The following is a 55240-nucleotide window of genomic DNA, read 5'->3' as shown; positions in this document are numbered from 1 at the left end:
CCGCCATAAAAAATTGGCTACAAAATTTTATGTCTTATTAATCTTTTTTGTATGACGTGATAAATTAGGTAATGGATAAGCTCAATTTATGGCCTAGGCAGATTTTAACTGAAATATGATAACGTGTAATAGAATGTACGTGGGACCCACAGATATTTTGTAATATTCTTGGATTTCGTATAAGTATAATTTTTTCAAGAAAGTAAATAAGGAAATAATATATTTAACTGCTTTACCATTTACCGAAATACCAAGTGCCCAAGGGAACCAGTCCCCAGGATGTGTTAGGGGGAGTAGCCAATCCGTTTCCCTGCTCCCCCTGCCACGGAAGCGGATTGCGTACTGAGTAACCAAGTACCCTTAGGGTACTGAGTAAACTCAGTACGCAATCCGATTTCTCACAACGCAGCAACTTAGAGCGAAAGGCTTAAATCTGGAGGAAGATCAGATCCTTGACATTTCCACTCCTTCTGGTGGGAATATCAGATCCGAAGGAAGTTGGGGAAAGTAGTCAGAATCCCAGCTTCTTCCTGCAAGAAACCCTTCTCCTTCTCTTGAAATTGCCGGATACTCATTCTCCAAACCCACATACGCCTCTCTCTGCACCGTCCATCTGGTGGGACGTACCCTCGATCGGTCACAGTTCAAGAGAGCACAAAGGTGCGTTTCCCTCTCTTCCCTTCTATTTGAAAAATTAGAACGTTGGCCTGTATGTCACTTCAGAGAAGTGAATTCTCACCCCCAGCCCCACGAAGTTCTCTGGCAGTTAAGTGACTTGCAGGTGGATTTCTTACCCCAAACACCACCTGTAAGTGTCACTTCCTACTTACAGAACTTACAGGCATCCAAACGACCCCTCAAGTAGAAAAAAGAGATTTATTTGGAGGAAGATCAGATCCTTTCCATTTCGACGACTCCTCGATGGAAGACAGAGTCGTCGCCGTCATCATGGTGGGTGGACCCACTAAAGGTATTTTTTTTGAATAATTTTCCTGTTTCTTTTTATTCCAAATCTTAAAGTAATTTATTTTGTTGGTATTGAGATCAACAAATTTACATCTTCCTGATTCTTCTGGATTTGATTTCTGTAGGAACTCGTTTTCGACCTTTGTCCTTGAATATTCCAAAGCCACTCTTCCCTTTGGCAGGGCAACCCATGGTTCATCATCCCATCTCGGCTTGCAAAAGAGTAGGTGCAATCTATATATTGGGTTTTCATTTGGAGGCAGCATTTCTTGCTTGGCTAGCAGCAGTGAATGTGATCCCACCTTTATTTGATCCAGACGGTTCTTCTACTCCATTTAAGAAAACTTAAGACTCCAATGTTCAAAACGAAATGATAGAGTTGTTTGAAATTCCCAAAGATAAAGAAAACATAATTCAAGAAGAAATTGTAGTACCACCTCAATCTATGGAGGATGTTATAACCAGAACATTATGAGAAAAGAATCCACCATCATATATAAAAGATTTTTATGCCTTAAATAGTGAAGAACTATTTGAACATGATCCTATTAATTATAAAGAACAATTGAACTCTAAAGATGCGATAAAATGACAAAAAGCTATAGATGAAATATAATCGATTGTTAAAAACAAAGTATGAGAAGTAGTAGAATTACCAATGGATAGAGAAGCTATAGGGTGCAAATGGGTATTAAAGAAGAAATCAAAACTTGATTGAATCATAGAAAAATACAAATTTAGATTAGTGGCTAAAGGTTACAGGCAACAGGAACGATAGACTATGATGAAAATATTTCCCTGTAGCTAGATTCATATCTATTAAAGTATTAATGGCAATAGTTGGCCATCTCAATTTAGAAATACATCAAATGGATGTTAAAATAACCTTTCCTAATGGAAACTTGAAAGAAGATACATACACGATTCAACCTGAAGGATACACAAAAAAAGGACGAGAAGAAAATGTATATCAATTAAATAAATCTTTGTATGGCCTGAAATAATTATCTAGATAATAGTTCCAAACTTTTCACAATGTTGTCATTAAATATGATTTTGTCCCAAACATATATGTAAATTGTGTGTATTCATTAGATAGTGGGAGTTCCTTTGTTATCCTATCATTGTATGTAGATGATATTTTATTAATATGTAATGATCTAGATAAAATTATTGAAATAAAAGACTGGCTTTAAACTTATTTTGAAATGAAAGACATGGGAGGACTTTTTATGTGTTGGGAATTCAAATAACTAGAGATAAAGAAAGTATGAAGTTAAACGTATCTCAAAAATCACACCTTGAGAATGTCTTAAAGAAATTCAAAATGAATAATCATAAATCTATATACTCTCTTATATATAAAAGTAATAAAATTATCTAAAAATATTACACTTACAAACGATATAGAGAAAAATAAAATTAAGGATACATCTTGTGCTCGGGTTGTAAAAAGTATAATGTATGCGATATTACGTACCAGACCTGACCCAAGTTTTGTAACATAATTAGTTAGTAGATTAGATATCAAAGCAATCCAGAAATTGCTCATTGGTTAGCGACTAAACGCATGATAAGATATATTTAAGGAACTAAAAATTACAAATTGAGTTATTAGAAGGATTATCTGTTGGCGATAGACTATGCTAATGTTGACTCTGCTAGAGACATAGATAATAGAAAATCCGCTACATCATTCATATTCACCTTAGGAGGTAGAGCTGTATCTTGATGTAGTAAGAAACAAGGTTGTGTAGCTAGATAAACTATGGAGGTAGAATATGTCGCCTGTGGTACAAACAACAACTGCTGCAGCTATTTGAATTAAATGATTCATAACAAATCTAAATTAAAGGAAATCCCTGACCAACCAATTGAAATTTTGTAACAATCAAACTGTAGTAACTACCATTAAAAATGAAGTGATGAGATTAAAAGGAAGACACATAGAAATACAATTTTTTTTTTTTTTAATACATATATAATGTATTACCAAAGAATAAAATAATGTTAAAATTTATACAACATAAAGAAATGATAGTAGACCCATTAACAAAACTAGTAATAAATGACGACTTAAAAAAACATGTGTTTGTTACAGGTTTGAGAATTGAATGATGATGGGTTGATTGAAATAAAACAATGTATATAAACTATGGATGATGGAAAAAGATTTCTATACCTTAGGATAAATGATTTACCCCTTATAGCTACGGATGATGGAAAAAGATCCTCATATCATAAAATAAAAGGCATTGTGTTCATTACTAATTTTATTTTCTTGACTTGCTACTCATCCATCTCAACATCCTTATGCCAACTGCACTTACTTTATGAACATGTTGTTCGTTGAACACCCAATGTTCCATCCCATAAAGCATGGCTACTAGCTAGTCTTATGTCATATAAATTCTCTCCTTCAATTTCATTGGCCCATAAAGCTTGGCTAGTCTTATGTCATATAAAATCTCTCCTTCAATTTCATTGGCCCATAAAGCTTGGCTAGTCTTATGTCATATAAAATCTCTCCTTCAATTTTATTGGTATGTGCCGCCAATCACATAAAACTCTAGAGGTATATCTATTCACTTCATCCACTTGGCTCTTATTCTATGAGCAATACCCTTCTCAATCTCTTCTTTCTCAAGCGTTATCAACCTAAGATATAAGAACCAGGAAATGGTCATTTTGGACTACTACTTGTCTATAAATCTCAACTATTCTTCTTTTCCACTCAGTGTTTCTAAAATTGCTTTGAAATGGTCATTTTAGACTACTTCTTGTCTATAAATCTCAAATTTTCTTCTTTTCCACTTGTAGTGTTGCTAAAATTGCTTTGAAATGGTCATTTTTGACTACTTCTTGGCTATAAATCTCAACTATTCATCTTTTCCACTCCTAGTGTTGCTAAAATTGCTTTATCTAACTAATTTTAAAATGTTTAAATTCTAAAGCATCCCTACACAATTCTAGCTTTGCATTCTTAATGTAGGGGCATTTTCACACCGGGCTTGAGTGGGCTGGCTTGTGGGATGTAGGGGCACACTCTGGGTGGGTGGCCCGTGTGAAGCGGAACCCATGTGATGTGGGGGGGAGGGGGGGTTTGGCCGAGGACCTAACCCATGGGATGTGGGGCCTCGGCTATGAGATAAAGGGATTGATTCGCCACGCTCTATTAATTTGAGCTTTTAAAACAAGTGATTAGTTGTCCTGCATCAAAGTGGTATTAGAGTGAGAGGTCTTCTGTTCGAGACTCCTCATTTGGGGTGATTAATGCGGGGATATTTTTCACACCGGGCTCGAGTGGGGTGGCATGTGGGATGCAGGGGCACACTCGGGGTGGGCGGCCCGTGTGAGGCGGGTGGCTTGTGTCAGGCTGAACCCATGTAATGTGGGGCCCACGAGGGGGGTTCGGCTGAGGACCTAACCCATGGGATGTGGGGCCTAGGGTATGAGATAAATGGATTGATTTGCCATGCTCTATCAGTTCAAGCTTTTAGAGTAAGTGGTTAATTGTCCTGCATTAACCCCCCCCCACTAATCTCATCCATTAGAACTATGTCATCTGAAAGTGACATACACAATGACACCTCGTCCTGTAAATTCTTAGGTAACTCATCCATAACCATTGGAAAAAAGATACAAACTCAAGGCCGATCCCTGGTGTAGGCAATTTGTAATGGGAAACTACTTATCCTCCCCCTTGTGGTCCTCGCATTAGTTACTAGTTACTACCCCATCCTATGTGTCTTAACCATGTAATATATCCTTTTGGCATTCCTTTATTTCCCAACACCCATTGGATTTTCTCTACAAACCCTATCATATTCTTGCTAAGCCAATAAAGATTGTGCAAATCCTTTCTCCTTTCTCTATACTTCTCCATTAACTAAGTATAAAAATTACCTCAATGATTGACTGCCTTGGCATAATCGAATTTAGTTTTTAATACCTCTGTCTCATTCCTTAGTCTTTGTCCGATCACTCTCTCCCAAAGTTCCATAACATGACACAGGTTTAATCCCATTATAGTTAGTGCAGTTCTATCTGTCCCATTTTATTCTTGTAAATGGGTACTGTGTTGTTTTACCTCCACCCATTTGACATTTTATTCATTCTTGTTGAACAACTTATTCAACCAAAATAAGCCGATATCTCCTATGAAGTTTCAGACCTCTTAACAACCGGTTCTCAGGCCTTTCCTACCTTCATCCTTCTTAGAGCTCATTTCATTTCAGATATCCCAGGCCTAAAAGTATCTATGATTTCGGTCCTCATTTGAGTTTATGATTCGTTCCATCCTTAAGCTCTAGGAGTGGTCACCTTTTAACAAGTTCTGGAAATAACTTCACTTTTTATTGATCCCATTGTCCTTAATCAACACCCTCGGGGTCATCACGTGTAGTTCATCCAACGTGACCTAGGTCCTTACACTTCCTCCTCATTTTTGCAAGTTTAAAGACATCTTTGCCTCATCTTCTCTTATTCCCTATCCATTGTACAAATCATCATATGCCTTAAGTTTAGCCTTACCACATTTTAGCATTCTTTTTGGCACTTTTAGATTCTTCTAAAATTTTCCTGTTTCTAGTCCATTGCCATGCCTTGTATAATGATTGTCTCTTGCTAATGGCATCTTGGACCTTGTCATTTATTTTTGGACCCCATTATTATAACATTGCCTTTTCCTCTCAATACTTCTAAAACTTCTTTTGCAACTTTCTTAATGCACTCAGCCATCTCATTCCACATAAAATTAACTCACTCTTCAACGTTCCACTTCTCTTATTTTTAAAGTATGTGTTTGTTACTGCAAAGATTGAATGCCATAGCAAATTTAAGGATATCATTTACATTCTCATTTCTATTCCCAAAACCATATTCTCCATTTACCCTTTCATATATTCCATTATCTTTTCTCTCATGACCAACAAGTCCCATTTTGTAGATATCTTTTTTACATTTGGAGTTTATTTTATCAATTCATTTGTCCTTAGAAAATTGTCTTTTAATTCTCTCCTTTAGTCCCACTTTTGGCGCATATGCACTAATGACATTGATTATTTCCTCTCCCACCACATGCTTTATTGATAAAAGCTTATTGCCTACCCTCTTTACATCTGCCAACTTTATCCTTAAATTTTTGTTTACTACCATCCCTGCTTTATTTCTTTTGCTGTCTTTTCATGCATACCAAAGTTTATATCCATTAATTCTATCCTTAAATCTTTTTCTACCACCATCCCTGCTCCATTTCTGTTGTCTTTTCATGCGTACCAAAGCTCATATCCATTATTTCCTTAGCTTTTGCCCCTTTCCACTTTGGCTCTTGTATGCAAGCTATGTTAACTCTCCTTTACTTCATCATATCTCTTAATAACATACTCTTACCTGTCAAAGTTTCTGCATCCATGTGGTAAGACAAATCATATTCCTATTGGATTTCTTCTTTACCCCTACTGGTCCAAAATGGAGGAACCCTTGCCTACCTTTTTTACCTCAACTGGTTTCCATTGCAGTGTGTTGCTTCCAGCGGATGTTCTTGCCAACACGTACCTATTCATTGCACCTGATCGCGGTGCAGTGCTTTGCTTGCAGGGGCAACCTAGCGACACCCTGCACATTTCTCACTGCACTGGGTGTTGCTGCAACACATTGCTTGCATTGAACACCATAGTGTGAGCTTGAAATGTTGTGTTTGGATTCATGAGAAGGTTATGACAAGTTTTATGTTAGCCACCAACTTGACACGGCCATCTTCCTTTATTTGGGCTTGAGACTGGCAATAATAGCGGACCGGCAATAATAGCGAAAAAAGCTCACACTGCCAGATCTGCATACCATATGAATGGTCTGGATGAACAAAAAGGTGGGCCCAACCTGTTTACTTCCTGGGCCTAACAAGAAATGACATTTTCTGTAATTTCTTTGTTTATTTAATTTTATTTTTTCTAAATAAATGTTCATAATTGAGATTCTTATAGATTCCTAACTTGGCGCAAATCTATCTCGTTGGCTTCTATGAGGAGCGTGAGTTTGCTCTCTATGTTTCTTCAATCTCAAATGAGCTGAGGGTCCCTGTCCGGTAACTTAATCCAGTTCTCGATCTTTGGTTGCTCATACATTGTTACATCAGGTTTTCTTCTCAGATTCTGCAAGCTTATCTTTCGCGCTCTGGTTGCTTTTGCTGTTCTAGATACCTGAGAGAAGACAAACCACATGGATCAGCAGGTGGCCTTTACAATTTCAGAGATCGGATCATGGAAGACAGTCCGGTTGCTATCATCACTTCCTTGTTTTCCTTTTCCATGAATTTGTTTGTTAAGAGGTATTATACAATGCTTGGCCCAAATTGAGTTCTTTCTTCGGCTTGTCACTGTTCAGTGATGCTGGCTATTATTTTATTTCAGCCCCTACTGTAGCTCTGTGGTGGACTAAACTTCTTCATTGGACGGTGGCAGCCATCTAACTGGTCAACTTTTTCTTGTTGCATAGGAAGAATTGGCATTATTACTATTTTTTATTTTTAAGCATCCAGATGCAGGCTGATACTTGGATGACCAGTGGGGGTAGTTTTTTGCTAAATCGTCCATCTGTGATGGGGATCTCCGGATTTCCTGTCTAGATCATTCAGTGGTCGGCTCCACCAATAGGGGATGCTGGCCCAAATGAAAACACTAGCAATTTGGGCTGATCATTGTGTATTTCCTGATTTGTTTGTTATGGCAAACAGTTGTCTGATTTGCTACAGTTCTGTCTTGCTATTCTGTTATTTCTAATTTTCTGTGAAACGTGTTATGGGGTCTTCAATCTTCATGTTTTAATCAAATCACTTTTTTTCTCAATTCCAATTATTATATATTTATTGTCTCTCTGTTTATGGGCCTTGCAGTCACATATCTTTTTGCTGAATTGTGATGTTTGCTGCAGTTTTCCGCTGCCAGATATGCTTGGTAAGCAATTTCTCTAGTTTATGTAATTGGACATCCTTCATGATCCTAAAACATTGTTTTCATTTCCTCTTGTTATTTTTTATGTTCTTATGTTGATTTCTGCAGTTTAATTTTATTTAGTGTGGAAATATTAAAGCAACAATAATTTTGCTCCTATGACAAAATTGTTGTTTTCTCATGCATCTTTCGCTTGCTGACTTCATGCTCTTAATGGTTTCAGTGGCTCATAAAAGATATGGCGGGATGGGAACAATCTTAGTGATCAAGGTGGATTTGCTCTAATGAGAAGTGTTTTTTTTTTTTTTTTTTGCTTGTCCATTTCTTTGTTATGAACAAATCCTCCTAACTTGTTTCATCCATTGCAGGTATCAGCTGAATCAGCCAATCAGTTTGGCGAATTGGTGGCTGATCCAATCACCAACGAACTGTTGCATTACACAGAAAAACCCGAAACCTTTGTACGTATTAAACCTGAGGATTGCGTGGATTTTCTAACCTATATGAAAACCTGTAGGGTTAGCTACTGCTTTTCATATCCATGCCCTAATTGGTATTGTAGTTCTAGATAGTTGCGTTTTACTCCCTGATTAGTTAACTGCATCGTGTGTGTTCTTTTGTTGTTCTCTTGCTCAGGTAAGCGATCGAATAAACTGTGGTGTTTACATATTCACACCAGATATTTTCACTGCTATCCATGATGTTTCTACACAGCGGAAAGACAGAGGTTGGTAATTTCAGGCCAATTTTGATTGCTTTAAGGAAACAGAGTATGAGGCTACTATATTTGTTGAAAATTTTCTTGTTTTGATAGAGAAAGGTTCATCCGACTTTAATGATCTGCCACTTACTATTTCCTTCGTACATGGAATGGATATTTTAGTGGAGAACTTTGAAAATGATCTGTAGCATCTAAGAATTTCACACGATATACCTTTGATATTGATCATTTGCAAGACAAAGTAAGTCTACAGCTTGAAACTCTCTTCTGAAGTACGCAGTTGATCCAGCTGCAGTGGGGCAGTTCAATAGTAGTCTTCGAATATTTTAACCCGAGTGATTTGGTGATTTTCAAAAGGAGTTAATTGGTTGAGAGACTAAAAAAGAAATGGTTGGTTAGGATCTCAGATGCACTCTTAACGATGAGTACGAAAAGATCCCTGATTTTGTGAATGATACGAAGCTCATTGATACTCCTTTGAACGGGGGTCATCAGTGTTTATGGGCTACAAGGGTAAGGCCCCATTTGTTAAATCTGAAGTCTAAAGACTGAATCTGAAATCTGAAGCTTGAATCCTGAAATCTGAAGCCTGAATCTGAAATCTGAAGTTGAAAAACTTGTTTGATAATTATGGCTGAAGTCTGAAAATTAAGTACTGAATTTGAAACAACTTGTTTGTTAACAAACATCTGAAATGTCTGAAATATGTTAATTTGACACATTTGCTACTATCTCCCGTTTGGAAATGTTTTACATTATAAAGAAATTATTTTTTATTAAATGAAAATAAAATCATTATATATAATTCAAATAAACTAAAATACTTAATAGAAAACTAAAATATCATTATTAAGGCCCTCAATGACTCTTAGCGGGAAGATTGTCACTATGTGTCGTGTAGGCTTGAGCACCAATATCAACAAAACCTTCAAATACGGCCAACAGAACTGGTGAGACAATGGTGCACCTCGGGTGCATCCAGACGCATGCGGATTGGGTAGGACGCAGATTTCCTAGGAAAGGCTTTCGCAGGAAGTTTCTGCAATGGGAACCTATGTGGGGCCCACCATGATGTTTTTGATAAATCCTCCATGTCCATCCGTTTTTTGAGTTCATTTTAGGAGAAGAGGCCTAAAATGAGCCGGATCCAATACTCAATTGGGCCGAAAATGTGAGAATTGAATGTCCACAATTGAGATATTCGTGGGGCCACAAAAGTTTTGAATCAGGCTAGTATATTTGTTTTCAGTTCATCCCATTATGAATGGTATGGATGGCATGTAAGCATCACTGTCGACCTTAGGGAGGTTTCAACTGTAGGAATTTCCCTACCCACCTTTTCCTTTATTGCAGCCCACTTGCGTCTTGGATCCGGCTTATTTTTCGACTTTTATCCTACAATGAGCTCAAAAAATGGATGGACGTCGTGGATTTATCAAAAACATCATGGTGGGCCCCACAATGGTTCCCAGCGCAGGAACTTTGAAAGCCTAAAATCCCCGTCCGATTAGGTACTACAGACGTAGATTTCCTGCGAAAGCCTTTTCCCAAGAAGTTCCTGTGCAAGGATGTTGGGTGGGGTCCACTGGAATGTATGTGAGAAATCCATTCCGTCTATCCATTTTCGAGCTCATTTTAGGACGTTCAACAAAAAATGTGGTGGATACAAAACTCAAATGGGTCACACAAGAGGGAAAATTAGGAAAAAAAGTTCATACAGTTGAAACCTTCTTAGGCTCCACCTTGATGTTTATATGCTATCCAAACCGTTTATAAGGTCATTCCCAATTGGATGAAGTGAAAACACCTAAATATAGTTTGATACAAAATTTTTATGGCCATAAAAATGCTTCAACGATGCTCACTGAATGCCCACTGTTTCCTCTTGTATGACACACTTAAGTATTTGATAAACTTCAATTTTAATCACATGTCCTTAAATGACCTCACAAAATGGATGGACGGGTTGGATTTCTCAAGAACATCTCGGTGGACCCCACCCAACATCATTGCGCAAGAAGTTCCTGCGAAAGCCTTTTGCAGGAAATCCGTGTCTGGGTACTACTTGGACGGAAGCGGATTGGCTGGTGTACCACACACCAGCTATATAGCTGGTGTAGATACGTGTAGTGCGAAGACGAGCGTCGATGCTCCTCGAGCTCCGAGTTGTACAAATGGTTCAAAGGAGATCAAAGTTACATGGGCCCCACAATGATGTATTTATTATATCCACACCGTTCATCCATTTTTCGATATCATTTTAGAGCATTAGACAAAAAATGAATCATATACAAAGCTCAAATCGACCGCACCAAAAAAAGTAGCAAGGATAATGATTTTCACCGTTAAAAAATTCGTAGGCTCATCATAATGTTTATTTTCCATCCAATTTGTTAATAAGGTAAAAAAATGCATGGATGAAGAGGAAAAACAAATTTCATATTGATCGGAAACTTCTGTGACCCCTAGAAGGGTTTCAATGGTAGATGTTCAATCCCTCACTACTTTTTGCAGTGTGGTCCACTTGATCTTTAGATCTATCTTATTTTTCTACTTAAGCCTTTAAGACGAGCTCACCAAATGGATGGATGGTTTGGATATAACACATACCTCATGATGGCACCCACAAAACTTGCTTACGTTAATACACCAGCTATATAGCTGGTGTGTGGTACACAAGCCAATCTGCTTCCGTCCAAGTAGGACGCGGATTAGCTATTGACAGGTTGAGTAGCATGATTCGCTACCGAAGTGACGTCACCAAGTGATGTGGGCCCACTATGATGTATGCGGGCCCCACTATGATGTATGTGCTTTATCTACACCGTCCATCTATTTGGAGATATAATTTTAGGGCATTAGTTAAAGAATGAGGCATATCCAAATATGTAGTTGACTTCACCACAAAAAAACAGTGGGGAGATTGATGCCTACCGTTGAAACCTTACTAAGGCTCACCATGATTTTTATTTGAAATCCAACCTGTTCACAGGTTAACACAGACATGAAAGAAGGGAAAAAACAAATATCAGCTTGATCAAAAACTTTTGTGGCCTATTTAAGTTTTTAATGTTTGGTGTCACTCTCCCCACTGTTTTCTGTGATGAGGTCCACTGGAGCTTTGGATTTGACTCATTCTTTGCATCTATACCTAAATTATCTTTCTAAATGGATGGACGGCGTGGATACAAAACATACATCATGATGGGGCCTACAGAACTTGGTGACATCACTTTAGTAGCTAGTCTCGCTACTCAACCTGTCAGTATCCAATCATCGTCTGCGGAAATGGATTGGCTACTCTCCTGCCACTAGCCGATGGCCGGTGGTCGGTGCTATGCAGGCCCCACCATGATGTATGTGTTTCATCCATGCCGTCCATCTATGTTTCTAGATCATTTTATGGTATGAGACCAAAAGTGAGGTATATCCCAATCTCAAGTGGACCACATTACAGGAAAACAATGTTGAATGAACGTTGACTATAAAAAACTTTTTGAGGGCCATAAAAGTTTTGGATCAAGCTGATCTTTGTTTTTTCCATTCATTTGGGTCTATATGACATAATCAACAGATTGGATGTCAAATAAACAGTACATTGAGCCTTAGGAGAATTTTAATGGTGGATATCCAATCACTATTGTTTTCCTGTGGTGTGGTCCACTTGAGATTTATACTCCTCTCATTTTTGGTATCAACTCATAAAATGATCTTTAAAAATGGATGAAACACATACATCATGGTGGGCTCAGAGAAGTGCCCCATGTTAAAAGTTGGGAGGTGTACAACGCAAGGGAGAAAATCTCTCTCGCAAAGGACAATTTTGGATTAAAAAAATAATAATCACAGAGCGCATTCTTCATTCCCCATTAAGCCAGACTCCCATCACGGAAAAATTTCAACATAAAATGGTGGAGCGCTTTCTTTCTTCTGCGTTAACAAACACCACTAAGCATGGAACATTTTCCAAATTCCGCGTTAAGTACAAAAATTCAGTGTTAACAAACAGGCCCTAAGCCTTTCCCAGTGAAGTATTTGGGTCTTCCATTAGTGGCTCTAATTAAGAGGCTAAACATGTGGGATCCCAAATAGAAAGATTTGATCAGCGGGTCCTTTCTTGGAAAAGATGTTAAGTTCCATTGTCTGATTGCATCGCCCTTGAAAGAAACAAGAAACCAACCATCCCAACCTTCCCCTTATTATGTGGGCTGTTTAAGATCCTTGTTAAAGTGCCATTCAGGAAAAAAAAAGATGCTTGTTAACATTGCGAAGTGTCTGGAAAAGTCAAAGAGATTTTTATGGGGAGGTGAAGTAATACATCCAGGCCACTCAAATTGGCCAATTGAAGATCCAATCGTCAGAACACATATCAGGCCTTGACTAGGCATGATCTTGGCCAATTGATTGGAGAAACTTTAACGTTCAAATCAAATATCTAAATCATTCAGTTGTATGAATTGCTTATTTAGACCGTTTCAAGTGTCCAGTTGGTCTGATAGTGTATTTGGACTAGATCAATGGTCAAATGATTTACCTATTACCAAGTGGCCTCATTGGACTTTGGGGTCCCTTGTGACGACAAACTATGGAGGAGGAGATGGCTGCCTTGAGAGGAATCATACATGGGAGATGATTAATTTACTAGTTAGGAAGAATCATGTGGGTTATCGATGGGTGTATGCTCTCAAGTATAACCTTGATAGTAGTATAACATGATATAAAGCTCGTCTCGTACCTAAAGGATTTATAGAGGTATATGGTGATGATTATAATCTTTTAAAAAAATATGGTGAGGATTATTTTGAGACTTTTGTTCCCGTTGCTAAGATGAATTCAGTATGGATGATAATTTCTCTTGTTGCTAATTTGAATTGGCTACCACACCAATTAGATATTAAGAATGTCTATTTGAATGGTGATTTGATCAAGGAGATTTATATGCTTTCTCATGGTTTTGATAGAAAGGGGGGAGAAAGAAAAGTATGTCCTCTTAAGAATGCCATATATGATTTTGAAGCAAGCTCCTTGAGCGTGGTTTGAGAAATTTAGCGGGGCCCTAAAATTCATATTGGATATATTCACATTCACTCTAACCATTCCTTGTTTGTTACAGTGTGTACAACTCTTATCATTATTGTGAGTGTGCGTGTGGATGATATCATTATTACATGTGATGGTGCTAGTGCGATTTCTAAGTTGAAATTCTACATGAGTAATGTTTTTGACATCAAAGATTTGGGTTCACTAAAATATTTTCTTGGAATTAAAGTCTCTCATTCTAAGAAGGGCATCGTTTTGTCTCAATGAAAATATGCCCGCGATTATTTATGTCAATTGGTAATTTTGGTGTCAAACCTATTGGTTCCCATTAGAGGTTATAAGAAGCTTTGGTTTGATGTAAGGATTATCCTAATGATCTTTGCATGTACCGACGTTTGGTTGGTTGATTGGTATATTTGACTATTACTCGTCACTATCTATCTCATGCAGTGAGTTTGGTTTGGTAGTGCATGCATGATCCTCGATCCAGTTACCTTGAGGCAGTTTGTAGCATCTTATGCTAAGTCTTCTCCAGGACGTTGCATCTTGTTTAACTATCACAATAATCTTGATTAGTGTTTCAAATAGCGTTCGTAGTGTAGCGGTAGCAATAACCAATGTTGTCTAATCATATATGCCATCGCATGCGAACAACATATGCAATTGCATTTTTTTTATTTTTATTTTTTTTTAAATAAAAATTTTGAAAAAAAGGGAAAAAATTGAAAAATTGAAAATTTTTTAGGAAAAACTTGCCTAATTAGTACACATGATTGAATTGGGTTATTTTACTTTTTTTATTGTAGTTTGAGTGTTTCATTAAGTTATATATATTTAATTACTTATATTATATTTACATAATTTTTAACAAAACAATCAGCAAGCTACATTAAGAGAGAATTAATTACTAAAAATTTTGAAAATAGAAATTTTATTAATAAATGGATAACTTGAAACTACTCACAGGTTACAACTTAGTTTACAAATATAATTTACAAAAAACAAGCACAAGTTACAAACTATAAAAAATATACACACTTGAAATAGTTGTAGAGAGATTAGAGTAAGGGAGAGAGTGAGAGATTTAGAGCTTTGGAGTAAAGAATAGTGAAAATGGAGGGAATATGAGTGCCTATTTATAGACAAAAATGCCCCCTAAATTGAAAAAAATAATAAATTGAATGTTGGTAAATATGCAGTATGCGATCGCATATTGGTCGCATATTAAAGTATGCCATGGCATACTTGCTATGATCGCATTTTCCATTATGGCATATGTGTTCTGATCCATGGTATGCGCACTCGTGATCGCATTTGACAACAATGGCCGTAGTGCTATGTAGCGTACTAAATAGCATAAATGATGAGGACATCTGGGTACCGGTTAGAGTATACCAGAGGAGGAGGAGAGCTCTCGTTTCTTTATAGCTAGGTGATGCATACATGGGGCTCCGTGGGCCCAATTCGAGTGTCTAGCCTGTTGAAGACTCCACATGTATGATCATGCATCTTTGAAGGCCCTACACTAGGAAGATGCATTTGGGATACTTAGTTGGACCATTTGGATTGTATTTTTTAACCAGATGATTGACGCTTTATGATTGGATACTGTATTTTTTAAGGTAATTTTGTTGCCTGGAAAACTAAAAGGCAGACAATTGTTGCATGATCTAGTGTTGAGGCTGAGTATTGTGTTATGACGAATACTGCATGTGAAATTTTATAGTTAAAAAGTTTTGTTGTTGAATTGAGATTTCGATGCAGGACAATGAACCACTTGCTCTTAAAGCTCGAACTAATATAGCATGGAGAATTAATCCCTTTATCTTATAGTTCAAGCCCCAGATCCATGGATTAGGTCCTGGGCCGAACCCTCCTCGTGGGCCCCAAATCACATGGGTTCCGCAGGCTGCCCACCCCAAGTGTGCCCTTGCATCCCACAGGCCACCCCACTCGAGCTCGGTGTGAAAATGCCCCTGCATTAATCACCCCCGGTGAGGAGTCTCGAACACAAGACTTCCCACTCTAATACCAATTTGATGTAGGATAATTAACTACTTACTCTAAAAGCTTGAACTGATATAGCATGATGAATGAATCCATTTATCTTATAGCCTAGGCCCCAAATCCATGGGTTAGGTCCTCGGCCGAACCCTCCTCGTGGGCCCCAAATCCATGGGTTCCGCCCCCTTGTGGGCATGAAGATCTTTGTGCTTATGTATTGTGACAATCAAGTTGCAATTCACATATCTTCTAATTCTATTTTTCATGAGTAGACAAAACACCTTAAAGTTGATTGTCACTTTATTCATGAGAAAGTTGCCGTTGGCATTATTTTCACTCCCTTTGTTTCGTTTATTGATTAACTAGTGGATATCTTCATAAAAACTCTTACCATTGATATTCTTGGTAAGCTCATGATTGATATCTATGCCTTAGCTTGAGGGGGAGTGTAGACATGTATTTCTGGATTTTTTGTGGACTGTGGGCCTTCTCTCTTTGGACCATGAAGTGTCTCTTATTTTCCTATTGTTTTTCCTCTTTTGTCCTCGGTTCCAACTTCTAAGAATATTTTATGTAATCTGGGACATTACTTAGATAAATAAGAAGGGGTTGGACTTCCAATGCTAGTTAGCGTTTTTTTTTTTCCTGCTCTGATAGGATCTAGAAGTGCTTCTTGGGCTTACAAAATGTGAGGGGAAGTCTGACATAAGTGGTCAAGACTGGCGTGTGCAATCCAATCCATTCACCTGTTAGAATCTAATGCATGGTCACTAGCCTCAAACTCCCAAGAGATAAATAATCTCTTTCCAGTGTTAATGTGCTGTCTTGGAAGGAAACTTTGTTGGAATTTTTAGGTGACCTTGTTGGAATTTAGTTCCCCCAATATAGTGTTTTATGTGATTCATTGCATAATAGCCCAGTATTCGATTCCTGTACCACCTCGAGGTTAATTCTTCTATGACAACATTGCTTTAGTTCCAGCTATTTGCTACTTTATATATGAATTGCGTTGTCTTCATGATCAAACTTGTATTAGTTGACACATCTTCTGATACTCAGCTCACTTCACTAGAAATACGTACCAAGTTTTTAAACATTGGCATTCATGATGACATGATAGTCAAGACTTGTACATGTCTAAACTGTACTTGGATATGTGCAGCTAACTTGCGACGTGTATCCAGCTTTGAAGCCCTCCAATCAGCAACAAAGTATGGCCTTTGCACAGTGTAAACTTTAAGTTCCAATAATAATCATGATTAACACTAGTAATAACAAATTACTACATACATTTCATGCAATGGGTAATTCTTTTTTCTGATTGTATTAGCATGGTCAGAAATATTAAATATTTTGAGTTCTTTCATTTGATGATACTACTCTGTAATCCACTGCTGAAGTGACTGCCTTTTATAATCACATCATATTAATGTAAATGAAAATTTTAGAAGGGGCAAAGTGGACTGCATGGTTGTTGGAAACTTACTTTTGATGGTTTCTTTGCAGCCCCACAATTAGAGGTGTCATGAGTGAGATAAGGGTGAATTTGTGGAAGTTTCTTCTAGATACAAGAAGTTTTTCTTTTTCTTAATTTAGTTTTAATAAAAGTATTTTTAATTAGGGAGTTGCCTAGTGGATGCTACAAGATTTTCAAGGCTGGATGCTCTCCTGAAATGTGGAGGGCTGTAAACAACTTGGGGCAAAATCCATGCCTTTAAAAATTATGCTAAGCATCACATTTGCCTATTGTTTTATGCATTCCTTAATATGTTTCTTAAAACCAACCAACATACATTTGAACCAAAACAAGTAATTGAAGGTTCCTTCAATACTACGATCTCCACATAAAAGAGTGTTGAGAAATGGTCATTCTAACACTAAAAACAAAACTAAAGTGAACATGTTTACCAAGAGAATTCCTCGAGTAAAGAAAGAAAGAAAAAATTTGTTGATGTTAAACGGAACTTAATACTATTTCGCCTCTTGAGTTTCTTGGTGCAACAAATAGTGTAAAATTGACACTGATCTTTCTGTTGTGCAAAAGCAGTGGTACCAGATTAGAAAATAATCATTAACCATTATTATGTTCCACTTCATTCTTTTTTGAGTTTTGGTGAAGTGGCTAGAATTTGGATATACATTCTCTTTCAAAAAAGAAGAAGAAGTTTATACACTTTGGAATGTACGTCCTGCATATATTCGATATGGAAGCAGATGGAAGACTGTTTATTCAGTAATTTATCATTTGGTCCCTGATTCATTGAAACTAATCATAAAATATCTAAAGCCTATCTTTGTAATGGTCTTGTTGACCCATGTACATGGGTCCTTCTTTGGAATCTTGGTATTTAATTTCATGCAACAGTAGGATTATGTGAACCACCAGGATCATCTCTTATTCGCATGTCCACTAGGATCATATCTACTATTCATGCAAAAAAGTAAAAGAAAAAAAAAGAGGATCATCTGTTATTCACGTCTACAAAACCAAATTAATTCAATGTTTCTTTTTTCTTTGATTGTTTCTTTGTTGGTTTGTAAGCTTGGATGAGCCTGCAGCCTTGTCACTGCAAGTTTGCAGCATGTGCAGCTTCTAACTAAGCTGTAAGGTCAAAATGCATATGACATACGATGGGTTAATCCTAGGTGAATATGCATTTAAAATTTATGGATTCAATTTTGGAATAATGGGTTGAGCAAAGGCATGGTGTCACAGGGATTGCTGCCTTTGTGTGATCTGTGTGGTTATCCATCTGGTATGTTGTTCTGTTATCCATTGCCAAGACTCTCAGTGAATGGTCATCCTTGTTATGCTAAAGGCCTCTTAGCTGATTTTCTGATTTTTTTTCGCATAGATATTGAGAATTTTGATAACATAGCTTTCTACGAGGATCATGCTTTTACATTTGTGAACATGGTTAAGTCATTCTTTAGTTTACTTCAATGTATCATCAAATCACTAATGGAAATAACGCCTTCCATACTTATCAAAAACAAAAGGAAAATAAATAAATAAATAACACCTTCCATTATGTTTTCCTGAAAATATGTTTATGCAACAGAAGCCAAGTTATTATGCCAAACCCTACCATGAGATAAGCCATGCTGCATCTAACCTTCCACGCTGATCAAATTCCTTCACCAGGACCCTTCCTACAGATTTCGTAAGGCTAGATCAAGATATCCTGTCACCTCTTGCTGGGAAGAAGCAGCTATATACATATGAAACCTTGGAATTTTGGGAACAGATCAAGACACCAGGGTGGGCTAGCTCTCTCTCTCTCTCTCTCTCTCATACACAACTAACTATGCAACTAGCTGAATGTGGGATCCACTATTAAGGTTTTGAATATCGGTTATGTACAGCTGTGTTGACCCTTATGTAATTGTATTGGTCAGCCACGTTACGTGATACAGGGGTGAACTGGGGTACCTTAAGAGAAAGGGCCGTAATGGCTCGTATCGGCTGGTTTTGGGTGCTCTTTGGACCAGAACATGGCCCAAAATTTGTGAAATCCATGGGATTTATCCCGCAAGTGTTCTTTCTAAGCCAGATTAACAACTTCCCTAAAGAAATTAGGGGAGAAAAAAAATCTGATGAATAGTTGATGCAGACATCAGTAGTGCACCATTTAGAGTGTACCAAAGGAGGAGGCGTCGCCAGCAGAGTACCGGAGCGGAGGAGTTGATGTAGATGGACGTTGGGTCCATCGGACCCATTTTCTGACGCGATACGTGTGCAGGAGTGGCATGATCGCACCCTGACCATAGCTACATGGGTCAGATTTCACACCCTACTACATAGATGTTTTAGTTTAAGGCCTTTTTTTTTTTGTTATTTTCTTGTTTTCAGGGGCTTTAGTGCACTTTTACTTTTTTTATTTTTATTTTTTTTCCATAGCTTACGTATATGTTGTGAGAAACCCTATTTTCATTATTATTAAATGAATAGAAATTCGTCTCTTTTCTTTATTCAAGAGATTGACCCTTGGGTGTTGAAGATTCCACCTCGATTTCAGGTTTCTCTCTTTTTAAGATCTTCGAGGTGCAGGAAAAGGTAAGTATCATCCTCCTTTTCTTTCGACAACAAAAGGACCTATACCTTCTTCATCTCGAACTCCTCATCCTTCACCCATATCGTTCCTCTCTGGATATCCCCTTTCTAGTTCAAACGGAAAAGAGGGATGGTTAGTCAGTAGAATCAAATTCAAGCTTAATCATGGACTGACTTATGCTAGATCTGGGATGTCCTCATATCCCGAGGTCCTCCCTTTTTACTGTTTACGTGATCTTATGCTAAGGGGTATGATCCTGACGGAATAACCTCATCTTCGTTGTGAGATTTACCTAATCCCTTTGATTGGAAACGGTTAGTTAATTGGTGTATTTATTTGAATATTCTTTATCCTGATTATACATGCATTTAGGGTTAGGTCTTCACATGTCCCTGCATCAATAGTACACAATTACTATTCGTTTTCCAACAAGCCTTGATTTTCTTGAGTCAAGTAGGATTTGGTGGATCAGGGCCTATCATGTTTAAGTCTAACCCAAAGAAGGAAAAAAAAGGTGGTGGTTTACCAAAATTTTCTTTTCCAAAATGGACCAAAATAGCTTCAAACCTTTGATTCACACTCAAATATCCTCTTTCAATCTTGTTTTTAGACACTAGTGTAGTCAAATATGATCTCCAACAACTTTTCTTGAGTTTGGGAGAAATATGTGAAAAAGTGGAAGAAATGACATGAAATGAGCTCTTATAGCTGCAACACTGACACATTGTTACAGACTTGTCGTAGCAGTGCTGTTATGGTTTTTTTTTTTTTTTTTAATGGTATCCTGGTTCACTCCTGTGCATAACGATGCCAAAATGGTCCATTGCGGCCCTTTTCTAGCGTACCCCAGTTCAACCCTGTATTGTGCACTGAGGGTGATCAATACAGTTACATAATGGCTGATAACCAATATTCAATACCTTGTCAGGCATGCCCCCTTGTGTTTGGCCAGGGGCCCAAAAATCAGCCCAGCCCAAAACTCAGATGGGCCTCACAAGTAATAACAGTTGAAGGGGACACCCCACCATTAACGTGTTAGGCCCCACCTGCATTTCACAATAGCCTGGCTTTTGTGGTATCCCATCTTCCAGGTGGGATGCTTGCCATATTTCATATGAATGGATTGGATGGCATATGCACAACATGGTGGACCACACACAAAATCAAGGGTGAGCACTGGTGGTTTGGCCCACCTGAATCATGGATTCACCTGATGTTTGGGCTCAGGGCCCTACATGGAGGGCTTGGCTGATGGTTTTAGTGGACGTCTGCACAAATTATGGTGAGGCCCCCACCCACCCATGGGGAATGATTCCATGGCATTATCAGTACTGTAACTTATAGTATTGTTGAGCTGTGTCGGCCCCATTGTTATTTGTGTACGACATTCATTCAGTCCATGTGCACCCCCTCGTGTTCATGCTGGGAGCCCAAAACTCAGGCCTGGTTTTTGAGTTCCACACCAAACATGGGAAGGCACTTTTAATGGTTGGAGTGAATGTCATGCACATATCATGATGGGCCCCATTTTGCTCAACACTACAGTAAGTTATGTTAGCGTTGACACTATATGATCAAACCTCTCTCTCCCTCCCTCCCTTCCTCCGCGTGCGTGTGCTTGTTCATTTTTTTGCCATGACATAACCATTTTACATTTTTTATAACTTGCAGGATGTCTTTGAAATGTTCTGCCCTGTATCTCTCTCAATTCCGGCTCACTTCTCCCCATTTTCTTGCTAGTGGGGACGGTACCAAGAATGCTACAATAATTGGTGATGTTTATGTTCATCCATCTGCAAAAGTGCATGCAACGGCGAAGGTAAATTGGTATATAGTTTGGAAATTCAATTAATCTGGCTGCATGTGAAAATTGTTGTTTTAGTTTAATGGATTTGTTGTATTTTATATAATTAGTTAATTACATACATGCAGTGTGTTGCACTAACATGCATATAAATATCTGAAATTAAAAAGTTGTCCTATTATACCTTGCTTATTTGGCTGAGCAGCATGTACTAGCATGTGGGATTATAAAAAACCTTTGTCAATGAGGTTCAAGGTTAAAATACTTCTGTCTTTTCTTATTTAATTGAACTGATCTGCCTGCCTGTGCTCTTCTTGAACAGATTGGGCCCAATGTGTCAATTTCCGCAAATGCTCGTATAGGAGCTGGTGTAAGGCTCATTAGTTGCATCATTCTTGATGATGTTGAAATCCAGGTGCACTACTAATTTAGGATATGAAGCGCATGAGCATTTCTACATGAGCTTATGTTGAATGTGGTTAACTTTTTGACAGGAAAATGGAGTTGTTATAAATGCAATTGTTGGATGGAAATCATCTATTGGAAAATGGTCACGTGTTCAGGCAAGTCTTCTATCACTGGAGAAAACGTCTTGTCTTGTGAAAATCATGGCCTTCATTCTCTATGTAGTTTGAAGATCAAATTGCCCCCATTCATGTCTAGGAAATATTCTAGTGGAATAATTGTTATGCAAGCAATATAACACATAGGTGTGCTCCTTGTATGCCTTGTATCATTCCTCAAACACAAACATAAACCTAAAATGTGGTGCAGATATCTTATGAGGAATTATATGGTTCTGCTTAGTAGCAAATGCATTGTTTACTAATCAGTAAGACTAGTGCATGTGGGGCCATGGTTCAAGGATCCACACTGATGATACTGTGGTCCTTACTATGGAGGGTGGATGACCTGCAAGCCTCCCAGATTCAAAGATGAAAGACAGCTACTGTTTGATATTTTGTCCTGCAATAAATACACATTTGAGAGAAAAAGATAGTAATGGCCAAAATACAATGGAGAAGACAAAAATCAAAAGGTTATGATCTTCCAATCTGGGAGATCTCCATATGCCTCCCATTCAAGATTTGGCCTATCATAGCAAATGTTTTGGATCATCAAAAGTTGGGCCCTACATTGAAACAGATCCTACTTGTTACAAGACCCCCCAAAATGGGAATCAAGGGGAATCCATGTTTCGATAGTGCTCATGGAATCCATCATGGGATTATCATTACACTTTTCTTTTCCCAGTCCAAACAATATAGTTGGTGTTCTGGATTACATTTGGGTGAGACCCATGCTGTGGTCCAGACTATTGATCTGATGGCCACTATGGATGGGAGGTGCCCATAACATCTGTAATATTGGAAGGATCCCAAACCTTTGGTCTGTCCTATTTTGCATCGTGTATGGATTGTGACTGTGCTTTCATCTCAACCACATTTCTGTAAGGGACTTGTTTGTCCTTGATTCAATTTGGGAGATTTTAGGGATTTGGTCTTTTATCCAATCTGGGAGATTTTTGGGGCATCACTGATCCATTGTGGCACATCATATCAATGATCTGGACCATTGAATCATGGACACTGTATGTGAAGGATCCTGTTAGGCCCTTATTATGTAATGTGTGCCAGGAGAAGTGGCATTGAACACTTTTTAACTGACAAGCCTCCTAATTTCCCATTAACAATCACAGGGTGAAGGTGAATACAACACAAAACTAGGAATTACCATCCTTGGTATGTTACCTACGGCTCTCCTATGCCCTTTGATCTACTGTTCTACTTGAATTCAGGGAGAAAAACTCGATGCTCACCTTTTATTACCTGAATGCTTTGAAATATTTACCCAATGCAGGTGAATCTGTGACTGTAGAAGATGAAGTCGTCGTTGTTAACAGCATTGTCCTTCCTAATAAGACTCTGAACGTGAGTGTACAAGAGGAAATCATTCTATGACAAAAGCAAAAAGCAAATATCAACCCAGTTGTTTCGATATTTTAAAATTATCATCATTATTACCAGTATTGTTTCTGTGGTCCAAACTCCAAACAAGCATAGCTTGCTTGTCATTTCCCAATTTCCATTGCTTATGATGACACCCATCATCATGCATTTAGTAACAAGGTGACATTGTTTTTATTTTTACTTTTGAAACATTAAAATAAAAAGAAGAAATTTATAGGTTTGAACTGTTGATGCTATTTTGAGATGGCAACCATGTCCTCCCTGAGTTCTTTGTACCATTTTTGAGATGCTTTTGTCAGGCAAAAGGTTGCTGTGGATGCATTAGAATTCAAGTGGGTTTTTGCAGATTAGCAACTGATGAGGTCTCAGGTATTTCCAGTGTTGAGGTTGTTGATAGATGGCTTGAATTGCATGGAGCACTCGAACTGATGGTAATCTATACTATGGGCCATGATCGAACTGCTGGAGGCACCCACGTAACATCTGTTGGGAATTAACAATTTGGTTAGGTGTGTTGCAAGTCATGTGGTGCAAGTGTGTCTTTGGTGGTCCGTATTCCTTGACTAGGTGAAGCGACTGGGTTTAGAAAGGTAGCATACAAGTCCGTGCTCTTTCCAAAATTGTACCTTGTGCAGATAGGGTAGGACTTAAGTTAGGGCCTACCTGTATTTACACCTAGGTTAGACTTATAAGACCTCCTTAGGGTACTTTGAGATAGTCTAGACTTAGAGGGTGCTCTTTTGAAATTACATCTAGCCAAGGTAGAACCAGCGAGAGCCAGCTGCAAGGGTTTTGAATACAAGAAAGTTGTCATGGGATGCTGGTTACTGGTGAGAAGGTTTATCTACTTCCAATACATTCTCCTTCAATCGATGAGACATGTTAGATGCTTAATTAGTGTAATTTGAGTTAATATATCGCATGTATATAATTTCTAGGCCCCACTGTAATGTGTATGTGAAATCCACCTTGACCACTAAAGCGCAGGGAGTAAAAATCAGCCCCATCCATAATTTTGGTGGACCACACGATTGGAAACCGTGTAAAGGGAAACTCTCACCCACTGTTTCCCTCAAGTATAGCCTATCTAAACAAGATAGGCTTGATTTTTGGGCCTCATAAATAAATTTTGGTGTGGCATGTAATAGGAAGAGTGGATTTCATATAATTATCATGGTAGGTCCTATAAAAATCAAGGTTGGATGTCTCTCTCCAAATTATTTCCTTTAGGGTGAATCACAAGTATCCTAAATTTTTAGCCCTAGACATAAGGTAAGATTTCACGTATAATAGTCAGAATGAATCTTGCATACTGTGTGGTGGGCGACAAGTTAATGCCAAGCATTCAGTCTCTACTGTGTGGCTCACTCGAGATTTGTATCTGCTTCATTTTTCTTATGTTGCCCTAAAATGAGCTGTGGAAGACTGATGAACGGCGTACCACACATTTCAAGGTGGGCCCGCAGTTAGGGTAACACCTAGCTAGACCCACCCCCAGTGTGGTGTTGTGATGAGTTGGGTGCTGTGGGCCCACCGTGATGTATGTGTTCCATATCCAAGTTCTCCATCTGTTTTGCTAGCTCATTTTAAGGTATAAAGCCAAAACTGAAGTAGGTTTGAAGCTCAAGTAGACCACTCCACAAGAAATAGTGGGGGATAACACCGGTGAAATCTTCCCAAGGTCTACTTCCAACCGGTTGATAAGGTCACACCAATCCACCACAAATGGAGAACACATATTAGCTTGATCCACAACTTTTATTGTCTCCAAGAAGGTTTTAATGGTGGGTCCAATCACCATGGTTTTCTGTGGTGTGGTCAGATATTCAGATCTAGTTCATTTTTGGGTTCCCCTAAAATGAGCTGGCAAAACAAATGAACGGTGCAGATATAAAACACATACATCAATATGGCCGATATAAAACACATACATCAATATGGCCCCACAGTGCCAACATATCACAACGCATACACCAATAAGGGGTCGTTGGGATGCCCATAATTTTTTTAGTTGTAAACACATTACGCCAGAAAAGGGTTTAAGGTGTAATTGGTTTACATGCTATTCCGTTTAGCATGTAAGTGGTAATATGTTTACGGGTAGAAAGATTGTGTGTTTGGCTAGCTTATAAAGTATTTACAGTGAATAAGGTATTCATATCATAGAACTTGGGTGGTGAACCTTCCAAAATCTATAAATCACATAAGTAAGATTTGATTTTTTTGGGGTTCTAAAAGAGCATTAAAGCATGTATATACTAAATAGATTGGATGTCTTCCACCCATCACAGTAGGCCCCAAATGCAATATAAAAGTTTTTAACAGTGGACATCCCATCCTTCCCCATGTGGTCCATTTGATAATGTACATAACTGTTTTTTTTTATGGCCACAGGATAGCATCAAGGGAAGTACATGGTGGATAGATTGGATATACCATACACATTACAATGGCCCCCACATATCATGAGTATATATTAACTATTGTATTCTAATGCATATAATGCTTTTTTAGCTATAAAGACATCACCTATCATCTGAAACATGGCTTTTTATTAGGTTTTAGTTTACTGCTAAAAGCTGTAACTTGTTTATATTCTTTAAAGCTTTTACAAGCAAATACATCCATCCAAACAACCCCTTAAATCAGATTACCCGTAATACCTTTACAACTTAAGACTTCACAGGCATCCAAACGACCCCCAAGTGATTTTGGAGGTTTTAGGCAGGAGTTTATATGGTGTGGCTTACCTGAGTTTTGGATCAGCCAGAATGTCTCGTGTACAATTTTTTAAGGCTTGAATTAGGAGGGACTTGGATGTAAAGTGCAGCACACGTGTCAAAGTTTTTTGGGCCTCACCCGTGATGAATGTGTTATATCTACACCATCCATCCATTTTGCCAAATAATTTTAGGGCATGAGCCCAAAAATGAGGCACATCCAAAGCTCGGGTGAATTGCACCGTAAGAAACAATAATAATTAAACATTTACCGTTAAAAATTTATTGGGGGCTAGAAAAGTTTTAGATCAAGCTGGCATGTGTTTTCCCTTCATCCACGTCAATATGACCCAATTAATATGTTAGATTGAAAATAAACATTACAGTGGATTTTAGGAAAATTTTAATGGTGAGTATTCTGTAACCACTATTTCCTATGGTGTGGTCCACCTGAGATGTGGATAGTACTAATTTTTTGAATCATGACTTAAAATTACGTGGCAAAATGGAGGGACGATATGGATAAAACATATATATCTATGGTGGGGCCACTTGGGCTACTTATCATTTGATTGGATGGAAAATAAACGTTACCGTGCGCCTTGTAAATTATTTAACGTGAAAATCATTATCCCTGCTGCTATTTTTGGTGTGGTCCACATGATCTCCTGATATAATTTATTTTTTGGCGGGTGCTCTAAAATGATCTCTGAAAATAGGTGAACGGTGTAGATGTAATAAATACATCACTGTGGAGCCCATATAACTTTGATCTCCTTTGAACCGTTCGTACGACTCGGAGCTCGAGGAGTGTCAACGCTCGTCTTTGCGTGACACGTACCTACAGCAGTCACCGCTGCAAATAAAAAAAAAAAAAAGGAGAGAGGGAAACGAAAAGAATAAAAGAGGGAAAGAAAGAAAAGAAAAAAAGAGGGAAAGGGGGGAAGAAGAGATTGAGAGAGCGAGAGAGAGAGAGGAAGAAGAAGAAGAAGAACAGGAAGCAGAGCAGCCGCAGCTGCAGCTGCTCGAGAAGAAGAAGAAGAAGAAGAAGAAGAAAGAGAAGAAGAAGAAGAAAAGAAAGGGAAAAAGATAAGGTTTTTTTGTTTTTTGTTTTTTGTTTTTTTTTTTTTCAGGGCCCGTAACAGCCGTTATGGGTCTGTAACGGCCGTTATGGCCCGTAACGGGTCCCACCGTTACCATTACGTATCGGCCGTTACGGCCGATACGTAACCGATTTGGGATACCCTGGTTCTAAGAGGGCATTAAAGCATGCATACACTAAATAGATTGGATGTCTTCCACTCATCACAGTAGGCCCCAAATGCAATATAAAAGTTTTTAACAGTGGACATCCCATCCTTCCCCGTGTGGTCCATTTGATAATGTACGTAACTGTTTTTTTTAGGGCCGCAAGATAGCATCAAGGGAAGTACATGGTGGATAGATTGGATATACTATTCACATTACAATGGGCCCCACATATCATGAGTATATATTAACTATTGTATTCTAATGCGTATAATGCTTTTTTAGCTATAAAGACATCACTTATCATCTGAAATATGGCTTTTTATTAGGTTTTAGTTTACTGCTAAAAGCTGTAACTTGTTTATATTCTTTAAAGCTTTTACAAGCAAATACATCCATCCAAACAACCCCTTAAGTCAGATTACCTGTAATACCTTTACAACTTAAGACTTCACAGGCATCCAAACGACCCCCAAGTGATTTTAGAGGTTTTAGGCAGGAGTTTATATGGTGTGGCTTACCTGAGTTTTGGATCAGCCAGAATTTTGGGCTCCAAGAAGTACATCATGGCGCTCGCATGATGGACTGATTGGATGTCATGCATACATCACGGTGGTCCCACTCACAGTGTTGTAGAATAAGTTTATTCCACGAGAGAATGTTGTTTAATCTGGAACGTGGGTCATTTCTAACCATCCATTTCATGTCCGTTCTTTAGATGGCTTCGATCATCTGATGATCTGATTTATACAAAATTTTCAGCATACGGACCAACTATAGTAGTGGCAACCAGATCAACGGTTTAGGTCATTACATCTGTGTACCATGTCAACATGTACGGTTTAGATTGGGCCACCTCAACAGTATAATTCCGATTGAGACTAGATTCCATTTTTATTCTCATTCATAAACTTCAAAAAGAAAACTCCTCTTATTAAGAGAAAATCCTGGGCCCACTGTGGCCCACTGTCACTCCTCAAGGGCCCACAGGACACTTCACATACTGCTCGGCTTCACCGTCGGTTACCGCGGCCTCACGTCGGGCCCACAGCGGCAGTGTCATCGCCGTCTGCTCTTGGACATACTCCATCAGCGGCGGCTGCATTTTGTAAATGCTCGACACCTTGTGGGCCGAACCATCTAGGCCCTCAGTTCCTGGCCCACCACCCCCACAAATCTCCGATCCACCGTCCGTCACGATGCAGATCTTCGGCTTGAGTCCCTTCATCGACTTGGCGCTGATCTTCGCAATCTCCTTGTACATTCCATTGTTTATCATCATATAATCCCTCAACGCGCTGTAATCCCTGCCCAGCGGGCCCAGCATTGACCGCACATGGTATGAATGTGCGTCAGACATCACGATCAACGCCTTAGCTTCGCGCTTCTTGGCATACAGATCGGCATCAGCGGCTCGCTGCCTGACATGGAATTCCACATCAGCGAGCATTTTCTTCACCTCACCGTTCTTCTACTCAGCGTAGAAGAGTGCGTCGGTGTACTTCTGCTGTTGGAAGAACTTGGAATTCGTTTCTTGAATCTTCGCCTCGAATTCGACAGTTGCCTTATTCAGCAGCTCGGCTCGGAGCTTCTCCATGACTACGAGTGCCGCCTTCTTCTCGAGCTCGAGCTGCAGCTCAGCCTCACGGATTGCGTTGGCCTTCTGGGCCTCCATCTGGGTCTTCTTGGCCCGCCCAATCGCGACAGCCCTATGGCCGTCGAGATTGGCCACTGAGTCGGCGAGGTCTCCGTCGAGCCCGTTCTTGAACACCTTCACATCTGTCTTCACCCTCTTCTCCTCCTTCCTCCCCTCAGCAAGCTGGTGGGCCACAAAGCTTGATGTCTCCATATCGTACCGGGCCGCATTTTGGATAACCTTCGCCTCTCTACACTTCATTTCCATTTTCCCCCTCGTGTCCGCCTCATGGGCATTCAGCATTGCATTGCAAGCGGCCTCGGACTGAATTTTTTGTGTTAGATTGTAGAAGTAGCATCTCCCGTCGGTGTCAACAAGCTCCTTGACATTGGCATTGTACACAAATAGCCCGAAATGGTTGAGTTCTAATTGGATTTTATCAAACACCTCATGTTTGAACTGTTTAGTACCCTTGACGATCTCCTCTATCGTCATCGATGCCGCTAGCACGCAGGCCTCCCCTTGTATGATGCCGTTGACAAGCTCAGCGATATGGGCCTTGAATATCTTTGCGGATGACGACGGTGGCATGAGCTTGACGTACTTAAGGAGGTAGGCCATGTCGTCGGTGCGGGGCCCAATCGTGAACACGGCCGGGAGGAGGAATTGGAGCTTGTCGGAGCTCATTGCATGGACCTGGACTGAGTAATTGACGGGCGAGATGCTGACACGAGTGCAGCGCTGGCCGGGCCACACCCACGCCTTCCTAGCTAGCTTGATGTCGGGGATCCGCGCCCCGGTGATGACAAGGTATTCAGAAGCTTTCGCCACCTTGAAGCTCATGGTCATGACCTAGCTTGAAGCTGGTAGATTGGAAAATGAGTGAAGAATGGAAATTAAGGTAAGAATTCGATGGCATTTTGGTAATTTAAAACAAGGATTCCAGTCATGCATACATGACTCAGTGACTCGGTTTGACTCGTTTGGTCTTGAGCATGGTTTAAAGAGGCAGAGACTCGACCCGACTTCTTTGGTCCTGAGTCGAGTCTTGACCCGAGTGAGTCTGAGGTGACTCGTTGTACGGACCCGATCGGGTCTAACCATGTCCGACTCGACTCGTTGGCGAGATCTTTAAATCTCGCTTGATAAATTGGTTAAACGATATTATCACATTATTATCTCGAGATTTCAAATCTGGTATTATTGGGTTAATATCATGATATTAACTCGGAAAAATAGTAAAAACTATAATGAATTTATAAATATATATTATTTAAAATTTAAATTTCTTTAACAATTTATAAATTTATAGAATACATTTTTAATTTTTGGCATGAATTTCGGGATAATATCCCAAGAAAAAAAATAAAAAAATTGAAAATCTCCCGAAAATTTTCAATGCCGAGAAATTGATGGAAACGAGATTAGTCTCTGTACTTGTAACCATGGTCTCGACTCGAGTCGCGACTTGCGCGAGTTGGGTATCAATCGGCCCGACTCGCACTCGTCCGGAAACGGCACGCGATGTTTTTACCTGCGGATTTATCGCAACCAACCGATAACTGGCACGTCTAATGAACGGCTGTAATAAAAGAGGCTCACAATCGGATGGCTATGGATCGAGCTACACTTGAAGAATGGTTAAAAGAAATCTTATCTTGCATCTATCCACTGCAAAGCTTTGTACGTGTGGGGCCAGAGCGATCTTTTCATGAATCCGTACCGTCCATCATGTGAATCACCTTAATTTATCTTTGGTTACAAAAATTCAGGCCGATCCAAAACTCAAGTTGGCCACACTACGGGGAGCAGTTGAGATGAAATCATCCACCATTAAAAACCTTCCGGATTGTGTTCGGGACCACCGTGTTTTCTATATGAAATCCAATCCATTCCGAAGATGTGTCCACCAGGATCAAGGATAAATAAAAAATCCTTCTTTTAAAAAAATCTCAGGTGGCCCACACCATGCAAACATTAGAGGTTTTAGGCATGATTTTACATAATGTTGTCCACAAGAATCATGGATCGGCTTGATTTTTTGGGGGCAAAGGTAAAATTATGGGGAACACATGATGGACGGATTGGATCTCATGCATCCCAAACCAAAGGTTACTAGTTTCCTGATGTTCCCGTCCATGCAAGTGGGCCCATGGTTAGGTGATCCAAACCATTAATTGGATTGATCCCATCATGGATGAGTGGTGCCCCAAAAATCTCATAATATTGAAGAACTTAACCTTTTGTTTACTGGCACACATCTAGACCGTTGATGAAAAAAAACAACAATCTAGATTAATAATTGAAAAAAGACCAGAAATTGGATGGCTAGAATCTTCAATCCCATAAATACATTGGGATAAAACTGTTTCAACCGTTTGGATCGACTTCATCTAATTGTGGGCCCCACTTTTATGAACTGAGAGCATCAGGACCCTCCAATTTCACATGCCTGAAAAAAAAGGTTCACTGAATCAGTTTACCTTGGCTATGGTAGCCTATGACGGTACTTTGAAAGCAACAAAAGGTATTTTCTTTCTTTTGGCTGTGGATAGAATATCAATATCTCTTCCAAATGCAGATGAGATCAGCTATTTGTAGAGGTTCCTCCAAAATAGTGGACCATTTGACTCTTTCTAGCGATGGGCCTTTTCCTTCCCAAGATCCCTATTCCATCGGAAGCGGATTGCCTACTGTGTAACTCTGTGGGGCCCACCATGGACTTACGTGTCTTATCCACGCCGTCCATCCGTTTTTAAAGATCATTTTAGAGAATGGAAAAAAAATCGAAGCATATCCAAATATCACATGGACCACACCAAAGGAAACAGTGGAAATAATGACGTCCACCGTTGAAATCTTCCTAGGACCCACATTGATGTTTATTTATCATCCAAAATGTTCATAATATCATACAGATATAGATGAAGGGAAAACATAAATATCATCTTGATCCAAAACTTCTGTGGTCCCCAAAAAGTTTTCAACCGTAAATGTTCAATCCACACTGTTTCCTTTGGTGTGGTCCACTTAAGATTTAGATATGCTTCAATTTTAGATACATGCCTTAAAATTATCTAATAAAATGGATGGACAGCGTGGATAAAGGATATTAATTACGGTAGGCCCCACAGAGTTTACTCAGTACGAAATCCACTTCCGATTCCATCTCTTGAGGGGCAAGATTGCTATGATGTTTGTTGATGTTTTTAAGATGGTGGTGACTCTTTCGCTGTACACACGTGGCAGAGTTGTATGGCAAACCAGACCGAGTTGTTGATGGATTGTAAGCCAGAACAAGCTGGCAGGATGGTTTATAACCATCCGATTTTCCCTTTCCAATTCGGACCACCATCTATTGTACTTTCAACCATCCATTCGCTACCCATCAATTGGATGTCTAGGACTGCTTGATCAGAAATAATTTAGAGACTAGATCCATCTACAATGTGACCCACAATTTGTATGGTCTGGATGACGGTACACGAGTTCTTCATGTGAGAAGGATAAGTCACCACTATTTTCAAATGGTGGTGAACTATCACGAGAGTTGGTGCTTCATTCAGTTCTTGAGATAACCGGGACGCGGATTGCGTACTACCCTCGCCCGTCCCTAGCTCCGAACGGGCAGTTCTGTGGGCGGGCCCACCGTGATGTATCTGTACATCCAAGCCGTCAATCCCTTTTCTCAGATTATTTTAAGGCATGAACACAAAAATGAGGCAGATCCAACGCTCAAGTGGACCACACCAAATAATAAACTTGGTTGCATTAAAATGCACAAAGTATTAAATGTCAGTTGCATTAAATGCAAGAGTCATCTACGGTGTGGTCTATTTGACCGTTGGATCTGCTTCATTTTTGTTGTATTACTCAAAATAATCTTAGAAAAGGGATAAACGGCTTGGATGTACAGATACATCACGGTGGGCCCGCCCACAGAACTGCCCGTTCGGAGCTAGGGACGGCGGGGGTAGTACGCAATCCGCGTCCAGATAACTGAGGGAAGTTGTTACTCTGGTTGCCTATGGCGGTTGATAGGCAGGCGCTTGTACACGTGACATTATTAAACTCAAATTAAACTCACCGTTTTCTAATTAAAAAATGCACAATCATATTTGTTAAACAATTTTAACAAATATTTCTCGGAGTTGGTCTGTATAATTAAATTAACATTAAATATACGATTTCCGTGCGATCCTGACAGTGGGGCCCACCTTGATGTATGTGTATTACATCCATGCCGTCCATCTGTTTTTTATATCATTTTAGGGCATGAGTAAAAAAAATAAAGCAATTCAAGTCTCAGGTCGACCATGGTACAGGAAACAGTCATGATTGAACGTCCACAATTTAAAACTTCCTAGGCCCACCGTAATATTTATTTTCCATCCAGACTGTTGATAAGGTCACACAGAACTGAATTAAGGGAAAAATGTAAATATCAGCTTGATCCAAAACATCTTTAGCCCACGACGAGTTTTTAATGGTCAATCACCATGGTTTCCTGTAGTGTGGCCCACTTACATGATTTGGAAAAACAGATAGACGGCATGGATATAGATCAAGGTGGGCCTCATTGTCTGGGCGCACCATGTTGAGTGAGGCTGGAGCCGCACTTAATCTTGTCCCTCCATTAGAGAAGTTTCCCATTATTAAATGGATCGGTCCGGAACGAGACAGATTAACGGCCCGTATCATGGCCCACCTTGAATGTATGTATTTTACATCCATGCCGTCCATCCGTTGTGCCAGCCAATTTTGCAGCGTGAGGTCAAAAATTGAAGCAAATTCAAATGTCAGGTGGACCATATCATAGGAAATAGTGGTGATTGAATGTGCACCATTAAAAACTTCAAATGTGGATGAAGGGTAGGGCTGGGCATCGAGTCGAGTTGGACCGATTTAGGGCTGACCCGACTCGATCTAGTTTTGAAATGGGCTCGGCCTGAACTCAACCGACTCGCGGTACTGAGTCCAACATGCTTGACCTGATCTGAGTTTAATATGCCCTAAACTGATCCGGATCGAGTTTGACCCAACAAAAGAAAATAATTTCCTCTCTTGATTTGCATCTCTCTTCACTATGGCTCACCAGGGTTTTGGATCAGGGTGAAAATTGGTCCCTAAAGTTTTATGGGTGCCACATCACATGCTATTCAGATTTTGGGTCCATGACATGTATGCAAAGGTGCGTAGGTGTGTTTGTGTATGAGCCATACTCACTTACACACCTACGTATGTGCGCACCTTTGCACACATGTCATGGACATCTAATCCGAATGGTCCATGTGATGTGGAATCCCATGAAACTCAAGGGACAAATTTTCACCTCGATCGAAAATTATGGTGGGCCATAGCAAAAAGAAATGCAAATCAATGGAGGAAATTGTTTTCACTTTTCATAGCTCAGCAAAGTTTTGGATCAAAGTAAAAATTGGGCCTAGGAGGTTTCATGAGGTTCTGCTTCACGTGGACTGTTCAAATTTTGAAGTCACATCACATATGATGAGTTCTCAAAATAGTTCGCATGAGTTTTATGTGAACTAGTGCGCGGCTGAGCATTCGGCTATATATATATATATATATATATATATATATATATATATATATATATATATATATATATATATATATATATATATATATAAAGCCTATCAATATGTAATCAATCCCAACATAATAGAAAGTAAAGATTTTTGATCGAAGTGTTTGAAGAAAGAACACTAACTTTTCGATTACTTCTTTAAGTCACGCTTTCTAATTCTGAAGATCATCATAGTAGACAACTATAGAGTACACTTTATGTAATGTCAATACAGAGCCTAATATTAAAAGTTCTTAATAATAAAGGTTAAGAAAAATCACTAAGCCTTAAATAAACTGGAGACTTAAACGATGATGGTTGGAAAATAAACCAGCTAGCTAACAATCTAAAAAAATAAATAAAGATATTGGATTTTCAGATCTTTTTCTAAATTACATTTTCTGATACAACAGATTTTTCGAAGAGGTAACTGTAGAGCATACTCCACGTGATACTAGAATGCATCATACTAGCAGTACTAGTATTTTGATCTAAAATTGAATGTAATAAAGAAAAGAAAAAAGGAAGAAAAAAGATAAGGAATGGATTAAAATAAGATGTGTGGATTGATGTGGGAGAAGATGAATTGTTAGCTAAAGGAAGAAGAAAGGAAATGGGAATTCAGAGAGCAATGGTCAGGGTAGAGAATTCTACCTCCAGCCTCGACTCTCCTTCTCTTCTTCTTGCTCTGCTTCTTTCCTTTGTGTCTTTTTTTCATACGTTTTTTGTGTCAAAACTCCATGTATTGTAAAGTCTCTTCAAATTCTTCCTTCTTTTCTTTCTTTTATGTTGTGCAGAGTGCCTTTTATAGACATTCGAGGTAAGGGATGTATGTGTATTATGGTAGGTTCAATTTTGCTCGGGGTTGGACAGATCAAAGCACAAATGAAGAGTTGGAAAAACCAAACCACAAATAGAGAGCTGTAATTGGCCCAGCATAGTAGAACCTACAATCAGTTGAGGAGAGACCATTTTTGCTCAGAACTGGCTGCGGGCAGCTGATTTTGCTCAAAACTGGCCAAGTACCAGTCGAGTTTGAGTAACCTGCTATCTAGGACCAATCTGATCCATCCATTGTATTCTTGACATGTTTTCAACCGTGTATCTGCTTTGATCAAGGGTCAAAGGTAGTCTTAGACAGAGTAGCCATCGCTTGAATCTGAGGTGTCTACAATATTAAACATCTACCATTGGGACCTTCTTAGGCGCACAGAAGTTTTAAATCAGGTTTCCTTCGTCCTAGTGAGACAAAACCTTATAAATGGGATTGGATGGCATATAAACATCATTTTCAACCTCATAAAGATTTCAATGATAGGCATTTTCGTCCCACTGTTTTCTCAAATGTGGCCCACTTAAGTTTGGAATCTACATGATTTCCAGCATCATGTTCTAATAAGATATTGCAAAATCAACGAATGGAGTGGATGCCACAAACCAAAAAAAAAAACAAAAAACCACCAAGATTTCTACACAAGCTATGTGGTAGAAATTTCGATTTGTCTTTAATATAGGTAGTCAAGATAGTTTACACAAAAATAGGTCTAATCAATAATTTCATCCATTTATTTGTTAAGACCTATCATGAATTGTTCATGATTCTACCAAATCACTTTCGTTAAACAATTTAACCATTCCATATATGTCTTGAAAAATGAGTGGTCGTGGAAAAAAAAAGAAAAAAAGAAAAAAAAGGCTAAATCAAGATTAGAGTAATAGATCGTCTAACAAAGATGATATTTGCATAGATTTAGTGGACAGTTCAAATCAACAAATTAAACATTTCTCCTTAATTCAACACTTAATTTTCAATTTATTAAACGACACCTAAGTCATTTACCTAACCCTACAAAAATAACCTTAGTAGCTACCTAAGCAAAGTAGCAAAGTGTTTCCTATTTACTATACTAGGAAGGTCCAATTAATGACTTGGGTCATCCATCATATGAATAAAGAAAGAGAATCTATATTAATAAGAAGACATTTAATGGCCCACATGTGGGTGCTACTTTGGATTAACCACTTCTTTCAAAGTCACTTTGATATGATGGTTATATCCATTAAATCAATTACTAAAAAAAAATGAAGGGTCCACATTAATTATAAAAGAGGCCAACTATTAATGTGGGTTGTCCATAAAGCAAATCTACTTTTGATTATCATCATATTGTATTATTCATAAAATAATTTTATTAAATTTCCAAACAATATTATATAAAAAAAAAGATATAGTCATCCAATTGGCATTTACATATAAAATTATTTCAAACTTTGATCCTCATGTAAATCTTATTCATTTATTTTATTTTATTTTTGATTTTTTTATAATCTCAAAAGTGGCTGACAACTGGGGCCTTAGTTGTTGGATCCGTTTGACTTGATCTATGCCGTCCATCTAGAGTTGTACATGAGCAGAGTAAGCTCAGTTACTCGCTCGACTCAACTCAGAATTGCTCGACTCGACTTGGCATGAGTTTGAGCCGAGCACAAGCATGACTTTGATACTCGTTTTGATTACGAGTAGAGTACGAGCTAGGTAATACTCGACTCATATGCTCGAATCGTACTCGACTCGGTACTTGGCTTGTACTGTGTGGTGTTGATTTGTTATTATTAGTTTTTTCTATAAATTGTTAATATATTTCAGAAATTAATATCATATATTGCTAATATATATCAGAAATTGTTAATCTATGTTAATATAGCTAATATGTGTTAATATAGAAATTGTTAATATGTTAATATATGTCAGAAATTGTTAATATGTTAATATATGTTAATATAGCTAATATATGTTAAAATTGTTAATATATGTTAATGCAACTAATATATGTTAAATTTGTTGTTCGGAAACCTTGCTTGAATTGGGCTCAAATTCGGACTCGAACTCGAAAACTCGGACTCAACTCGGCTCGATTTCTGCTCGTACTCGGTTCGTACACGGACGAGTAGAGCACAAGTAGAGAATCATGCTCGATGCTCGAGAAGAGCCGAGTACAAGTAGGATTCGAACCGTGCGAGCTGAGCATGAGCTAGGCAATACTCGGCTCGACTCGTGTACAGCTCTACGTCCATCCATTTTTACATCTCATTTTAGAGCATGAGCCGAAAGATGAGGCAGATCAAAATATCAGGTGGACCACACCACAGGAAATAATGATGATTTAACGATCAAACCTGAAATTCCGATCTGCCTCATTTTTGAGCCATGCCCCATAAAACATATATATCATGGTGGGCCCCACAGTCCTGGATCCACCAAGTGGAGTCCCAGGGAACGTCTCTTACTTCCTCGTTCAACTAAATCAGAGTGGGCTTCGTGTTTTAACGGCAAACAGATCAATCTTAATCAGAATATTACATCCGAACCGTTCAAAAAAAACAAAAAGCAATCCTGTATAAAAAAGAAAAAGAAGAAGGAAGAAAAAGAAGAAAAAGAAACACGGTTTACACGAATAAACACCAACCCTAATGACAAGCTCTGCCCCGCCGTGGGGCGCACGTTAGCCATCACCGGCAGCCGTCGCTAACGTGAGCCGGGGGCGGATGGAAAAAAGAAAAGGAAAATTTTAAATAAAATCATTACAAAAAGCAATCCGAGAAAAAGGAAACACGATTTACACGAACCAAAGCCAGCCCCACCCACAACATCTACACCAAAACCGGCGCGCACGTTAGCCCCCCCGGTGGTATGGGCTAACGTGCGCCAGGTGCGGAAGATCTCGATCAGCCCTTGATCTTCTTGACCTTTAGCCATCCCTTCTTGCAGGCATCGACGATCTTCGTCCCTTTCTTAAAGAAGGACTTCAGATCCTTCGCTCGAAGCTTCAGTTGCTCCTGAATTCCCGCCATGAACGAAATTAAGAGGGGATTAGCGTTAGGGTTTTACAGAGATTTAGGGTTAGGGTTTCGACGATTGGGTCTTTCCTTCTCTTCTTTCTCTTCGCTGTGTTTTCTGAAGACCTTAGCTGAAAATCTCGTCTCTAAAATAATTGAAAAGATAAGATAACGTGTAAGTCGAGAGAACCGGAATATAATACAACTTTCTTCCATCGTTCAACACGTGGCATATTATCCCGCAATCCAACCGTCCATATAGCATTATAATGATCATATTGTTTATTTATAACTTATCTGGTGACAATAATCTTCAATTTACACAATTTCAACCGTTAATATTTATTTTCTACATTTTTTAAACTGTCCACTGATTAGACACATCGAATTTAAATATTTCACAAATATTTTAGCAGTAGAAAATAGATGGACGGTCCAGATTGATAGATTATTATTGTATGTGTATCGCGAGGGCGTGATTTACAATTACGGTATACCTGATCTACTTAGCATCCGGAAATTGGTTGACACGTGGCAATCACTGTAGCGAGCCGAGTTGGTACGAATCCAAGTCATTTTTCCATTGGTAAGGTGGGGTCTGAGTCATCCGGAAGGTTCATTTTGTATCTGTCGCGACTAAGAATACACTCTGTAGCGTCACTCACTGCAGTCCACGTGGTGAGATGATCTGATGATCTGAACCGTCCACGTTCTATTCCTACTATATATGAACCAATATACATTAAAATTTAAATGATAATTCTAGATATTTACATTTATTTATATATTTGTATTTGACCCAATGAAAATTTTCTTTTTACGGTCTTAAAGTCATCTACAGATAAGGAAGTTAAAAATCATCCGTTCAGAGAATATTTCTTTCAATGGCCGTTACTACATAGATTCAACGAAATGGACGGTACCAACCATAATAACACACGTCATGTGGACCCTAGTAGAGGGCAACACATTGAGGATTCTGAGTCGCAGCACACGCAAAGGAAAACAGACTTCGCAACCCATGCAGAAAGAAAAAGACTTTGGGCTGGTTGGTGGAACTTAATTTCATCATTTATTATTGTAATAGACTTTTTTTTGGTGATTTTTTCTAATTTAGACCGTTTGGTAAATTAAAAAAATTTAACTATACAATTTTAATTTTCACTTAAAATTAAGTTTACTTTTATAAAATTTATTATAAAAAATTCTTCTTAAATATTAATTTTTTCATAAAATACCTTTAAATTCTATATCTATTTATTGGTAAGTGTAAAAATATGTTTTTATTATCTATGATTTAGGTGGACCATATAATTGCAAATAGTGTATTGGGTGATGCCTACCCTTTAAAATGTTTTCGTGAATGTGGCCCACTTGAATTATGAATTGTCTTTATTTTTGGGCCATAAGGTTAAAAGTTTTCATGGCATATAATGATTTGAGTGGATTTAATATTACTTTTGAGGTGGCCTATAAAAATTCAGTGATTGACATCTCTCATGTGGCAACATTTAAATCATAGGTAAACTTAATTTTTTGGACTTTGGCTTAAAGTTGGATTACACATTTAATGATCGACTAGAACCGAGCCTCCAGGAACAGCTGCTTCAGACCGACTTCCCAAAGGCCCGGCCACGGCCCTCCCAGACGGATCCCGGGTATCCTCCTTGATCTTTTGGCCCGACCTTTAGACTTTGGACCAGTGGTCTTCTTTGGCATAGGATGAAGTGAGATCGCCTCAAAAGGACCTTCCGAGTCCTTGTGCTTAGAGTCCGTACGTACTCTCCGGCTCGGACTCACCCCCAACCACCCGAACTTTATACGAATCGTTCGACCTGATAATAAAGGAAACTGAAGTAAGAGATGGGGAAGGTGGAAGACTCACAGCTAACTCTTCTCCGGGTAAAATTCCTCTTCTCCGCGCAAATTTCCTCTTCTTCGGGAAAATATTTCTTCGGGCAAGCTTTTCTCCGACGTGCAGAACCTCTTTCCGACAGCTTCTCACAGAAGCAATCTCAAGAAGAAAATGAGAAAACTGGAAGAACTCGAATGTGGAAAAGTTCGAATGAAAGAGTCTGGGGGTTTTTATAGCCAGCGCCAACCATCCATCATGACGGATGGCTGTCTTCGAAGCTGAAGCGGCTTGGTTCCGAGCCTGACTGTATATGTGGCAACACTTAATACGTTCGATCTGACATCCACCGAGTCGTGTGCAGTCAGCATTCAATGCGCAAATGACTCTTCACTTCTCGGAGTCCACGTGGCGTCGTCTGATTCACTCGACCGATTTGGTTCCTCACCTGCGGCCACATGTTTGATGCCCGGTGGCTCATACATAAGAAACGACTGCTGCCATACCGTGCCTGGATCACGAAGAGTTATCATTGTGACTGTTCACCTCGGCTTTAACGGCTAGTCATCATGAGGGGAGCGGCGGTTCATTTTCCGAAGGTAATTACTCTCTCAGTCCGAGCTCGGACGTAGAAAATAGAGGGCTTCTGTTATGGGTAAATCTAAACCGAGCCATACCGATGTTGACTTAGAGATATCAACAAGCGAAGCTTCGGACCGATGGCGTTCGACCTGACCCGATTCCAAGGTCTTTTGTAGAACTTTGACACTGACCTGGAACATGAAAGGGGCCATCACACATTCGACCCGCGCTCCTACCAGATCAGCACGCTAATGGCCTCAGACAGTTGTGAGTAAAGCTCGACTTGGATGAGTACGTGGCCGAAGATGGCGCTACGGGATTAACTTCATGTAACACATATATGAAGTGTTATCCGGGCATGATCTTCGGGTAACGTCCGACAATAGCGTGCACGTAGCTCTTGCATGATGGCATAGACCGTGTTGAAATTATCGGACACGTTCATTTCAATCCCAAGGTATAAATAGGGGACTCATTTGCATAAACAGGTACGCAATATCTCACACCCTAAACCTACTTTACACAACTTAAACCTAGATTCTTAGCCTAACTTTGGTATCGGAGGGTACCCTATTCTAGCCAGGGTCTCTTCTTTTTGTGTAGGTCACAAGGTTTACTCTGAATACCCGGAGCTCAGTGAAGGGTGATCTAGATTTTAGTATCAATAACTTTTGTTAAACAATTTAACCATTCCATATATGTCTTAAAAAATGAATGGTCCTTAAAAAAAAAAAGGCTAAATCAAAAATAGAGTAATAAATAGTTTAACAAAGACGATATTTGCTTAGACTTAGTGAACCGTTCAAATAAACAAATTGAACATCTCTCCTTAATTCAACACTTAAATTTCAATTTATTAAACAACACCTAAGTCATTTTCCTAACGCTAGCAAAAATAACCTTAGTAGCTACCTATGCAAAATATCATAGTATTTCATATTTACTATACTAGGAAGGTCCAATCAATGATTTGGGTCATCCATCATATCAATAAAGAAAGAGAATCTATATTAATAAGAACACATTTAATGGCCCACATACCTGGGTGCTACTTTGGATTACTAAATTCTTTCAAAGTCATTAAATCAATGACAAAAAAATAAAAAAATAAAAATGAAGGGTCCACATTAATTATAAAAGAGGCCAACTATTAACGTGGGTTGTCCATAAAGCATATCTACTTTTGATTATCATCGTCTTGTATTATTCATAAAATAATTTTATTAAATTTCCAAACAATATTTTATATAGTAAAAAAAAAGATAGTCATCCAATCAGCATTTACATATAAAATTATTTCAAACTTTGGTCCTCATGTAAATTTTATTCATTTATTTTATTTTTTAATCTCAAAAGTGGCTGACAACCGGGGCCTTAGTTGTTCGACTCGTTTGATTCGATCCATGCCGTCCATCCATTTTTACATCTCATTTTAGGGCATGAGCCGAAAAATGAGGTAGATCGAAATATCAGGTGGATCACACCACAGGAAATAATGGTGATTTAACGATCAAACCTGAAATTCGGATCTGCCTCATTTTTGAGCCATGCCCCATAAAACATATATATCATGGTGGGCCCCACAGTCCCGGATCCACCAAGTGGAGTCCCGGGGAACGTCTCTTACTTCCTCGTTCAGCTAAATCAGAGTGGGCTTCGTGTTTTAACGGCAAACAGATCAATCTTAATCAGAAAATTACATCCGAACCGTTCAAAAAAACAAAAAGCAATCCTATATAAAAAAGAAAAAAAAAGAAACACGGTTTACACGAATCAACACCAACCCTAATGACAAGCTCTGCCCCGCCGTGGGGCGCACGTTAGCCATCACGAGCAGTCGTCGCTAGCGTGAGCCGGGGGCGGATGGAAAAAAGAAAAGGAAAATTTTAAATTAAATCATTACAAAAAGCAATCCGAGAAAAAGGAAACACGATTTACACGAACCAACGCCAGCCCCAACCACGACATCTACACCAAAACCGACGTGCGCACCTTAGCCCCTCCTCCCCCCCCGGTGGTGTGGGCTAACGTGCGCCAGGTGCGGAAGATCTCGATCCGCCCTTGATCTTCTTGACCTTTAGCCATCCCTTCTTGCAGGCATCGACGATCCTAGTCCCTTTCTTAAAGAAGGACTTCAGAACCTTCAGTTGCTGAATTCCCGCCATGACCGCAACTGAGAGGGGATTAGGGTTAGGGTTTTACAGAGAATTAGGGTTAGGGTTTCGACGATCGGGTCTTTCCTTCTCTTCTCTCCCTTCGCTGCGTTTTCTGAAGATTTTAGCGGGAAATCTCGTCCCTAAAATAATAGAAAAGATAAGATAACGTGTAAGTCGAGAGAACCGGAATCTAATACAACTTTCTTCCATCGTTCGACACGTGACATATTTATCCCGCAATCCAACCGTCCATATAATATTATAATGATCATTTCGTTTATGTATGACATATCTGGTGATACTCACTTTCAATTTACACAATTTCAACCGTTAATATTTATTTTCTACATTTATTTAACTGTCCACTGATCAGATACATCAAATTTAAATATTTCACTAAATATTTTAGCAGTAGAAAATATATGGACGGTTCAGATTGATAGATTACTATTGCATGTGTATCGCGAGGGCCTGATTTACAATTAGATCTACTTAGCATCGGGAAATTGGTTGACACGTGGCAATCACTGTAGGGAGCCGACGCAGATTACGTCCTACCCCCGCCTGGGGAACGGATTGGCTACTCCCCCTGACACCAGCCAATGGCTGGTGGTCGGTCCTCTGTGGGCCCAATCATGATGTATGTGTTTCATCCATGCCGTCTATCTAATTTTACATAGCAATTTATAGTATGAGACAAAAAATGAGATATACCTAAGTCTCAATTGGACCACATTACAGGAAACAGTGTTGAATTAGTGTCGACCATTAAAAACATTTTGGTGGCTATAAAACATTTGGATCAAGCTGATTTTTGTTTTTATCCTTCATCTGGGCCTGTATGACCAAATCAACAGATTGGATGTCAAATAAACAGTACAGTGGGACTTAGAAATATTTTAATGGTGGATATCCAATCACTATTGTTTTCATGTGGTGTGGACCACCTGAGATTTATATCCCTCTAAATGTTGGGATAAGCTCTAAAATGATCTTTATAAATGGATGAACGGAACGGATGAAACACATACATCATGGTAGGGCCCACAGAGCACCGACAATCAGCCACTAGGCTGGTGGCAGGGGGAGTAGCCAATCCGTTTCCGCCCGTCTCTAGCCGACGCAGATTGCGTCCTACCCCTGCCGTCTCTGGCCCCATACGGGCAGTTCCGTGGTCGGGCCCACCGTGATGTATCTGTTCATCTAAGCCGTCCATCACTTTTCTTAGATTATTTTAAGGCATTGAGAAAAAAATAAGGTAGATCCAACGCTCAAATGGATCACACCACGGATTACTCTTGCATTTAATGCAACTGACATAATGTATCGCAAGGGCGTGATTTACAATTACAGTATGCCCGATCTACTTAGCATCCGGAACTTGGTTGACACGTGGCAATCACTGTAGGGAGCCGACGCAGATTCGGAAATTGGTTGACACGTGGCAACACTGTAGGGGGCCGACTTAGATTGCGTCCTACCCCGACTCTAGCCCCAAACGGGCAGTTCCGTGGTCGGGCCCACCGTGATGTATCTGTTCATCCAAGCCTTCCATCCCTTTTATTAGATTATTTTAACGCATTATGAAAAAAATAAGGTAGATCCGACGCTCAAATGGACCACACCACAGATTACTCTTGCATTTAATGCAACCGAGCTTATTATTTGGTGTGGTCCACTTGAGGGTTGTACCAGCCTCATTTTTTTCCTAATACCTTCAAATGATCTGATAAAACGGATGGACGGCTGGGATAAACAGATACATCACGGTGGGGCCGCCCACAGAACTGCCCGTTCGGGGCTAGAGACGGGCGGGGGTAGGACGCAATCCGCGTCCGAAGCGGGAACGGATTGGCTACTCCCCCTGACACCAGACACCAGCCCGGTGGCTGGTGGTCGGTGCTCTGTGGGCCCCACCATGATGTAAGTGTTTCATCCATTCCGTTAATCCATTTTTAAAGATCATTTTAGGCTCGATACGAAAAATATTAGGGATATAAATCTTAGGTGGACCACACCATAGAAACAAAATAATGAATGAATATTCACAATTAAAATCCTCCTAAGGCCCACTGTACTGTTTATTTGACATCCAATATGTTGATTTGGTCATAAAGAACCAGATTAAGGGAAAAAATAAATATCAGATTGATCCAAAACTTTTATGGCCCCCAAAACGTTTTTAATGGTCAAAATGCATTCAACACTGTTTCCTGTAATGTGGTCCACTTGAGATTAATATATACTTAATTTTATTTTTTGCATAATAAAATGATATATAAAAATGGATGGACGGAATGGATGAAACACACACATCATAGTGGGCCCCACAGAGCACCGACCACCAGCCCATGGCTGGTTTCGGGGGGAGTAGCCAATCCGTTCCCGTCCGGAGCCGAGGTGGTACGAATCCAAGTCCTTTTTCCGTTGGTAAGGTGGGATCTGAAATATCTGGAAGGTTCATTTTGTATCTGTCGCGACTGATAATCTACTCTGTACCGTCACTCTTCAGTCCACGTGGTGAGTTGATCTGATGATCTGAACCGTTCAATTTATATTACTACTATATATGAACCAATATAATTTAAAATTTCAATGATACTTCTAAATATTTCCATTGATTTATAGTTTTTTATTTGACCCAATGAAAATTTCCTTTTTACCTTCTTAAAGTCATCTACATGTCAAAAATCATCTGTTCTGAGAATATTTCTTTCAACGGCCATTACAACATAGATTCAACGAAATGGACGGCACCAACCATAGTAACAAACATCATGTGGGCCCCAGTAGAGGGCAACGCATGGAGGATTCTGAGTCGCAGAACAAACTTCGCAACACATGCAAAAAGAAAAAGACTTTGGGCTGGTTGGTGGAACTTAATTTCATCATTTATTATTGTAATAGATCTTTTTCAGTGATTTTTTCTAATTTAGACCGTTTGGTAAATTAAAAAAATTTAACTACATAATTTTAAATTTCAATTAAAATTAAGTTTATTTTTATAAAATTTATTATCAAAATTTCTTCTTAAATATTAATTTTTTCATAAAATACCTTTAAATTCTATATTTATTTATTGGTAAGTGTAAAAATATGTTTTTATAATCAAAATTAAGTTCACTTGAGACTTTTTTCATGTGGCAACATTTAAATCACAGGTAATTAAACCTAATTTTTTGGACTTTGGCTTAAAGTTGGATTACACATTTAATGATGAATTGAAGTGGATTTCACGTGCACATCACGAATGGGCTTAAGTGTGCATTTCTTAATTTTTAAATTTTTTAGTTTTACATTTTTAATATAATAGAAATCTTGGCAGATTGCATGCCTGCCACATATATCGCTGTGAGATGATGTGGCGTAACCTCTTTGACCGACCATCATGTATGCATTTTATCCACGCCATCCATCCCTTTTGCCCTCCTTATTTTAGGGCATGAGCCTAAAAATAAAGCACAATCCAAATCTCGAGTGAACACTATAGAAAATGATGGGGATATAAGGCCTACCATTAGATTATATTTGTGTTTTTCATTCGTACATGTATGCATGATTTTATGAATAGGTTAGATAGCAAATGAAATATTATGATAGGTGATTTAAAAGATGGCCATTCACTTTCCACTATTTAGTATAGTTTACATGAGTTTTTTATCTTAATAATACGCTAGTTCATGTCTTAAGATGGTGTGGCAAAATGAATGAATAAAGTGGATAAAACACATATATCACGGTTGGCCTGAGCTTGGGCTACGTTGTGCTACAAGGACATCCTGTGGTGGGTGTTGTAGACCGTTCCCTTTTGAAAATCTTGAGAGAAAATCTCATCAAACGGTTGGGAGAGTGATGTCCTATGATGTGTGTGTGTTTATATATATATATATATATATATAGGGAAAATGTACTATGCGCTCGAGCTGATGGGACCGTTCCATGAGGTCGAGCTGTGTGGGCCCCACCGTGATGCGTTTCGAACATCCACCCCATCAGTTAGTTGCACCATTCCATCGTGGGCCTAGGTCTCAAAAATCAAGTCAATCCGTGACTTGTGTGGGCCACACCACATACAGAAGTGGGGAGGGGCCGTGCACCATTAAAACATTCATAATCATTTTTTGGGCCCACCGAGATGTGGTTTGCAAATCCAGCCCATCCATTATGTGTGTCCCACTTGGATGAGGGTTCAGACCAAGTTTCAGCAGCATTCAAAACTCAGGTGGACCCCACCAAGTGCTTTTATATGTTTTTGGCATGTCTTCACATGATTTTAGATGGTATGGCCCACCTGAGTAAATTTACGTGATTATATATATATATATATATATATATATATATATATATATATATATATATATGGGAAAAGGTACTATGCGCTCGACCTCATGATAAGCTCCCGTGAGGTCGAGCTATGGGGGCCCCACTGTGATGCGTGTCGACCATCAACACTGTGCATTTGATGGGTCCCCTCTAAATTATGAGATATCCTAAAAATCAGCCGTATACGGAACTCAGGTGGGCCATACCATCTAAAATCATGTGAAGACACCGTTAAAACATATAAAAACACTTGGTGGGGGCCCATTTGAGTTTTGAATGCTGCTGAAACTTGGTTTGAACATTTATCCAAGTGGGACACACATAATGGATGGGCTGGATTTGCAAACCACATCTCGGTGGGCCCAAAAAATGATTATGAATGCTTTAATGGTGCACGGCCCCTCCCCACTTCTGTATGTGGTGTGGCCCACACAAGTCACGGATTGACTTGATTTTTGAGACCTAGGCCCACGATGGAATGGTGCATCTGACTGATGGGGTACATGTTCGAAACGCATCACGGTGGGGCTCACACAGCTTGACCTCATGGGATGGACTCGTGAGGTTGAGCCCATAGTACCTTTTCCTATATATATATATATATATATATATATATATATGAGCCCATAGTACCTTTTCCTATATATATATATATATATATATATATATATATATATATATATGGGAAAAGGTACTATGCGCTCGACCTCACGATAAGCTCCCGTGAGGTCGAGTTATGTGGGCCCCACCGTGATGTGTGTCGACCATGAACACCGTGCATTTGATGGGTCCCCTCTAAATTATGGGATATCCCAAAAATCAGCCATATACGGAACTCAGGTGGGCCATACCATCTAAAATCATGTGAAAACACCGTTAAAACATATAAAAGCACTTGGTGGGGTCCACCTAAGTTTTTAATGCTGCTAAAACTTGGTCTAAACCCTCATCCAAGTGGGACACACATAATGGATGGGCTGGATTTGCAAACCACATCTCGGTGGGCCCAAAAAACTAATTATGAATGTTTTAATGGTGCACGACCCCTCCCCACTTCTGTATGTGGTGTGGCCCAAACAAGTCATGGATTGACTTGATTTTTGAGACTTAGGCCCATGATGGAATGGTGCATCTGACTGATGGGGTAGATGTTCGAAACGCATCACGGTGGGGCCAACACAGCTCGACCTCATGGGATGAACTCGTGAGGTCGAGCGCATAGTACCTTTTCCCTATATATATATATAGAGAGAGAGAGAGAGAGAGAGAGAGAGAGAGAGAGAGAGAGAGAGAGAGAGAGAGAGAGAGGGTACTAATGCGCTCAATCTCACGATAAGCTCCCGTGAGGTCGAACTGTGTGGGCCCCACCGTGATGTGTGTCGACCATCAACATCGTGCATTTGATGGGTCCCCTCTAAATTATGGGATATCCCAAAAATCAGCCGTATACGGAACTCAGGTGGGCCATACCATCTAAAATCATGTGAAGACACCGTTAAAATATATAAAAGCACTTGGTGGGGCCCACCTGAGTTTTGAATGCTGCTGAAACTTGGTCTGAACCCTCATCCAAGTGGGACACACATAATGGATGGGCTGGATTTTCAAACCACATCTCGGTGGGCCCAAAAAATGATTATGAATGTTTTAATGGTGCACGGCCCCTCCCCACTTTTGTATGTGGTGTGGCCCACACAAGTCATAGATTGACTTGATTTTTGAGACCTAGGCCCACGATGGAATGGTGCATCTAACTGATGGGGTAGATGTTCGAAACGCATCACGGTGGGGCCCACACAGCTCGACCTCATGGGTCGGACTCGTGAGGTCGAGCGCATAGTACCTTTTCCCATATATATATATATATATATATATATATATATATATATATATATATATATATATATATATATATATATATATATATATATGAAATCTACTATCCTCGCTAGATATGTAATCCCATGTTAGGCCCATGGTAAGGAAATCAGGCTGATCAATGATTTAAATGAGCCACACAAATGGAATAAGTTAAGAAAGAGACATTTGCTTTTGATTTTTTATGGAATCCATTGTGATGATCATGTGAAATCCGTTTGAAACATTAGATGTCACAAAAATATTTAAGCATAAGGCTTAAAAGTTAAGACAATCTCTGATTCAGGTAGGCCATATCTAGGGAAGCAGTTTGGAGGGTGGGCATCGCACTGCATATTATTTTCATTCGTATGGTCCACTTGAATCAAGGATGAGGCTGGTTTTTTAGACTTGTGTCTACATTTGGATCAGGCAACAGGTGATCGGGTGGATTTCATAGACACATCAAGTTAGGACCCACATGCAGTCGTCTTCATAGCGGTGGAGATTTAGATTCTGCTGAGTACTTATAAATGTGAGAATTTAATGGCCGTTCTTGGAATACCATGGATCGGGAAGAATTTTTGGATAAAACCCTTTATTTTTAAGCTTTTCTCTTTTGACTAAAGACTTGACACGGAATAAGATAGTGATTTTTGGTGTAAAGTTTTAAGGCTAATTATGCGGTTGTTGTGTTGAGGTTGCAAAGTTCTTTGGTCGTATCCACTCCATCCATCCATTCATCTTAGGATATGAGAGAAAACTTGAGGTAGACCCAAAGCACAAGTGGACCACGCCACAGAAAATTGTGAGGGCACAAATATCAACCTCGATCCAAAACTTTTGTTAGTTTTCAATTGTATTATCCAAGCCGTTCATCCATTTTGCTCCCTCATTTTAGGACAAGAGCCCAAAAATGAGGTAGATCCAAATCTCAAGCGGACTACACTACATAAAACAATGGTAATTTAACGACCACACCTGAAATTTGGATCTACCTCAAATTTGGGCCATGCCTTATAAATGAGTTGGCTAGGATGAATATAAAACATATACATCATAGTAGGCCCCATGGACTTGGATCCACCAAGATCGATGGTGATGGTTCTTAGATCCACCAAATTGGTGTCCAAAAGGGTCATTTTGGGAGCGTGGATTACGTACCCCTTGGATTCCGTAGCCCCCTAGATTTGAAATCCTCTTATTGTGTTTGGCACCCTAGATTGGAAATCAACTTTAATCTAAAAGAACTATACATGATATAGTTATAGGGGTTTGAATTTAATTTCTAAATCAACTTTAATATATCTAATTAGTGAAATGTCATGTTTGACAAAATGGTTATAGTAAGCATGGTAAAATATATATACTTTAGCCAAAAATAATGAAATTTTAAGTCTCTTATGGGCCACAACCACAAGGTCATGTCCGAGTGACTAACCAATGATTTTTAACTGTAAATTTGGATCAAGATGATGCGTGTGTTTTTCCTTCATCCAAGTGTGCATCGCCTAATTAATATGTTCGATGGCAAATTAACATAGACCTTAGGGAGTTTTTAATGGTTGTCATTCAATTACTACTATTTCGTATGGTGTGGTCCACCTGAGATTTGAATCTATCTCATATTTTAGTCATGCCCGAAAATGAGCTGGCATAATGGATGGATGGCATGGATAAAGCAAATGAAGCATGGCGACCTTTTCCAGCAAAACACAGTATCGTTGTTGCGAAATCCAGGAGCAGAGTATCTGTTATCGGGGTAGCTGCTTAGTGTTATCCCCTGCTATGTTTGTAACACGATGGTACATTGAATGAATATACCTGCCATCATTTGAAACTATTGAGAATAACACATATGTATTATATCGAAACCATTCATCTGTTTTGTAACCTCATTTTATGGCATGGGCTTAAAAATGAGGCAGATCTAAGACTTATGTGACCCAAAGAAGTTTCCAATGGTAGGTATTCAATCCCCGCTGCTTTCTATGGTGGGGTCCACTTGAGCTTTAGATCTACCTCATTTTTTGGCCCATGCTCTAAAATGATTTTAAAAAATGGGTGGACGGTGTGGATATAGCCCATACATCATGGTAGAACCTATAGCCCATACATCATGGTAGAACCTACCCAACTTGCTAACATGGAGTGGAATTAGCACAAGACCCAATACAATTCCATCTCATCTGATTCCAAGCTTTTCCATTCTTTCTAAACATTTAGTAGAATTGGCACGGGACCAAATGCAATTCCATCCCACCTAATCCCATCTAATACATGGGCCAGACGTCCCAAAAGCTTTTTTTAGGCCACGAAAGTTTTGGACCAAGAGATAACAATTGTATTTTCCTTTCATCCCATTCTGGTTGACCTTATCAAGGGGTGAGATGACAAATAAACATTCCAGATCTTCTTATAGTGGGCCTCGGGAGGTTTTTAATGGTCACCATTCAATCATCACTGATTCTTATGGTATGGTCCATCTGAGATTTGGATATGCTTAAATTTTGGAAATATTCCCTAAAATGGGCTGTAAAAACGGATGGACGGAGTGGATATACAACATATGATAAAGGTGGGCCATACGATAAGGGTAACACTCACTAAGCTGTTAATCTCCTTACTCACACATCAGAGTGGGCCACGTGTTTTAATCCAAACATATCAATACTAATCAGAAAATCATATCCCAACCGTTCAAAAAAGAAATAAAAAAAATAAAAAAGCAATCCTAGAAAAAAAAGAAATACGATTTACACGAATCAACACAAACCCTAGCGACAAGCTCTGTGCCCCACCCAAGGGGCGCACGATTAGCCATCACGGGCAGTCATCGCTGACGTGTGCCGGGGGCGGAGGGAAAAAACAAAAACAAAAATTTAAATTAAATCATTACAAAGCAATCCGAGAAAAAAGGACACACGATTTACACGAACCAGCGCCAGCCTCACCCAAAACCTCCACCCCCACCAAACCGTGGCGCACGTTAGCCCAAACGGCGGTAGGGTCTAACGTGCACCAGGTGCGCGGGGATCTCAATCAGGCTAACGTGCACCAGGTGCGCGGGGATCTCAATCAGCCCTTGATCTTCTTGACCTTCAGCCATCCCTTCTTGCAGGATTCCTCGACGAACTTCATCCCTCTCTTGAAGAAGGACTTCATATCCTTCGCTCGATTATTCAGCTTCTCCTGAAATCCCGACATAGCCACGATTGAGAAGCGATTAGGGTTAGGGTTTTACAGAGATTTAGGGTTAGGGTTTGGGCGATACTGTCTTTCCTCGGCTTTCCTCTCTTTGCTGCGTTTTCTGAAGATTTTAGCCGGAAATCTCAGCTTTAAAATAACAAAAAGAAAAGATAAGGTGAAAGTCGGGAGAACTGAAAATGTAGTACATCTTTCTTCCATCAAAGAACATATGGTAGAGTTATACAGATATCTAACCGTCCATCTATTATTAATATTCATATAATCGATTTATTACCGATGTGGTGATCCTAACCCTTAATTTACACAGTTTAATCAATTCAACCATTAATAATATTTTCAACCCTTCATTAATTTTCTACTGATTAGATTGATAGGACCGTCAAATTTATTTATTTCATTAAATATTTTAGTAGTGGAAAATATATGGACGGTTGCGATTGGTTATTATTATTATTATGTGGGTATCCTGAGGCAGCGATTTACAATTACAGGATACCTGCGCTACCGTAGGATCCGGAATGGTTGACACGTGGCAATCTATTTTAAGGAGCTGAGCTGTTACGATTCCGAGTCTTTTATATCGATAGGGTGGGATCTGAATCATCTGGAAGCTTCGTTTTCTGTCTGTCGCGAGTGAGAATCCATTATGTTCCGTCACTCACTGCAGTCCATGAGTTGAGATTATCAGATGATCTGAACCGTCCATATTATATTCCTATTTTATTATATGAAACGATATTCAATAAAATGTTCGATGATGAATATAACCATTATTATTATTTTATTTTATTTGGATTTGTATTCTACTCAATAAAAATTTTCTTTTTACTGTCCTAAAGTTATCTACAGATAATGACATTAAACATCATCTGTTCAAAGAATATTCATTTAAGTAACTATGACAACGTAGATTCAAAAAAATGGGCGGTTACGATCATCGTAAAACTCATCATGTGGGCCCCAGTGGGCAACGACACACTCAGGATTCTCAATCACGACAGATGCAAAACAAAGCTAACTTCCTCAGATAAGGCTGAAATGGATGAAAAAGAGACCTGATTTCCCAGCAACTGCACCACAGCTTCTGGTACCGTGCCATAGTTCACGCCAACATACAAAAATTTAAGAAAATCATTACCATGGAAATCATAGGCCCCACCATAAATATCACAAATCATGAAAATCTGGACAATCCATTCATATCATTTAATCTTGTATGTTGATTCCAACCGTCGATTTTCTACGGATGTATATGATTTATTTGATTATTTGACATCTATTTTTCCAATAGTATATATTCATTATAGACCTATGGATTTAATGGTACTGATTTGTTTAAAAATATATTATTAGCGGGGAAAATGGTGCTGTACAACTTGCATGTAGATGATTAGCTCTCGTGGAAAAAAGCCACGTATGAGTTGGACTCCTGCGTAGATCAATCATTTCATGGGCTTTATTTGTCGCTCCAATTTTGTTAAGCCTACACGCGCATCTTTGCTGGCACATCTACACGCAGTCAGGTCTGCATGTACGGGTAAGATCCAAGCCATTGATCAGGTGGGCCTCATTGGAATTTGTCTAGATTCGGAAATGGGCTGGTCCATTCATTAGTTTGGCATGATCTGTATGAGATGGACTACCCAACGAATGCATCTAGCTGTTATTGGGTCAGGAAGCGTGGATATGTGGTCATCTAATGAACGGATTGGATCTCACATGTGTGCTATGTTGGCACGTGTGCATATTAAAAGTCATCGAGGGGGATTATGATTCTTACTTCCGCCCGGCGGAGAACACGTACGTCGCATCATCTTTGTACAAGGAAAGGGTCACCGAAAAATCATGGGACGCGGTTTGGCTAGTGACTCAAGTACCAGCCAGCTAGCTGATATCAAAGTCCTGTGGGGCCCACCATGATGTATGTGTTTTATCTAAACCGTCCATCCATTTATACATCGCATTCTAAAGCATGAGTCCAAAAATGAGGTAGACCCAAATCTCAGGTGGACCACACCACAGGGAAATAGTCGATAGTGTTGACTGAATGTCCACCACTAAAATCTTTCTAGGGCCCACTATAATTTTTATTTTCCATCCAACCGGTTGGTAAGGTCACACAAACCTGGATAAAAGGAAACATAAATATCAGCTTGATCCAAAACTTCTAAGGCCCCAAAAAGTTTTCAATAGTAAATACTCAATCTCCACTGTTTCCCATGGTGCGGTCCACTTGAGATTTGGATCTGCTTTACGTTTAGGATCATTCCCTAAAATGGTCTGGCGAAATGAATGAACGGTAGTGCTGATAAAATGTATACATCATGATGGGTCCCACAGAGCTTTAACATCAGCTAGCCGCGCTGTTTTGGGGTCACCAGCCTCAAAACCGCGTCCGAGGTGAAAAGGTCTTCCTGTGGGGTCCATGAGGGATTAATACGTTGTGATTCCACCGCTGGAAGAGTGGTTGTATGTTTACACTGAGGGGATCCGGAGGGTGGTTCCATGACTGTATCGTCCACCATGATGTATGTATTTTATAATCACACTTTCCATCCTTTTTGCTGGCTCATTCTACGGCACGAGCCCAAAAATAAAGTAGATCTAGATCTTAAGTGGACCAGATATAAGTGGTGATTGAACGTCCATCGTTAAAAATTTATTGGTCCCACATAAGTTTTGGATCAAGTTGATATTTGTGTTTTCCGCTCATCCCAGCGGA

At 39.3% G+C, this 55240-nt stretch overlaps 2 protein-coding genes and 1 long non-coding RNA gene across 5 annotated transcripts; 1 reads left to right on the top strand and 2 right to left on the bottom strand.

The window, feature by feature from the left end:
• Positions 1 to 433: 433 nt before the first annotated feature.
• Positions 434 to 23617, top strand: LOC131226289 (uncharacterized). Of its 2 annotated transcripts, XM_058222095.1 has the most exons (16): positions 435 to 592; positions 916 to 970; positions 1092 to 1189; positions 6951 to 7051; positions 7163 to 7241; positions 7859 to 7919; positions 8140 to 8186; positions 8285 to 8377; positions 8553 to 8643; positions 16844 to 16892; positions 18827 to 18943; positions 21408 to 21555; positions 21863 to 21955; positions 22035 to 22103; positions 23240 to 23282; positions 23401 to 23617. In XM_058222095.1, exons 2-16 carry the CDS (start codon positions 922 to 924, stop codon positions 23499 to 23501), a joined length of 1239 nt encoding a protein of 412 aa, XP_058078078.1. In that variant the 5' UTR covers positions 435 to 592; positions 916 to 921; the 3' UTR covers positions 23502 to 23617. The 2 variants fall into 2 exon arrangements, with proteins under 2 accessions (XP_058078079.1, XP_058078078.1); XM_058222096.1 differs by lacking the exon at positions 18827 to 18943 and having other exon boundaries at positions 434 to 592.
• Positions 23618 to 28347: 4730 nt separating this feature from the next.
• On the bottom strand, positions 28348 to 40469 carry LOC131226287 (flotillin-like protein 2). 2 transcript variants are annotated; one of them, XM_058222094.1, is made up of 2 exons: positions 40424 to 40441; positions 28348 to 29977 (listed from the first exon to the last, which is right to left on the bottom strand). In XM_058222094.1, the coding sequence occupies exon 2, from the start codon at positions 29961 to 29963 to the stop codon at positions 28950 to 28952; it is 1014 nt and encodes a 337-aa protein (XP_058078077.1). In that variant the 5' UTR covers positions 29964 to 29977; positions 40424 to 40441; the 3' UTR covers positions 28348 to 28949. The 2 variants fall into 2 exon arrangements, 1 of the variants encoding a protein (XP_058078077.1); XR_009161703.1 differs by lacking the exon at positions 28348 to 29977 and adding an exon at positions 38080 to 38684 and having other exon boundaries at positions 40424 to 40469.
• Positions 40470 to 42682: 2213 nt separating this feature from the next.
• On the bottom strand, positions 42683 to 52651 carry LOC131226288 (uncharacterized). Its single transcript, XR_009161704.1, has 2 exons — positions 52408 to 52651; positions 42683 to 43047 (listed from the first exon to the last, which is right to left on the bottom strand). It is a non-coding gene; the product is annotated as an uncharacterized LOC131226288 (long non-coding RNA).
• Between the last annotated feature and the right edge of the window lie 2589 nt (positions 52652 to 55240).

The sequence above is a fragment of the Magnolia sinica genome, chromosome 14 (assembly GCF_029962835.1).
Source record: "Magnolia sinica isolate HGM2019 chromosome 14, MsV1, whole genome shotgun sequence".
Lineage (NCBI taxonomy): Eukaryota > Viridiplantae > Streptophyta > Magnoliopsida > Magnoliales > Magnoliaceae > Magnolia > Magnolia sinica.
Note: the sequence above shows the minus strand (reverse complement) of the source record. Positions and strands in the feature narration are given on the sequence as shown.

Excerpts from the sequence above, each read along its gene's own strand:
- LOC131226289 (XM_058222095.1), top strand. The coding sequence starts at position 922 with ATGGAAGACAGAGTCGTCGCCGTCATCATGGTGGGTGGACCCACTAAA. Across the intron at positions 21,556-21,862 it reads AAGTGCATGCAACGGCGAAG|ATTGGGCCCAATGTGTCAAT; the intron begins GTAAATTGGTAT and ends CTTCTTGAACAG. Across the intron at positions 23,283-23,400 it reads ACTAGGAATTACCATCCTTG|GTGAATCTGTGACTGTAGAA; the intron begins GTATGTTACCTA and ends TACCCAATGCAG.
- LOC131226287 (XM_058222094.1), bottom strand. The coding sequence starts at position 29,963 with ATGACCATGAGCTTCAAGGTGGCGAAAGCTTCTGAATACCTTGTCATC.